Source organism: Amblyomma americanum, chromosome 7 (assembly GCF_052857255.1).
Source record: "Amblyomma americanum isolate KBUSLIRL-KWMA chromosome 7, ASM5285725v1, whole genome shotgun sequence".
In the NCBI taxonomy this organism is placed as follows: domain Eukaryota; kingdom Metazoa; phylum Arthropoda; class Arachnida; order Ixodida; family Ixodidae; genus Amblyomma; species Amblyomma americanum.
This window is the reverse complement of record NC_135503.1, coordinates 70,585,530-70,646,477: the sequence shown is the minus strand read 5'-3', so window position 1 is coordinate 70,646,477 and position 60,948 is coordinate 70,585,530. Positions and strand designations below refer to the sequence as shown.

General features: G+C 47.2%; 1 protein-coding gene across 1 annotated transcript; it reads left to right on the top strand.

Moving 5' to 3' along the window:
* Window positions 1-506: 506 nt before the first annotated feature.
* LOC144097791 (uncharacterized) lies at window positions 507-59,641 on the top strand. Its single transcript, XM_077630423.1, has 6 exons — window positions 507-653; window positions 1,640-1,828; window positions 17,225-17,501; window positions 31,093-31,282; window positions 34,630-34,778; window positions 59,310-59,641. The coding sequence occupies exons 1-6, from the start codon at window positions 507-509 to the stop codon at window positions 59,639-59,641; spliced, it is 1,284 nt and encodes a 427-aa protein (XP_077486549.1).
* The last annotated feature ends 1,307 nt before the right edge of the window (window positions 59,642-60,948 follow it).

The following is a 60,948-nucleotide window of genomic DNA, read 5'->3' as shown; positions in this document are numbered from 1 at the left end:
AATACAAAATCAGAAAAGTTGTGTGATATGTCCTCCAATGAACATCTTCATTACCGTATTTAGAAATTTATCACGTCACCTTTATAAAGAATACTATTTCACAACTTCACCCCCATTTTTATGGTATCTACAACGGAACACAACCGATAGCGGTCAGTGTGAACCCAAACGCACGGGAAATTCATCTAAAACCGGGATGCTGGAGTCGTCGAATGCAATGTTTTGCCCGTTTCATTTTGCCACACCTCGCGGCATTGCCTTGCACAAATTTGGTCCAGATAATAAAGCGCTCAGAGCGTGGGCAGCGCTTAGGAGCACTTAGCGGACATAATTGTTAGTTTTTAGGTATCTCCGCAGTAGGCGACGAAACATGTGTTTGTTTTTATAGTTTCGACTTTTTTGCGGCAGGATCACTGGACCAGGAATACGCCTCTACCCGTGCATCTACTACGAATCCACCGGCCGCCTCACGCACCAGCTACACCGTAAGCTACGTCACGGCAGACATGGCTGCCTACTCAGACGCGTTCGCCGCTGAGCCGCCACGCGACGGCAAGTGCAACTGCCCTGCAGAGGCCGCATTTGACGGGCCGGAGCAGCAGCACTCAGATGCGGCTCTAGATCTTCCAGTGGCCACAGCGAGAATCAACACGGTAAGTGGCGTCATGGCTCGATGTAAATGGAACTCACCTGTACATGCACGACGTCGATTGTGCAGAAGCGCGGGTTCTTATATCCGCCTATGACCTAAAGAAATTTCGCCGGTGCACGATGACAGCGTTCGCGGAAATCAACATTACAAATGGCAGCCGGGAGGCTGCTGACGAACTCAACTGAAGGGCTGTAAGAACTAGAGCTGCCCTCGATATTACACGAGCGAAACTCGGATCAAACGCGCGTGTGAATCCAATTTCTTTTTTCAAGAGTGATAATGCCTATCTTACATGCCATGAACTTTTAATTTTGGATTCTGAATGGTGGCTTATTACTAGTTAACTAGAAGACGAAAGAGCATGGTGGGTAATAATTCGCATGTATTTTTTATTCTATTTATGAGCCTGAGCTAAAGTGCCCATTTCGGCACATACACCACATGCAGTGACTCGACGACGCTAGTCCTCTTGATCGGAGGTTCACGTTTAGAATGAGACCCTCCGTCTGTCCTATATACCAACCTTCCGATAGCCATACCTGAAAGCCACATTCACAAGCAAAAATATGAAGGCACACAAGTAAGATTTCTGCATCAACTTTAAACAATCATTTCCAAGGTGGGTCAGCACCTGGCTACAATAGATCGCGGGATAGCAATAGAAAGCTTTGAGGCTTGCGGTAATTTCTTTTCATTGCTCCTTCGAAGCATGGCTACCAATCATCACCCTAATCATAGATGACGTCCTAGGGAACGAGTACAGAAAATATCTCCCGACAGAATGCAGGTCCTGTTGAGTATGTAAGAGATTGTCTCTCTATAAGCGTTTCTAAGTTTGCATCTTGCTTTCCTGAACTCAGCTTCTTCATTCCCTTCAAGTACTAACGTGCCAGAAGTATAATAGCTCAACGATAGTGTAGTAGCCAGTTTCGCCGTGCCGTAATTTCATCGGCGTTTTGTTCACCGCGGGGCCATTTGGCGTCACAGGGCTCCGGCAGTGGTGGTGGTGGAAACACGCTCGTCTCCATCCCGATTCCCATTTCTGTGCCGCTCCCCCTAAGCCAGTCTTCAGGGGCTTCCGGCGGGCCAATTATCATCACATCCCCGCCACCACCAGCGCCGCCTAATCCTCCCCAGCCGCCTCATCCTCCAGCCCCACGGCCTGGAATCGCTCAGGTGAGCCAAATCTCTGTACTTAATGACTTCTAGCGTGGCACACGTTCACAGATAAACAGATCGGCAGTAAGTAAAGCTGGAAGGAACGTGAACGAACGGTCACAAATGCCAACGGCACGGTAACAACGCGGCAAATTGCTGTAACTTCCCTGGAAACCATTTCGCTGTTATTCCCACCACCAGCCGGGTTGATTCTGGTGCAGGACACGCGCCTGTGCTAATGAGTTCCAATCAGAAGTTTTCTGTGCCACCGAATAGCAAACTATGTAGCCATACTTCCTCACCTCACCTTTGATTCGTCGTGCCACTTTTTTTATACTTTCATGACCACTTTTTCAAGTGCCAGACGATCTCTTGTTCTCTTCTTCTTTCTTCCTTCTTTTTTTTCGATCTACAGAAAAAGTGGAGCAGGAGGTAAAGGCTGATGGGGTGAGAAAGGCTCATGCCCCAGGTAGAGAAGTTAGGCACACAATGTATAATGCTCACATGTATGATCGAGACAGGTTCAGCACATATGTTGTGCAGCATGAAAGTGCAAATAAATACACATGTACGTTAAAAATATGTAAGACATTAATTGAAGTGAACTCAAGATATGCATAATAAATAAAAGTTATACATTCAGAGCTAATTATTACTTCTTAGATCGACAATACAGCATTTTACAAAATTTATGCACTGACATATATGTATACATACAGAGACCGCACAGCATAACTAGCACCACAGAAAATATGCATTTCGCGTTGTCTGGAAAAGGTGGTAGGCAGCCTCTGTTAAGGATAGGAAATCAGCTAGTTTAGCAAATATCTGACTTTTTTTTATTTGCGGGTCACTGAAAGTCAACCTCGCCTGCAATTATATTGCCACCTGGTGTTCTCAGGTGGCGCTGAAGTGTCTTCGAAGACGTTGAAGTGTCTCGCGCTGGCTGGCTGGCTGCTTGCTGTATTCTGCTGGTTAGCGACCTGTCTCCCTGTTTTCCGTTACATATTTTGGTGTAGGCGCTGGGTAAAGATCCCTGTATATGTCTCATACTCCTCCGGATACCCTGGGCTCCAGTCCTTCGCTAGTGGACACCCCCGTGCACCGTGCTAGCCGGAGAAATCAAGGCCTACCTCCCGAACACGGGCTTTTGGAGTTTGCCAGAGCACCCACCCATCGACCTGTCATGCCAGCTGCTGCCTACTACACCTTGCAGAATCCGCGACTGCCCAAACCATTCCACGGCAGTCAGCTCGAAGACGTAGAGGACTGGCTTCTCGAGTTTGAACGCGTGGCCTCATTCAACCAGTGGGACGACGCCGCTAAACTTCGAAACGTCTTCTTTAGTCTCGAGGATGGTGCACGTACCTGGTACGAAAACCGAGAAGACGCCCTAACATCATGGCACGAGTTCCGCCGACGCCTGCTGGAGACCTACACCAGCACGGATCGTCGAGAACGGGCTGAACGGGCTTTGCAGTCTCGCATTCAGATGCCGAATGAGACTGTAAGCATGTACGTGGAGGATATGACTCGGCTCTTCCGGCGAGCTGACCCGGCCATGCCCGAAGATAAAAAGGTGCGCCATCTCATGCGCGGCGTTAAAGAGCAACTTTTCGCTGGCCTCGTGCGCAGTCCACCTGGGACTGTTGCTGAGTTTCTCTCGGAGGCGGTCACGATGGAGAAGATGCTCTTGCGGCGGTCTACCACCTACGACCGGCCGGTACTCGCCGCTTCACTTACAGAGCCGCTTCCTGCCTTCGGGGCTAACCCTGGTCTTCTCCGCGACCTGATCCGCTCCGTTGTGCGCGAAGAGCTCCAGGCGCTTTTCGGTGCTCCCCTGCCGACGGCCGGCTCTCTCGCTAGCCTGGTCCGCGAAGAGGTTCAAGCCTTGAGACCTTCGTTCCCGTCCGTTGACCCGCCGCCTTTACCAACGGAGTGCCGTCGTCCAACGTACGCTGAAGCCTTGCAACGTCCTGCGCCCTCTTCGGCGCAGTTTCCTCCGTCCAATCAAGGCTCGCTGTTTTCCGCACACCCCGACACGTACTACATCGACAATCGACGATCACCCCAGCGGAAAACGGACCTGTGGCGTGCTCCGGATCGGCGGCGTCTCTGCTTTCACTGCGGGGAACCCGGTCATCTGTATCGCCAGTGCCCGTATCGACAACTTGGGCTGCAGGGGTTCCCTATCGACATGCCCCGTCCACCAAGAGGTCAACGACCCCGGGAGATCGAGGACTACGTAGCCCAGCAGCGCATGGCGACAATTCCCCAGCGGCAGTCTCGGTCTCCATCACCACGCCGACCTTCGCCACAGCCCCAAAGTTCCTCCTGGATGGCGCAGAGACGGTCGCCAAGTCCCCGCCGGGAAAACTAAAGAGAGCGACCTCAGGGGGCGAGGCCGCTGGCAATCGATACGAACAAGACCCCCCGACAACGCGAACAGCGACCGACCGCGATTTAAAGGCAACGACTGCAGTACCTGAACTCGGAGATCGATTCTCGTTGGATATACCCGTGCTTCTCGATGGCTATAAGGTTAGTGCTTTGGTGGACACTGGCGCTGATTTCTCGATTTTAAGCGGAAAGCTAGCGGCGCTTCTTAAAAAAGTAATGACACCATGGTCCGGCACGCAGATTCGCACGGCCGGCGGACATGTCGTAACTCCGCTTGGCCTATGCACAGCAAGAGTCCAAATTCGCAGCTCCACATTTGTTGTCAGCTGCCTAGTTCTACCGAACTGCTCCCGTGACTGTATCCTTGGCGTTGATTTTCTCCGAGAGTATGGAGCTATTATTGACCTCCGAAAGCGCACTGTCACATTTTCTACCGAGAAAGCTGATGTTTACTCCGAGGACTGTCCGCGCCACGCCGCCCTTAGAATATCCGCCGAGAGCGTTTGGATTCCGCCACGCGCCAGCGTTTTTGTGAGTGTTCACTGCGACGGACTACGTGAAGGGACAGCGGTCGCAGAGGGCAACCTGTCCCTTTTGCTCACCCACGGCATCTTCTCAGCGCGAGGTCTCATCCATCTCCGCGACGGCTGCTCTGAGCTCCTGGTGACTAACTTCTCTAACGAGCCCCGGCACCTTTTTCGTGCTACTGCCATCGCATTCGCCGACCCCTTAGCGGAGGTTTCTGAATGTTTCGCGTTCGAAGCTGTTAGACCTGTGCGCCCATCCCTTGACATCAGCCCGGACCTTTCGGTGACTCAACAGCGAGAACTACGTGCCCTCCTACTTGAATACTCCTCCTGTTTCGCTTCTTCGTCGAAAGTCCGGCAAACGGCTCTTCTCAAGCACCGCATCATTACGCCCGACGATGCCCGCCCCATCCATCAGCAGCCGTACCGTATCTCACCGAAGGAGCGTGAGGCGATCCAAACGCAGGTGAAGGAGATGCTTTCAGATGGAATCATTCAACCTTCCAGCAGCCCCTGGTCTTCACCTGTCGTGCTGGTGAAGAAAAAGGATGGGACACTCCGCTTCTGCGTGGATTATCGGAAACTGAACAACATCACCAAAAAAGACGTCTACCCGCTGCCTCGTATCGACGACTCGCTCGACAGACTTCGTCGCGCCCAGTACTTCTCCTCCATTGATTTAAAGAGTGGGTACTGGCAGATAGAGGTCGACGAGCGGGACCGCGAAAAAACGGCGTTCGTGACACCCGACGGACTGTACGAATTTAAAGTGCTACCTTTTGGGCTATGTTCAGCGCCGGCAACTTTCCAGCGGATGATGGATACCGTTCTCGCTGGACTAAAATGGCAAACTTGTTTGGTTTATCTCGATGATGTCGTCGTATTTTCCGAAACCTTTGCCGAACACCTTGAACGCCTGAGGACAGTATTAGATGCCCTCCGATCGGCCGACTTAACGCTAAAGCCCGAGAAGTGCCACTTTGGGTACAAAGAGTTGAAGTTTCTCGGTCACCTCGTGAGTGCCGATGGCGTTAAGCCCGACCCCGAGAAAACTGCTGCCGTCGCCAACTTTCCTGTTCCTGCAACAAAGAAAAGTGTGCAACGTTTTTTGGGTCTGTGCGCATATTACCGCCGCTTCATCGCCGACTTTTCAAAGATTGCCGCACCCCTGTACCACCTCACGCGCAATGATACACAGTTCGTGTGGGCTGCCGAGCAGCAGGAGGCTTTTGCCGAGCTGCGCAGACGACTGCTAACATCCCCTGTTCTTGCGCACTTTGATGAAGAGGCTGAAACCGAAGTCCACACCGACGCGAGCAACGTCGGCCTCGGCGCCGTACTCGTCCAACACCAAGGTGGCGTGCAAAGGGTCATCGCGTATGCAAGCCGCACGCTTTCTCGCGCTGAAACAAACTATTCGACCACAGAAAAAGAATGCCTTGCGGTTATGTGGGCAACCATGAAATTTCGTCCGTACCTCTACGGCCGCCCGTTCAAAGTAGTTACCGACCACCATTCGTTGTGCTGGCTTGCAAATCTTCGCGACCCATCGGGGCGCCTAGCCCGATGGAGCCTCCGCCTCCAAGAATTCGATTACACCATTGTGCACAAATCTGGCCAGACGCACGAAGACGCTGACGCACTCTCTCGCGCGCCCGTCGGGTTAGCGGATGATAGCATAGAGGACGAGAGTGGTTTTATTGGAGTTGTCAGCGCCTTAGACCTAATGACCCGCCAGCGAGCTGACCCAGACCTGCGACCTATCATTGATTATCTGGAGGGCCGAGCTTCTGTCGTACCCCGACAATTTTCTAGAAACCTGTCGGCCTTCTGTCTCCGGAACGGCATTTTGTTTAAGAAAAACTCCAGCACTGTTGACCGAGCGCACCTCCTCGTCGTTCCGGCAGATCTCCGCGCCGATATCCTTCTTGCTTGTCACGATGAGCCGACCTCCGGCCACTTGGGCTTTGCCCGCACACTTGCACGCGTGCGCCAGGCGTATTATTGGCCCAAACTTTCTCACGCCGTCCAGCGTTACGTCAGAGGCTGCCGCGATTGCCAACGTCGTAAGGCGCCTCCTCTCAAGCCAGCGGGCTTGCTTCAACCTATTGAACCCCCTCGGACGCCTTTTGATCAAGTCGGCATCGATCTTCTGGGCCCATTCCCTGTGTCATCGGCCGGTCATAAATGGATCATAGTCGCGACCGACTATTTAACAAGGTATGCAGAAACTAAAGCGGTGCAGCGCGGTACGTCATCTGAGATCGCCCAGTTTTTTATGCAACAAATCGTGCTGCGTCATGGCGCACCATCCCACGTAATCACTGATCGAGGTACGGCGTTTACGGCACAGCTCATGCGCGACGTGTTCGAGCTCAGTCACACGAACCATCGCTAAACTACTGCCTATCACCCACAGACGAACGGGCTCACAGAGAGACTCAACAGAACGATCGCCGACATGATCGCAATGTACATAGACTCGCAGCACAAAACCTGGGACGAGATTCTCCCGTACGTCACATACGCTTACAACACGGCCACCCAGGAGACGACCCGATTTACACCATTTCGTCTGGTCTACGGACGTGACGTTCAGACGATGCTGGATGCAATGCTTCCATGCAGCACTGATGACCACCCACTCACGCCAGACGCCGAGCAGTTCGCTCAGCGCGCCGAGGAAGCACGTCAACTTGCCCGTCTTCACATTCAGCGGCAGCAGGGCACGGATGCACGCCGCTACAACCTCCGTCATCGGCACGTCGAATACCATCCGGGAGACCAAGTTTGGGTGTGGACCCCGGTACGCCGCCCAGGCTTGTCTGAAAAACTGATGTGCCGTTACTTTGGACCGTACCGAGTTTTGCGCCGCGTCACCGAAGTGACCTACGAAGTTCTTCCTGACGGGACTGTGCAGCCTCAGCGTCGTCCACCCCGCTCTGAGGTTGTGCACGTTGTCCGCATGAAACCCTACTTCACGCGGTAATGGATAGTACGCTCAGTGTTCTGCTAGTTTTCGCGTGGGACACCTTCGCCCACCTCCCTTGTACATTTTTGTGTGCTTGTGCTGTTTTTTTTTTCTCTTTCCACTGCCCATACTGCAACCCCGCTTTTGTTTTTCTTTTTTTTTTTGGAGGGGGAGTAATGCCACCTGGTGTTCTCAGGTGGCGCTGAAGTGTCTTCGAAGACGTTGAAGTGTCTCGCGCTGGCTGGCTGGCTGCTTGCTGTATTCTGCTGGTTAGCGACCTGTCTCCCTGTTTTCCGTTACAATATGCTCAACATCTAATGAAATTGAAAGTTTTAAGCTCTGCCGGCCATAGTTTGTTCTAGTAAGGGGGTACTCTTCTTTTGTGTGTACGCATAGTTTACTTTGATTCAGGAAGATTTGCTGCTGTGAAACACACTTTTTGTGTTTAATATGTTGTATTAACTTGTAACATCATGATCGCGTTGCCAGAAGCATAGTTAATAAATAACTGGTCAGAAAACTGCACGGTTAACCATGATAATAATATTAAAAGGTTTTTGGCCGGCTCAAGAGTATGTTATACTTCAGAGCTGCTGTTGTTCCCCGCAGTACAGCACAGTGCGACAACTTAGAGAAGAAAAGTGCGTGATGCAAAGGTAGTTTTAACCATGTAGGAAAATTATCACTACTTCTGCATATATATGCAACAGTTTTGCCGGATTCTGCGGCTAATTTATTTACATGTGTGTTTTATGACATATCGTTTTTGTACCATATGCTGAAACATCTTTCAGTAGTGGCCTCGTGTAATCTGTTGTTGCGAGACACAATTTCTGTTTCAGCCCAAAACGGGTTGTTTGTGGGTTTATATAAAACAAGTATCAGTTTACTGCAATTAGCTGCAAACCATTTATATGCAACCAGTAAGGGAGCCAGTTTCGGTAATAACTCTTATTTTTTTCCAAGATAGCTAGTGATGGATATGATAAAAGCAGATTCGTATCAAAAGCATACATGGAGATTTGGGGGAAGTATGGTACTGCCAGTACTTTAAGCAAACTTAATGACTCTTGTTCTTGCAATGGATAGATTATAATTACACAAAAATTGAAGCCGTCATCTTCGGAACTGAAAACAGACACATTGTTCCTGATTAGTTTCTGCATATAAATAGTCGAGCTACTGAAACTGTCACAGATTTTAAAGCTCCAAGCCTAACGTTTTCACAGTACATGTTGTGGGAATCTGAAATTAATCATGTCATAACAGGCTTTATTCACATTGTAGGAAAAAAAAGAAGAAACGAGAATTATTTCCGGTTTGTACAAGATTGCCAATTTGTCATTCATTGTTTTTATCACGCATAAAATACTGCTCTTAGTGTGATACAATACATCTACAAACGTTAGAAAATAGACACTAATGCAAACTGAAGTAATTCAGATTAGAACAAATTATGAACCCGACTTCTCAGCTGATATCTTTCTCAAGCGATTCAGAAAATTAATATGGAAACTTTTATAACCATTGCATTTGCGAAAAGTTAAAAAATAAAACGAAACAAAACTTCTAAATAATTCTGGAAACTTACAAACAAATATGCCTTATTACTGAACTAAACATCGTGAGCACTGGGAAATGCAGCACAGCCAAACAAATTACGGCAACCAGATGTTACGACAGACAGTACAAAGCAATTTTTTTTACTCAGACAACCTAAAGACCCGAGCGGGTATTACAAAGGGGACGGGGAAAAGGGGGGGGGGCAATAAAAGTTGAACGCGCAGGACGAACACAATAACAGGCAAACATTCAGATAGTTCGTACATGAAGTGAACACGTCATTTAAAGTAAAAAATACGCAGCTCCAAGGCCATTCACAACCTTAGCAAACACTTCAGGCTATTAAGGAATGTGTCATGGTCAATTATAGACACAACGCTTTCCGGCAGCTGATTCCATTAACCAACGGCGAGAAGCGGCCACTGAAAACAAAAAAAAAAGGTTTGTGCGGGAAAAAGCAGGCTGTACTTTGCGCAGGTGATCAAGCAGCGGAAATATTCGATTGGCTGGAGTTATGTGTAGCGCAGAAAAGGCTGGATCACTGTGACAAAGCTTGTGTAAGAAGAACTAGGGTTGGTATAACCTGCGTTCCTCGAGAAGTGGCAATTTAAGGGAGCTTTTCATTTGAGATATGCTTGCTGTGCGCGAGCAGTTCTTTGAGATGAACCAGGCAGCCATATTTTGAAGAGATTCAACCTTATTTACTAGATAAGCCTGAAGTGGATTCCGCATAAGTGGCGCGTATTCCAGATTTAAGCGGACTAAAGTAGTGTATGCCGTAAGTTTTGTGGATTAGTTGGTCAAATGCAGGTTACGCCTAATAAAGCCAAGAGCTTTGATGACTCGCTCATCATCGTATCAATGTGAAGATTCCAAGATGGATTGGAGAATAAATGAGTGCCTAAATATTTTATGTCGGACAGAAATTCCACGCGTGCGTCGATTATACTGTAAGTATAAGTCATAGGTTTAAGAGCGGAGAACGTGATTGCTTTCGTTGTAGACACGTTGATCTCCATTTGGGAATCTCTGCACCAATTACCAAGAGTTATCAGGTATTTCTGTAAATAACATGCATCCATAGAGTTATATATTTGCCTATATACTACGCAATCACCTGCAAATAGCTGCACTGCAGAGCCGAAATTCTTGCTAGTGTCTTTTGTGTAAACTAAAAACAAGATCGGCCAGAGTACAGAACCCTGTGGTGAGCCAAATGCGCTCATTTTCCGGAGGGAAGCGGCGTCACAAGAACATATCATTCTCTCCGGATGTAGGGAAATGTCAGGTCGAGACCTTAATTAATGACACTTCCGGTAATAGCATCAAAAGCTGCTAATGCTATCGCATTGCCCGCACACAATAGAATTACTTGTGTCAGTGAATTTTTTCAACTGTGATAAAATAAATCGCAGGCATGTTGCCTGATGAACGAAGCTTTCTCACCCTATCTTTTAACACCCACCATTTTCATTTCTTAGTTCACGGTAAGGTTATCGGTGTATTTTAAAGGTTCCGCACTGGCCGCTATTTTTGAATCTCACGAGTGAGTTTAGCCGAGGAAGCGTTAGCTGTCCCCTTTACTGCAAAGGAATATCGGTAAGCTGCAGTTATGCACCAGAGGGTGCCTGACAAACGCACTCCGATCCGCTTTCATTCTCGTGGTATATTCATTCGGTCCCTCTCGGTCACATTTTGTTATTTTGGTTTCCATGCTTTTTGAGAACTAGTTGAGTGAATGAAGTAATCATTACATATACTGTACCTTTTTGCTTATTTGTGAGACTAGCGAGCATTGTGATCTTTATGCTGTGATTGGTGTCTGCCGATCTACTCTGCCTAATAGATACTTGGTGGTGCTCTGCATTCTATTCTTTTAATTACCGAGCTGCACAATAAACACTGTAAATTCGAGATCCATTATGTGTTTTTTGTTTGTATACACTGAGGATACACTTTCCATTACTTCACAGTAATACCACTACACTACTCAAGTACAGGAACGTGTGAACTTTTTGTCCTTGTGCAGTCAAATAATTTTCCTCATTTTATTTTTCCCCTGTTTGTTCAGCGCGGAAATATCAGTATCCTGGTTCAAGATTCATATTTTGCGTCTTATCTGCTAGCACGTGACATCAGGCATGAAGTCATGAAGTCACGTGCACGTTTCAGATATGGCACCAGTGGAGGCGTGTGTTCTTTTGTTTGCATTCCTTCTCGCTTTGTTCGCATCATTTCTTATACACTACTGTGAAAAAAAAAAACGCTGAGATGATCGGCAAAATGTATGGTTTTATAACATTGAGTGCTGTTTTTCATGAGCAGTTTCTGGCTCAGCCTAGCGTAAGTGTGACGATTACTGTATCGGCTATAAAAGATTTGGAAATCTCCATTGGTGCATGATATTTCAAGACGAAGCTGTAGAACACTTCGTTCCTTCCCATACTCACCTATCGGTAGGAAACTTGCTCGTTAACGAAAAGGCGCGAACTGAGCTGAAGAGATCGTTTGGCTATTTTGGAGGGTTTAACGTACCAAAGCGACTCGGGCTATGAGGGACGTCGTAGTGGAGGGTTCTGGATAATTTGTACCACAAGGGGGCTCTTGACATGCACTCACAACGCACAGTACACGGACCTCTAGAATTTCGCCTCTATCGAAATTCGATCGCCGCGGCCGGGATCAAACCCGTGTCTTTTGGGTCAGCAGCAAAGCGCCATAACCACTGATATACCGCGGCGGCCACAGTGGTACAGTAATATCGAAATGCGACCGCCGTGGCCGGCTATTCAACCTGCGTCTTTTGGGAACAACCACTGAGCCACCGCGGCAGCTTCTTAGCTGAAGTGAGCACAGCCAACTATCGAAAGGAAAATGAGGCGGGTAATATTGTGAGATTGGAAAGGAGCAGAGTGGGTAAAGGAACAATTTCTAGTTTATGACATCCTAGTTGGGATGAAGGACACATATTCTTTGGCAGCGCATGTAATGCATAAGATGTCAATTGAATCGTCTCGTAGGGTAATTAAGTGTATTCTAAGAGAAGATGCGCAAAGCAGAGTCGGCTGAGAGTAACGTGAGCTAATGAGAGTAGGGTGCTTGCGGTTGTAATCTGGCCACCGCTGGCGTAGGGATAGGGTTGATTGGAAGTATATAAATGATATCTTTATCTTGCTCTGGACGTCGTTAGACTACTGCTCATGATGATGATGATGATTACCTGAGGTTTCAGCATTTCTCTTTCTAACAAATGGCTCTTTTGGGGAAAAGGAACATTTCTTACACTTATCTATATATTCTTATTATTCAGGCTCGTTAAGTCTATAAGATCGGCTAGCACGAACTTGGCCATGTGTTGTGTTGTGTATTCTCAGAAGAGTATAATAGTTCGGCCCTAAACTACCAGACAAGCGCAGCGTGAGGTTATTTTTAGATGCGGTGCGTCATTCGCTAGACGCGAGATAATGGTGACTACTTTAGCCTCCAAACTCCTGCTCACTACTATTTGAAGGTGTAAAGTAAGACCGGAATTTTTACATTAAGAAAAAGAAATAAATGGAAAAATCCACTGACTAAGTATATGGCTTTTCTAGAGCTCTAGCGTTTCCACTGAAGAATACATGTTTCGTCTTTGCTTCGCTGTCGAGAGTGGAAAGCAGCTATATCAGCTCGCTAAAACTGTTCACTTCGTCGGCGCCTTTACGGCAGGATGCGAAACTAAACCACGCTTCTTAACAGCGGGCGTCTTGTACGTACTCAAGCTCAAATTCATTGCTTCAGCAGTAAACATGCACAATGCACTGGCTCTGACGAAAGGATACCTCACTTTGAAAGCGCTGCTTAAGAGAATCTTCCTTTCTTGATTTACTCCATAACTGCAGCGCAGCGGAAGAGACGCAAAAGAAAAGGAACAGCACAGCATTGGCTCGCAACTGAATATTTTCGCTCACAACGGTGACGCCGATAATGCCAGCACCAGATTTTCTCGAGAATGGGGCCTTAAACGACTGTAGACACCTAATTTCATTGCATGTTTTCTTCTTACATTTGATGATTTATACATTAAAATATATCGATCATTAAGTCTCTTGTCTAACACCGCTAAATATATAATTGAATTTTTTCGTTCATCCCGTTTCGGTTCCATCAACCGAGCGACGGCTGTGACGTGTAGTTAATGCGTAGGCCACGTGGCGCTCGAAAGAACGGCATTATAAATGATGCAATATAGTTTTCACTCGCTTCAGCACTTAAACTAGCCAGCTTCAATAGCTATAATTGCAACAAACGACCTATCAGTGCTTTTATTGCCATCTTTTGTGCCTCACGTGACCTAAACAACAACTACACGTCACAGTCATCGCCAGGTTGATGAAACCGAAACCGAAATAGCGTGAAGAAAAAAATTAAATTATAAACTATTTATCAATCGTAGGCAAATACCACGGGATATTTCGTGTATACCAATTTCTAGCGCGTAGTATGAAAGAAGGAAACACGCAAGCAAACATTTGGTGTCTATATTCCTTTAACCCTGTCGCGTTAAAAGCAGGTGACCAACCTAGCACCTATGTGAATTGACCCATTGACGTCATCACAAACTGACCACTTTGCAGGCGCTAGTCTAGGCCACTAGAGCTTGCTCGAGATGAACAACCTGGGTCACACAAGCCCAACCAGTAGCTGCATTTGAAACAGGGACGTTATAGGGAAGTGGCGGATCTCTTAACCGCTGTACCACTGCGCCAGGATTGATAAGAGGAGTTCTCGCGATTTATAACTGTAAAGGTACAGAATGACCCATTCCGTATATATGGCCATTAGGCACTACCTAGGTGGGAGACCTAATGCCGATGAAGGAACCCATTAAAGCAACGCGCCTTGCCCTTAAAGCGGAGCTTCAGTGTTGTCTCTTGTTTTGGAAATTCTTGGTGTGCGACGAGCAGATTAAATGAGATGTAGGAAAACAGGGGTCAACGCATGAGGGGGAAAAACCTTAAAGAATTAGAAGATAATAACATAAATATTTCATTGCTCAATCGGGGCCGCAACAGAAGAAGAGTTAAAATAAAACGAAACCACAAATTGTAGTGAGAGTGAAAACTCGCTCACTACACGATTAGAATTTGTGCTAGTAAATGAACCTCTCCTGTGCGTTATAAATAATATGTACATTAATATCATGTGCTGTATTCTATCTTTTATGCCGGATCTTTTTTTTTTGTTTAGGTTTATACAGCTGACCATAATAGCCGGGTTTCCTAACCACACCTTTCATTGTTCATCAACATGCCACTGTGATTTTACTATCAAGCATGCCTTTCTTCGTTCCCCTAATACTAAAGGTCTTTCCAATTTGCACCATGTGAATACAGCCACATTAGAGAAGAATATTCCACACAACAATCTCATTAGAGACTTCACGAAATACAGAGCAGAGGAGGAAGGTCAGTTCGGTCATTCTTCGTGTTTTTCTTTGACCGAAAACAGCTGAGCCTTCACTGGCCGCACTGTTCGGAAAACAGCACGTTCACTTTTCACGACTTCTTTCTTTATGTGTGCTGTTCTTTCGCGCCCTTTCTTCCTGGTCGTCTTCGCACTGCTTGGGAAATGATTTCTTCTTGCCATATTTTTTTTCTCCTGCCAGCCGCGCTAGCTTGAAGAGAGAAATAGGAGCCGACAAGCCAGCACTGCGTTGACAGGAAGTCTGCGTAATGAATATATACTTCGGAGAGTATATCGGCGAGAATGCATCACTCTCGCATACCTGTGCTGGGGATTTGGGGCATGCCATTGCTCCAGCCAGACTGGATATCCGTTGTGACGGCCTCATCATTCACCTCCAGCACCTGGGAGCATTCGGCACTCTTTGGTTTTAACGCAATAGCCTTAGAAGGCCCTCGTCGCATAAAAGCCGGCGCTAGTGCCGGCGCCGGCGTCGTTTTAAGTGAAATATGCACGGAAAAAAATTAGAGCACGCTTAAGCCCTGCCTTTAAGAGTGGAACTCGACAGCGTGTTGCAGCACTGCAAGGGTATTAATTATGTACGCATCAGTATGCAAAGAAACATCACACAGTAAAAAAAAAATACACAACGCAGTCACTAGCTCCAACTTTCATTCAGTTCAAGCCAATGAGCTTTTGTACCGTGTTCTGCGCGGGCTCGCCTCACAATCTGAAAGACCTGGGTTCGATTGCTCTTATCTTCACAATGTTTTTTATTTGGAGGTTCTCTAGTTGCAACGGGCTGACAGCTGTTTTTATGCGACTCGAGGGAAGGTGAGTTGGTTTTTTGAGGATTTGAGGTTATTCAGGCATTCCAATCTATGAAGTTTTTAGGTAAAGCATACGAATTAGTTTTGCGCAAGCATTTAAAATGGTGACGTACTCGCCGATTAAAATCAGCACGATGCTTAGGCTTCTTGTTTCTGCGTTGGAGCTGTGCGAGAAAGCGCGTGATGGCGTCATTGTTGCCGAAATTTCAGATGTCCGCTGCCTTCTTTCGCATGATGCCGTGCGTCTACCGATACCATAAAACAATGATTCCTGAAGTTCACCTTCAACGGCATTCGTTTTCTTCCTTCAAACAACCGTGTCTTCACTGGAAACGTAGCGCCGCCACACGTGACGTTATCACTGCGGCGTCTACTTGTCGCTGTGCACTGCAGAGAAGTATGAACGTTTTAGTTGGCGATCACGTCACCATTTCAAATGTTAGCGCAAAATTTTTTTGCGTGCTTTACCTGCTAGTTTCACACATTCGGCTCGTTTAAACTCATCGATTTCTAAAACTTTTCGCTTGGCCTGTAACGCTGTAGCAATAAAATCCTCAGAGGCGCAACCAAAGCGCTGGTGGGCCTCCAAGTTCACGTAACCTTGTGGTGTTATCACAAGCTTCCCATCGGATTGTGAGAAAACTGCCGACAGTGTTAGCGGCAGTTAAATGAATGACTGGTCTCATTGGGTTACCCGGAAATTGTAACCTAGTTCTCACAAGCTCCTTCAGTGGCAGGACCTGCCATCGCACAGCAGTGGAGCACCGCTTAACCGCTGCACCACTGCGCCAAGAGTGGTATGAGGACTCCCAGTGATCTATGGATTTTAAGTAGGGAATGGCCGCTTCAACATGGTGGTCAAGGGTATGATGCTCTCGCTATATACCCTTAATGCGTATTTAAGTCGCCCTTCTTTTTCTTTCAGTCAATTTCCCTACATGTACTGACGTTACGTTTATTAATATGCAAAAAATTGTTCGTGTAGTGGAAGAGCGCCAGGATATTGTTTTAGAAAAGACAAACTTCAGGCCAGAAGCTTCTTAGCAAGAACACATTCAATTCACTATTAAACAGTGGTAGTCATGACCAGCCAAGCTTTTCCAAAGTTTAAATCTTAAATTGGACGACCTCCTTTTGACGTAAAGGATTAAGAATCTTCAAAAAACCACCAGCATCTTTTCCCTTTGTCTTTCGCGCAATGCAAATGTGGACATCACATCACCGCCCGCGTTGACCAACACAAATGAGTAGGCGCCCGTGCTTTGTCTGCTTGCTTCATTGATAAAAATGCGCGAATGCAGAGGGCAGTAGGACGCAGCAGAATGGGTCTCATGAGAAAATACTTTTCTTTCAGATGTTTCGTGACTAAGTCCCTAAAACCTAACATTGTGCTCCATCAAAGGCTCCAACTTCCACTGCGAATTTCTTGTAACTTCCAGCTATCGGCCCAGACGCGGCAAACAGACAAAGGGGTGCTCTTATGTCAGATCTTCTTGACACTCCACCGCAATCATCTGCTGCACCATCTTGCGGGGATCACGTATTCTATGAACTAGGTGCACGTGTTATTTTTAATGCGCAACATTCTTCTCCAAGTGGCTCTATCTATGATGACAGCGTTAGCTTGAGATTGCATTGACAAAAAGCGTTGCAATAAGAACTCTTACCCCTTGTATAGGACTTGGCCTCCATGCTGATGATGCTGGTGATGAACCACGTGCGCGAACGAGTCGAGGGGACCCCGGCACCTGGCAACAACGAGGAGCAGCGCCGAGACGTGGATATTGCGGCAGCCGCTGCGGCCGCAGCAGCAGAGGCTGTGGCCAATGTGCAGCCCAAGGAGAGTATGGTGCCTCTGTCAGTCGTCCGGCAGATGATGCGCCAAAACCAAAGCAAGGACACTGCCGCGATCGAAAGGAAGGAAAGAAGGCTGAGAAGGAAATCGATTGCTGCAGGTGAGTTCTATCATTTGAAATGTGACGTCGGAGCTCTTTGAAAGGCGGAAAGCTTGCTACCATGCATAGAGTGTCCCTCTTGAAAACTCGCGTGCCGCTGACATTAAAGGATACAACCATTGTCCCATCAGAGAGAAACATTTGGCTGTTTTTTAATTGAAAGCATAGTAACGAATAAAGCGGTGTAACTTATGGCCACAGGAATGGCACGAACACCATAATCAGAGCTAATTCTCAGGCAGCTGTTTCGCTGTTCTTAACTTTTACTGCGCTATCTGTTACTGTATAGCATAAAAACTGAAAATTGTTTTTTGAAGAAAGACAACGACGCAGTAACTGCCTCACTTATTTCGGTGGACGCCCAATCCGGGACGTAAGAGAAGGAATAAAGGAGAGAGTAAGAGAAGAAAAGAAGAATTAGGTGACGTAGTAGAAGTATCCGGAGTAATTTCGACCACCTGGGGATCAAAAACTTCCCATAAGCCACATCACAGAACTGAGCACTTTTATGCACAATAACTTATCGTATGGACTGTGACTGTTAGGTGCATTTTCTGATTTCTACAATAAGATGAAAACCAGAGTGGACAGTACTGCTGCTCAAACGTACTCGAAGCGGCAGGTCTGCTTGGCACAGCTTCCTAAACAACGGGTTAGTGAAAGGCGGCTGCTATCGCGGTGACTGCCAATGCGGCTGCAGACAAGGTTTGAAGCTCTGTATTTGGCTAAGTAGCACCACCATGTAGCTCACATCATGAAGATCTCGTCATTTTTTTCGGTGTGTCCGGTGGCTGTTGAACTTCTTGTCGTAGTTTTTGGCTGGCGCTGGTTCCTCGGGCTCCACTGAAGCTAGAAATACGTGGGGCGGTTCTCAGCAAGTGCTTTCTCGATCTAAGTCTCACAAGTTGGTACTGCTACCACTTGTGCTACCCTCGAGGATTGGGTTTAAGGCTTGCAACTGCTCTTCGTATTGTGGTTAACGGGCGCCTAGGTCTTCATTGCGGTCGACGAATCAACAGCAGAGTCGTTCACTCCCTTGTACGTGTTTTATGCAAGACGAAGTCAAAATGATTTTTGAGCCTACGCAACGGGAAAGACAGCTTCTTTTCCTCCGTCAGGTCAAGGTCAGAGTGCCATAAAAACGCACAATTTGTTTCGCGTAGACGTTGACTGCTCCGCGGAGATTATTGATGTGTTACTGAAGGAGCTTCTAGGCTCTTCAATTGAGCAGAATGGTAATGAACAATTTAAACCTGTCTTCAAAATTCACCGCAGGTTGTCAGCAAATTCTTGTCGTAATAGAACCCGTCTTTTCTGATCACTCGGACGAAAATACTTTGCGTCGAAACCTCATATAGTATTTCCGCTATTTGTACGTATCCAAGTGGTCCAATTGGTCAAGCAAATCCTTCGGCTCATCGCATGTGAAATGTAGAGCACTTTCCAGTTGGGTTTCGGAGCTGCTCCAAAATGCCTACGGCAGGCTTCTGGGTACTTTTCTCCCCTCATTCTAGAAACAGCGCTGTACTTAAGATCTTCGTGAGTTGTTGTGGTGAAGACATCGCTCTGGCGGCTGTTGTAAAAGACATCAACTGGTGCGGCGCATTTCCTCACTCTTTAGGTTCTCCTGAGGAACTGGTGTTGGAATCTGGATTGTGTGGGAATGGTGGCTTCCAGAATTTCGCGTACCATGCTTAGCACTGAGATCAAGACCTGAGTATAGTTGCATTTTAGACATTGTGGACAATAACTAGTTATTTATTTTCCTAATATCAACTGGCAACCTTTAACTCATAAAACTCTTGTAACGAGGGTTGTAATCTGTGCTACTCGAGGCAATAAAGGCTGTTAAAATGAATGCTAGTTTTAAAACTACATTTCTTTATTTTTGGTATCATCCTCATCATAATAACCAAGAAAGTTTGCTTTTTTTGCAGAGTTCAAATCTGCGGATATATGTTAAATAGCTAAACGAGAACGTCAATAAAAAGAAGTTTGGTGGTTTATTTCGTGCCCTTCGCTAGGGCCGTTAGCGAAAAAAACGGTAACAATTTGTTAGAAATATTTAATCAGCTGCATCACCTAAGATACACTATAGGCGGTGATATCGTTTTTCACTGGCCTGAGTGAAATACATTGCTAAAAATACAACGCATGTCTGTAAAGTTCCGGGATTGAGTCCATTAAAAAAAATGCGTTTAACATTGAAACCATTTGTGCAGCACCCCTTCGAAATAGTTTCTATCGCAGGCTATACACAGCTTCCAACGCTTCTTGAGATCTTGGAAACCATTAGAAAACGCTTGCTTTGGTAGGGCTGTCAGATCCTTTGTCGTAGCATCTTGAATGGCCTCCACGCTCCCCATCAAGCGACCTTTATTTTAAGGCTATCTTAACACGAGGAAACAGGAAAAAATCGCATGAGGAGAGGTCAGGCGAGTATGGCGGATGGGGAAGTACTGTAATCTTATGCTTGGCGAGAAATTTTGCCATGCTGAGAGCATTGTGCGGTCTTGCGTTTTCCTAGAGAAGGCTCCGTGGTCCAAATGTCCATAAGTCAGGGCGACGGCGTCGCAGGGCCTTACGCATGTGTTGGAGCATGCGGATAAAAAACTCCTGATTCACCGTCTGCAGTTGCGGGACAAACTCGTTGTGTATGACACCTCTGGCATCGAAAAAAACTATCAGCATCGTCTTTGTTTTGCCCTTCTGTCACCGCATCTTTCTCGACGCCGGGAAGCATGTGGGCCGCCAATCTGCACTCTGCCTCTTTGTTTGAAGATCGTAATGAAAACAACATGTTTCGTCTTCAGCAATGATGCTGTCGACGAATGCAGCATCCTTCTCTGCTTCGGAGAGCAACTCAACGCCCACTGATGCCCGCGTGTCTTTCTGGTCCTGTGTGAGGGTGTGCGGCACAAGTCTGGAATGCAGCTTTGGTTTCCCCAAGTTATCACGCAAAACTCGGTGGCATGTTGTCATACTAATGTCGAGAGCATCTGATAGCATGCGCACTCTAATGGGGTGGTCTTGCTGTATGATTTCTCTTCTCCGAGCCACGTTGTTTTTATTCCGTGAGGATGCAGGACACCTCTGCCTTGTGTCGTCTTCCACCGACGTTCTCCCCGAAACGAGCCTCTTGTGCCACTCGAAAACTCGCGCCCGCGATAATGTCTCGTTGCGGTCAGCGTCACGAAGGAGCTCATACGTCTTTGTGGCTGTCTTGACAAGCTTCGCACAGATTACTATGTTTACAGGCTGCTCGAGGTTGACGTCCATCTCTCCACATTCATTCGCAGTAGAATGCGTAGGCGACTAGTGACAATGTATATTTTCTACATGTAGTGCCACCTAGCGGCTGCCACGTTTTTATGGAGGAAAAACGCTAAGGCGCCCGTGTGCTGTGCGATGTCAGTGCACGTTAAAGATCCCCAGGTGGTCGAAATTATTCCGGAACCCTCCACTACGGCGCCTCCTTCTTCCTTCTTTCACTCCCTCCCCTATCCCTTCCCTAACGGCGCGGTTCAGGTGTCCAACGATATATGAGACAGATACTGCGCCATTTCCTTCCCCAAAAAACCAATTATTATTATTATTATTAATCATTTCTACAGAAGAAAATTAGTCTCGAAACTTTACTGGCAAAGGGTTTAGAATTGATAGGAGTTAGACGTAGCTAAACCGAGTAGACGTGCGAAACCTGGTGTCGTTCTTCAATTAGAGCTGGCACTTAAGCTCTGTCTCAAGAATATGACGCACTGTCCTTGGTGGCTTAAGGCCCACATATGCACAATTTGTCATTCTGTACTTAACATTCACTAATGTCGCCGACTTCTCATATCATTACCAGTGCAGTAGCGCTGCTGTTAAGAGATGGGCCACTGCTGTGGTAGGTGGCTGCTTCTATCACAGCCACCGATAGGGACCGCGTAGGCCTTGTTCCTCTCACCGAGCAACATAGCGATGCTGGCGCGACGCTCTTCCTAAGTTATTTGAGCTTAGCCATGTCAGTACCCGAGGTTAGCCGAGTAACTCGGGTAAGCTTGGGTAGTAACACGAGATGCCAGACAAGAGCACAAGATAGTACGGTGACCATACGTACGATCACAGGAATCTTGGTCGGTGTTAGAGGGCGTATAAGTGCATTCCCACTAATAAGAAAAGCACGTAAAATTTTGGAGGGCTGGTAATGTAGGGTAGCAAATTGTTAAATTATAGGTATGCTGATAAAGCGAGTACATATGGCAATAAAAGCAGCACGGCTCCTGCCGAATATATTGATGCAAGCTAGTTTAATTTGCCCATGGCAATCCAGAGAAAAAACCCGTAATGCAAAAAGTTGTACTTGTAAAATCGTGAGCAGAGACAAAGCGACGCCGTCTCAGTGCACTTATTGAGTCAGGGAAAACTGTATCGCAATTGCGATTGTCAGTGAAACGTCATTTCAATGCTCCGGCTTCGTTTTTCGCCCGCGCTACTCTCAAATATTCATTTTTTATTACCCTGAAATTGTTTTATGCATGGATCTTTCGTGAGGCTATAGCTTTGAAGTACATATATGAATAAAACTGTTTCCTAGAAAAAGACTTTTTTTTACTTTTTTTTGCTTTCTCCAGACGCGCATTTCCCCTAAATCCACCTTTATAATTTCTTGTCCTGACAACTGGCGCTAAACGATGCAATCATACTCGTAGGGTACCGCACCGGACGGAAAGGCCTGCTTCGTACGTCAGAGTACGGCGTTGTCGCTGCAGAACACATTTTGTTTGCCTTGCATTCCGTGGTTCTTCGACAATGGCGTGTCCTAGGCAGCACCTAGTGTCTGGTGGGTATCCAAGGCTTAAAGAGAGATGGGTACGAAGCCCGAGCAAGGCTATTGTGTCCGCCGAGCCGCATATTCATCAGTACCTCCGATCGTCCAACGTGCAATGCTATCGCCAGTTAAACAAAGGCCGCCAGTTGAGAGATGTGGGCTACGTAAGAAACAGTGTTCCTTGAAATAGCTCCCATTAATGAGGTTCGTGTTTTCCGCAGTATGTGCCTGCCATCAATGAAAGGTGGCAATTACATCGTGCACCCCGTAGTGCAAAAAACGACTGGAGATATCAGCGAGGCGCACCTATATAGCAGGACCAGCCAAGCAATTTTTCTTATTATTTCCAGATAACTTCCTTTTGAAAATTTGCTCCTTGCTTTAGAAACTGGCGTTCAGCATTATTTGCGTCTGTGCGCATATATTGGCAGTAGTGCTGTTTTGCTTGGTAAAATCGTGCCACAGCCTAGATTTGCTTGCAGGCAGGCAGGCAGGCAGGGCAGGGCAAGGCAGGGCAGGCAGGGCAAGCAGGGCAGGTAGGGCAGGCAGGGCAGGGCAGGCAGGGCAAGGCAGGCAGGGCAAGGCAGGCAGGCAGGCAGGCAGGGCAAGGCAGGCAGGCAGGCAGGCAGGCAGGCAGGGCAAGGCAGGCAGGCAGGGCAAGGCAGGGCAGGGCAAGGCTGGCAGGCAGGCAGGGCAAGGCAGGCAGGCAGGCAGGGCAAGGCAGGCAGGCAGGCAGGGCAAGGCAGGCAGGCAGGCAGGGCAAGGCAGGCAGGCAGGGCAAGGCAGGCAGGCAGGGCAAGACAGGCAGGCAGGCAGGAAGGCAGGCAGGCAGGGCAAGGCAGGCAGGCAGGCAGGCAGCAGGGCAAGGCAGGCAGGCAGGCAGGGCAAGGCAGGCAGGGCAAGGCACGCAGGCAGGCAGGCAGGGCAAGGCAGGCAGGCAGGCAGGGCAGGGCAGGGCAAGGCAGGCAGGCAGGCAGGGCAAGGCAGGCAGGGCAAGGCAGGCAGGCAGGCAGGGCAAGGCAGGCAGGCAGGGCAAGGCAGGCAGGCAGGCAGGGCAAGGCAGGCAGGGCAAGGCAGGCAGGCAGGCAGGTAGGCAGGCAGGCAGGCAAGGCAAGGCAGGCAGGCAGGCAGGCAGGGCAAGGCAGGCAGGCAGGCAGGCAGGCAGGGCAAGGCAGGCAGGCAGGCAGGCAGGGCAAGGCAGGAAGGCAGGCAGGCAGGCAGGCAGGCAGGGCAAGGCAGGCAGGCAGGGAGGCAGGCAGGGCAAGGCAGGCAGGCAGGTACGGCAAGGCAGGCAGGCAGGCAGGCAGGGCAAGGCAGGCAGGGCAAGGCAGGGCAAGGCAGGCAGGCAGGCAGGGCAAGGCAGGTAGGCAGGCAGGAAAAGGCAGGCAGGCAGGCAGGGCAAGGCAGGCAGGCAGGCAGGGCAAGGCAGGCAGGCAGGCAGGCAGGGCAAGGCAAGTAGGCAGGCAGGCAGGCAGGCAGGGCAAGGCAGGCAGGCAGGCAGGCAGGCAGGCAGGGCAAGGCAGGCAGGCAGGCAGGCAGGCAGGCAGGCAGGCAGGGCAAGGCAGGAAGGCAGGCAGGCAGGCAGGGCAAGGCAGGCAGGCAGGCAGGCAGGGCAAGGCAGGCAGGGCAAGGCAGGCAGGCAAGCAGGGCAAGGCAGGCAGGCAGGCAGGGCAAGGCAGGCAGGCAGGCAGGCAGGCAGGGCAAGGCAGGCAGGCAGGCAGGCAGGGCAAGGCAGGCAGGCAGGCAGGCAGGCAGGGCAAGGCAGGCAGGCAGGCAGGCAGGCAGGGCAAGGCAGGCAGGCAGGCAGGGCAAGGCAGGCAGGCAGGCAGGCAGGGCAAGGCAGGAAGGCAGGCAGGCAGGCAGGCAGGCAGGGCAAGGCAGGCAGGCAGGGAGGCAGGCAGGGCAAGGCAGGCAGGCAGGCAGGCAGGCACGGCAAGGCAGGCAGGCAGGTACGGCAAGGCAGGCAGGCAGGCAGGGCAAGGCAGGGCAAGGCAGGCAGGCAGGCAGGGCAAGGCAGGTAGGCAGGCAGGGAAAGGCAGGCAGGCAGGCAGGGCAAGGCAGGCAGGCAGGCAGGGCAAGGCAGGCAGGCAGGCAGGCAGGGCAAGGCAAGGCAGGCAGGCAGGCAGGCAGGCAGGCAGGGCAAGGCAGGCAGGCAGGCAGGCAGGCAGGGCAAGGCAGGAAGGCAGGCAAGCAGGGCAAGGCAGGCAGGCAGGCAGGGCAAGGCAGGCAGGCAGGCAAGCAGGGCAAGGCAGGCAAGGCAGGCAGCAGGGCAAGGCAGGCGGCAGGGCAAGGCAGGCAGGCAGGCAGGGCAAGGCAGGAAGGCAGGCAGCAGGGCAAGGCAGGCAGGCAGGGGAGGCAGGCAGGGCAAGGCAGGCAGGTAGGCAGGCAGGCAGGCACGGCAAGGCAGGCAGGCAGGGCAGGCAGGGCAAGGCAGGCAGGAGGCAGGCAGGGCAAGGCAGGAAGGCAGGCAGGCAGGCAGGCAGGGCAAGGCAGGCAGGCAGGGAGGCAGGCAGGGCAAGGCAGGCAGGCAGGCAGGCAGGCACGGCAAGGCAGGCAGGCAGGTACGGCAAGGCAGGCAGGCAGGCAGGCAGGGCAAGGCAGGCAGGGCAAGGCAGGGCAAGGCAGGCAGGCAGGCAGGGCAAGGCAGGTAGGCAGGCAGGAAAAGGCAGGCAGGCAGGCAGGGCAAGGCAGGCAGGCAGGCAGGGCAAGGCAGGCAGGCAGGCAGGCAGGGCAAGGCAAGTAGGCAGGCAGGCAGGCAGGCAGGGCAAGGCAGGCAGGCAGGCAGGCAGGGCAAGGCAGGAAGGCAGGCAGGCAGGCAGGGCAAGGCAGGCAGGCAGGCAGGCAGGGCAAGGCAGGCAGGGCAAGGCAGGCAGGGCAAGGCAGGCAGGCAAGCAGGGCAAGGCAGGCAGGCAGGCAGGGCAAGGCAGGCAGGCAGGCAGGCAGGGCAAGGCAGGCAGGCAGGCAGGCAGGGCAAGGCAGGCAGGCAGGCAGGCAGGCAGGCAGGGCAAGGCAGGCAGGCAGGCAGGCAGGCAGGGCAAGGCAGGCAGGCAGGCAGGCAGGGCAAGGCAGGCAGGCAGGCAGGGCAAGGCAGGAAGGCAGGCAGGCAGGCAGGCAGGGCAAGGCAGGCAGGCAGGGAGGCAGGCAGGGCAAGGCAGGCAGGCAGGCAGGCAGGCACGGCAAGGCAGGCAGGCAGGTACGGCAAGGCAGGCAGGCAGGCAGGGCAAGGCAGGGCAAGGCAGGCAGGCAGGCAGGGCAAGGCAGGTAGGCAGGCAGGGAAAGGCAGGCAGGCAGGCAGGGCAAGGCAGGCAGGCAGGCAGGGCAAGGCAGGCAGGCAGGCAGGCAGGGCAAGGCAAGGCAGGCAGGCAGGCAGGCAGGGCAAGGCAGGCAGGCAGGCAGGCAGGGCAAGGCAGGAAGGCAGGCAAGCAGGGCAAGGCAGGCAGGCAGGCAGGGCAAGGCAGGCAGGGCAAGGCAGGCAGGCAGGCAAGCAGGGCAAGGCAGGCAGGCAGGGCAAGGCAGGCAGGCAGGCAGGGCAAGGCAGGCAGGCAGGCAGGCAGGGCAAGGCAGGCAGGGCAAGGCAGGCAGGCAGGGCAAGGCAGGCAGGCAGGCAGGCAGGGCAAGGCAGGAAGGCATGCAGGGCAAGGCAGGCAGGCAGGGCAAGGCAGGCAGGGCAGGCAGGGCAAGACAGGCAGGCAGGCAGGGCAAGGCAGGCAGGCAGGCAGGCAGGGCAAGGCAGGCAGGCAGGCAGGCAGGGCAAGGCAGGCAGGCAGGGCAAGGAAGGCAGGCAGGCAGGGCAAGGCAGGCAGGCAGGCAGGCAGGGCAAGACAGGCAGGCAGGGCAAGGCAGGAAGGCAGGCAGGCAGGCAGGGCAAGGCAGGCAGGCAGGGCAAGGCAGGCAGGCAGAGAAAGGCAGGCAGGCAGGCAGGGGAAGGCAGGCAGGCAGGCAGGGCAAGGCAGGCAGGCAGGCAGGGTAAGGCAGGCAGGCAGGGCAAGGCAGGCAGGCAGGCAGGGCAAGGCAGGCAGGCAGGCAGGGCAAGGCACGCAGGCAGGCAGGCAGGCAGGGCAAGGCAGGCAGGCAGGGCAAGGCAGGCAGGCTGGCAGGCAGGCAGGCAGGGCAAGGCAGGAAGGCAGGCAGGCAGGCAGGGCAAGGCAGGCAGGCAGGCAGGGCAAGGCAGGTAGGCAGGCAGGAAAAGGCAGGCAGGCAGAGCAAGGCAGGGAGGCAGGCAGGCAGGGCAGGGCAGGCAGGCAGGGCAAGACAGGCAGGCAGGCAGGCAGGCAGGCAGGGCAAGGCAGGCAGGCAGGCAGGGCAAGGCAGGCAGGCAGGCAGGCAGGGCAAGGCATGCAGGCAGGGCAAGGCAGGCAGGCAGGCAGGCAGGGCAAGGCAGGCAGGGCAAGACAGGCAAACCAGGGCAAGGCAGGCAGGCAGGCAGGGCAAGGCAGGCAGGCAGGCAGGCAGGGCAGGGCAAGGCAAGGCAGACAGGCAGGCAGGCAGGCAGGCAGGGCAGGGCAAGGCAGGCAGGCAGGCGGGCGGGCAGGGCAGGGCAGGGCAGGGCAGGGCAAGGCAGGCAGGCAGGCAGGGCAGGTCAAGACAAGCAGGGCAGGCAGGGCAAGACAGGCAAAGCAGTTCAAGGCAGGCAGGCAGGGCAGGGCAAGGCAGGCAGGCAGGCAGGGCAGGGCAGGGCAGGGCAAGGCAGGCAGGCAGGCAGGCAGGCAGGGCAGGGCAAGGCAGGCAGGCAGGCAGGCAGGCAGGGCAGGGCAGGTAGGCAGGGCAGGCAGGCAGGGCAGGGCAGGGCAAGGCAGGCAGGCAGGGCAGGGCAAGACAGGGAGGCAGAGCAGGGCAGGCAGGCAGGCAGGGCAGGGCAAGGCAGGGCAAGGCAGGCAGGGCAGGGCAGGGCAAGGCAGGCAGGGCAGGTCAAGGCAGGCATGGCAGGGCAAGGCAGGGCAAGGCAAGGCAAGGCAGGGCAAGGCACGGCATGGCAAGGCAGGGCAGGGCAAGGCAGGCAGGGCAGGGCAGGGCAGGGCAAGGCAGGGCAGGGCTTGGCAGGGCAGGGCAAGGTAAGGCAAGACAGGCAGGGCAAGGCAAGGCAAGGCAGGCACGGCAGGGCAGGGCAAGGCAGGCAGGCAGGCAGGCAGGGCAGGGCAGGGCAAGGCAGGCAGGCAGGGCAGGGCAGGTTAAGGCAAGGCAGGCAGGGCAGGGCAAGGAGGGCAGGCAGGCAGGGCAGGGCAAGGCAGGCAGGCAGGCAGGCAGGGCAGGGCAAGGCAGGCAGGGCAGGGCAGGGCAGGGCAGGGCAGGGCAAGGCAGGCAGGCAGGGCAGGGCAGGGTAGGGCAAGGTAGGCAGGCAGGGCAAGGCAGGGCAGGGCAAGGCAGGCAGGCAGGGCAAGGCAGGGCAGGGCAAGGCAGGCAGGCAGGCAGGCAAGGCAAGGCAAGGCAGGGCAAGGCAGGGCAAGGCAGGGCAAGGCAAGGCAGGCAGGCAGGCAGGCAGGGCAAGGCAGGGCAGGGCAGTGCAAGGCAGGGCAAGGCAGGGCAGGGCAGTGCAAGGCAGGGCAAGGCAGGGCAGGGCAAGGCAGGGCAGGGCAAGGCAGGGCAGGGCAAGGCAGGGCTGGGCAAGGCAAGGCAGGGCAGGGCAAGGCAGGCTGGGCAAGGCAGGGCAGGGCTCAATGACTGATATGGCCAGTATAAATGCTATCGCACTCAATGGACACTACATGGGCTTTCTCAGCGCTAAGGTAGCCAATTAGTAGGTTGGAAATCGGGCAGTAGGGGCTTGTAGGAATATCAGGAAGGAGTCATTAGTAGAGTTCCTAGGACAAAACATTTACGAAATGGGGAACAGGAAGTTGACGCGAAACGTCCGAAATGAAGAGACTAAAAATGAAATACACTTAAAATTGTGGGCTCACACTGGAATTGTGCGGGACGGGGAGGTAATCGGCAAGCTACAATGCAGTGATCATGGGATGGTGACATTTCTATTTAGCCAAAACTCGTACAGGCGATCATGAACCTGGTAAGAAAGAAGCCAATTGACGAGTTAGGGGTAAAAGGGACCGTTGAGCCATTCAGGATCTCGTCGCAGAACTGATATTTGGCTCTAACCGAGGACGACGTCCTTAGTGCTAAAGAAAAGAACAATAATCTCATATATCATCACTGTTTGATGAAATAGAAATGGACGCAAGGACAGTTAGACAGGAAAATGGTAAGCTCTCATATAAGATGAAAGATCTGATAAGAAACCTGAAAAGCGTGAAAGCCTACAGCAAATCAAAGGCAGAATAGAACTAGCAGGGACATCAAAGTTAGTGAATAAATATAACAAGGAGACAAAAGAGGAAGCTTTAAAAAACGCTGGTAGCCTGAAAGCGGTGACGAGGAAAGCATAGAGATAAAAATCCGATGTATGAACTAATAGCCAAGCCGGTAATCTCAAAAAGCTGGGAAGGTCCTCTGAAAGGTGGGCTGTAGGGACTTCAGGATGTGAAGGTCTCTAATTAGCCTCGACTACAAGATGGAATGGAAGAAACTAGTGATGCGGACGCCCTTCAACGATTAACGCGGTAGGAAGGAAAGTAGAGGAAAGCAGTACCTGAGTGCAGAACAGATATTCTGCTCAACTGAAGACGGCGACCGTAATGTTCAAGGAGTAAACGATAATCTCACAGCTAGCTTTATCGAGCGTGCAGTAGAAGTAGGTTGTAGGACAGTTAGGCAGGATACTAGCAAGGTTTCTCAAGACGAAAGATCTGACAAGCAACGCCAAAGCACGAAAGCCTCTAATGCCATTACAGAATAGGCACAACTCTCAACGCCAAACAGTTAGCGCAAGGTAAGCGACATAACTAGCTTTGATAACGGAGTTATATTACAAGCGGCAAAGAGGAAACTTGTGATAGCCAAAAGTCACATGGAAGCAGCAAGAGAGTGATATGGTACCGCCATTAGCAGTATATATTAGTTGATGCATCCGGGGAGTTCTACACAGGTCTATGCAATAGCTGAAGTAGACAGTATGTTATTGGCAGAAGTAGTTCACAGCAATTGGTCATCTTGCCAGTAATGACAGAAGAAGTAAAGAAAGCCTTAGAAGCAATGAAAATGGGGAAAGCAGCTCGTGAAGATCAGGTAACAGCAGATGTGTTGAAGAACATTGTGAAGATTAGGATAGGAAAAATATACCCACCGTGCTTACACAATGTTTAATGTTTATCATTTCGGGCGTACCGGTAGCTTGGAAGAATGCTAATTTAATTGTAATTAATAAGCAAGGGGAACCAAAGTGTTCAAAATATTCAGACAGATGATATTTCTGCCCGTTTACTACAACATATTCAAAAAAGTAATCGGTAATAGAGTCAGAAAAACCTTATACTTCAATCATCGTATGGGAGCAGGCAGCCTTTCATAGAGCGTACTCAATAATATACCATATTCAGATTGTCATTAAAGTGATATAAATAAGCACCTAATGTATATACCAACTCCTACCAGTACTATAGTAATAACCTTAATAGATCACTAGAATTGATATTACTCAGTTAAAATATCAACAAGTATGTAGTCATTGCCGAAATAGGAGATAAAAGAGACTTCCTCTGTAAAAATACTGGAGAATATTTGTACCTGCTGCATAGCCATCTTAGTCCTCCTTAAAGAAAGTATTAAAATCGTCATTAAAGAGCGTGTAAGGTAGTTAGGCACAAACTCTCTAGTGCTGTTCACCGCTTGATTACAGGAGGTAATCATAGACGTGGATTTGGAAGAGTTGGTATGAAGAGTTCATGGAGAATACCTAAGCAATCTGTGATTCGCTGATGACATGCCTTGCTAAGTAACTAAGGGGACAAACTGCGAAGAACGACTAAAGTATTAGTTAAAAAAAACATAGCGCCGGGTCTAAAAATTGCAGGCAAAAAAGCAATTTAAGCAGTCTCGTAAGCAAACCGCAGGTTAGAATACGTTTCGGGGGCTGGAAGTCTTAAACGTATAAATATACTTAGGGTAGGTAATGGCAGGGCATCCATACAACCAGTGCGAATTAACTAGAACAAATTAACCTGGTGTGCCACATTTGGCAGGTGCTCTCAGATCATAAATACAGCTTATCAAATCCCCCAGCGGAAAAGTATATAACAGGTGTATCTTACCGTTACTGACGTATAAGACCGAAATGTGGGGGCTAACGAAAAAAGTTCGACTTAAATTCGGAAGAGCGTATTGAGCTATTGAAAGCAAAATCATTGGTGCCACGTTAAAGAAAGCGAGCAGAGTGGCTGAAGGAACAAAGGCACGTTAATGACATCAGAGTCAAAAGCAATAACAACCGCGTGTAGGGCGCGAAGATAATGCGAAGGCAAGACACCCGTTGTCATCAAGGGTAAAGGACTGGATTTCAAGAGAAGGCAAGCGTAGCAAGGGGCGGAAAAAATCTTCCTGGGCGAGTAAGACTGGGAAGCTTGCAGGTTAAAATGGCAGCAGCTGGAACTGAACCGAGGCAATTTCAGAGGTACAGAAGAGGCCTTTTTTATGCAGTGGGCTTGTTCAGGCAGATAATGATGCTAATATTGCACACCGAATTGGAGTTTTTGCATTTGGCCTGCATCAAAATGTGGCGGCTATGGCCGGGTTATAATGCATTTTTGTCTCTGCAATCTATGAGTGACAGCGTGTCATGTACAGACTTCACAGTGGCGAGAAAAAAAAATAAGAATAATGGTGCCCTGCCCGCACCTTCTTCCGAATATGCCGTCTGCAGTGATACTGAACCCGTGTCTTCCGGTGCAGTGCTCGCGGATTTGCCGCCGCCCGTAACACCACAGCCACCATTTGCACCGCCACCGCCGGCGCCACCTCTGGTCCTGCCGTTCCAGGTGCCAGAGCCGGCCGCTGAAGCGCCAGAAGCGCCCGTCCAGTTACCGCCAGTGCAGCCACACAAGCCCCCGAAACCCCCGGAGTCTCTGTCCACTTCTCCAGAGTGAGCCTTTGATCGGTCACACTGAGAGAAGCATACACTAGATGCACTTCCGGAAAGTTTAATATCTATAGAGGTAACTTGTGCGCCCCTTAATTTTGGGCCTCGGCTGGCGGTTCTTATTAGGCACGCGTTCCTGACGTAAGTGCATATTATACAATCGTGCCCTCTAAATAGTGGCCCCCTAAATATGAACGACAGGAGTTACGAACAGCTTGTTTGGGAACCAAACTATTTCAATGTATTTTCGCCCTTTATACGTGTAAACTGGCTGTTTCGACAACGACATGCTGAAAATTCACAAAGCCTCTTTTGTCCCATATATACACATTGTGTTACTAGGGCAAAGAACGCAAAAAGCTGCATTATTTCAACCATGTAGTTTGTTTGCTATATTTTGAGTCCAGGACATTGGCGAAAGCCATTGTGAAAGTGCAGATGGCTTAGTGACTTTTTTTCGCTGCTTGATTATTACTGTGGTCAAGTGCCTGATCGCTATTTACCGCTGGCCGAAATGCATGAATGGCTGTGAAATAAAAGCCCTCAGCAAATCTCGCCAAAATGAGATGCATTCAGCAGCTTTCAGCCGACTGTGGGGAAATATTTTATTTATTTATTGTATTTTCAGTGCCCGAGGGTATTAGAGAGGGGAGAGGGATACATCAGATATTTAATAAAAACAGCAACAACAAGGAGGAACATATTTCGAGCAACGGAAATGTAGTACAATGCACGTGGTGTGGCATAGAAGCAAACTCGCTGGGGTCGAAAAGTTTCAAAAAGGCTTTACTACAAGTTCGCGGAGAGGGAACAGTTATAGCAGGACAAATACGGTTACATCGTGCCAAAATACATGCGCTTTCGAAAATTATGCAGGCAAAGCTACCACATGAGTGTACGTAACTAGTAAAAAAAATGGAAATTTGTTTTTGGGCAAAAGGAAATGGCGCAGTATCTGTCTCACATGTCGGCGGACACCTGAGCCGCGCCGTAAGGGAAGAGATAAAGGAGGGAGTGAAAGAATAATGAAAGAAAGAGGTGCCGTAGTGGAGGGCTCCCGAATAATTTCGGCCACCTAGGGATCTTTAACGTGCACTGACATCGCACAGCACACGGGCGCCATAGCGTTTCGCCTCCATCGAAACGCAGCCACCGCGGTCGGGTTCGAACACGGGAACTCCGGATCAGTAGCCGGGAGCCTTACGTAACTAATCAAGATAGCTAAATTTTTTGAGCCGCAGCACCGTGGGTAATCATGTTTTCGAAACTCTAAAAACTGATATGGCTATTACTTATGCGCAGCTACAAATCTCTAATTGCAATCAGGTGCCCAGCGGTAATAGTTAAGAAGTTAAATATTAGAATGTAGTTAATCACTTCACTAGTTAACATAATTCGCCTGTTACTGATGGCCGCCAACACTGATATTATAATGCCGCAAAGCTTCTCTTCACCTCAACAATCCTGTTTTTTTTTAATAAGGGATTGTCTTCATTTCAAAACTTCGTACACACACAAAAACACACACCTGATAAGTCGGGATGAATACACAAGGCGACGTGACATTGGTGGCAGAAGGACGATAAGCAATTAAAACAATGATCGCACGGCTATCTAGTGCGCCCAATTCGGACATGCCGCACACTTCCGCAAATCAATCTTCGTTTTGTTGTCGCTCCGGGCACTACACTTAACTTTTAAGGTTTGATTTAAGTGCTGACGTGTGGATAAGGAAATTGGCGCGTGCCGTAGAAATGTCTGACTCATATGCTTCCGACGAAGCAGCCCTTTACACTGGGGAAAAATGAAAGGCATCGAAATTTGAAAAAAAAAAACACTCCAGAGCCTGGTCCGTACGTCTCAATTCGCCGCGAATACAGCGCTCTCATCCGCGATTTCATAAGTCGCAGCCAGATTCACGAATTATGTTCTGCATACAAGGGAGCTCCGCATTGCTGCTAGTTCCGAGATAAGCATATTCGGCTTCTCATGGTCCCCCGGAGAAGCACGGGAAATTTAGAAGCAACAAGGAATGAGCGCTACTTAACAGGAACAAGAAGAGGCTGCTTTGCATAACGGCTAGGCCTGTAGCTTTGCGCCGCGTTAGCGCTCAAGTGCAACCGAAAAAGCATTCCTGTGTTCCGCACTTTCTGCGGCTGTTGCGCATCAAAATGCATGCTCTCGATGCTCAATTATGCAAATGATATTTAAGCTGGTCCTACCGGTCTGTCATCATTCGCAAAGCCGCTGTCTACGCTAATGCTTCAGATCGAGCTCATGAAGGCATTTCGCATTACGTGCGACTCGCATTGACTGTAAGCGAAACATCCTCATCCATAGAATAGGATCCTGTAAATAAACATAAGGACAGAAGAAAATGAAAAAAAAAACGGCCTATGTTGTCACTACATTTTCTGGCGTCGAGATCCCGCTTCTCGTCGGTTATACCGCTGAATGTTTGTTTTCCAGAGGAAAGAAAGAATTTTTTTTTTCGTGTTGCTCCGAAACACAACTAACACAACCACAATCTTAGGAAAGTGGAGCTTTTGGAACTTCGAGTTTCCGACAGCGTAATTCGAAATCACAAGTGAAACAACTTTATAACGATAAAGCTGAACGAAACGTCTGCATCTCTATGTCTTCAAATGGAGCTCAAGGTTCCTGTGCAAAGGTTAATAAGCATTTTCCTTGTGCGTTCTAAAGCTCGAAGTTTATTAAAAACGTGGCAAAGGCTTAAATCGGGTGAAAACTTAGGTCAAATTCTTGATTTTATTTGTTAGCTTGTGAAGTTGTTAGACGTAGGCACCCAGGCAATAGCACGTTAGAGAAATCTTGATGTTTCCAGAAGGCACCATATTTCTTCAATGTCCTACGTGACTTAACCGTATTTATTTACTTTTCGTGTGCGGAAAGCTCCTCATTGGAGAGCGATGTTTCGACCTTATTCTAAGCACCAAACCTACAAAGGGGCTACGATAGCTGACACTTCAAAATTCTACGATGGCAGAATAAACTCGCTGCAAAGAAGTTTGAGATTCGCGCTTAAGTATTTCGGCATCAGAAAGAAGCTTGAGATATGCACTCAAGTATTTCGGCATCAGCAAGGCCAGTTAACGACTGTGACATAGCGTTAGAAAGCAAAAATAAGGTTCGGCAACGAGGCCATGTGAAACCAGGTTTGTGTTTGTAGGAAGAGTCGTATTCCAAGGGTATCTGCAGAGCCACACGCCTTTCCTGTCGTGTCCTTTCTATAGCAATAAACTGGTATATAAACACTGTTCGCACGCTAATTTGCTTAACTACCACAAAAATGACTGCTCTTCACAATCGATTGCCTCCTTCAACTGCAGGGAGGAGACTGCATCGGGAACATTCAGGGCTCAGGTACCATGCTGCGACCGCTGTTGCTGCTACATGCTCGTGCTGGCTATGCTCGCGACTGTGCTGGCGGTCAACCTTGCCTTCCTCATCGCACCTAAGGAAGTGACAGCATTCTTTTGTAAGTGAAAAAAAGCTAATATAGGCTTTGTTTCCACATAACTGCAGCGTAAAAAATTACGAGCACAAAAAAGGGGAGAAACACATACGACACGGACAAAAGCTGCACTCACCACTGATTTTATTTCGCCAGGAATGGGAAATATAAAGGTTCCGCCGCGGATGCGCGCGCAGCAAGTACACGTACCTCGATCACAAAAAAAGTAACCAACTTGCCCAAAAGCTCGTTTTACTAGTATAGGCTTAAGCAGTTTTTGTACAGCAGCTAAATACGGAGGGAAAAATCCTACACTATAAATCCGAATTATCCTATAAAGAATGATTCATATTTTTAGTCTAGGATAGTAGAGTTTAAGCAGTCCTCTAGCATACTCGCTTTTAGGACCAGCCTGTGTTGCCCAAGTTCCCGGAGCGTATTTCGGTCACTAAATGTACGCGTGCTTATTGTTTACATAGGAGGAATATTATCACCTGAAAGCACAGAATCATAAAGCAGTTAGCAATGTAAGATGACTTAAACGCCGCACCTTACGTCTTGAGGTTAGAAAACATATAAGATTGAAAATCCGGCTAAAATATTTGTAAATTCTAGAAATTCGCATGTTGTGAACAGGAAACATCACCGCCGATAACGGTAAATATGGCGCGCTTAGAGATAAAAATTTATCGCAGGGCATGCGCAGCATACCCTGCTCATATTAGTGGCTACTCTAGAGGACGGCCGGAGCTCTTTTAACTCAATTTTATGGCACTGCTTGCTCAAAGAGCATAACCTTTAGTTATTTTCTGCATGAATATGCCTTTAGATCTGGGTTAGAGGGCTCCGCTCCCTGCCAGTCGCAAGTGTGCCTTTTGAAGGGCCAGTTGACACAGGATCAGCGTTAACGCATCGCGCAGAAACAGGAATTAAGGTGAGAAAAAAGGAGGCGTCTTTGTTCCGTTTGTCTATCCTGTTCATCACGGATGTTTCCGCCGTGTTTACTTGTGTTGTATTGTCTTCCAGCCTAGAAGTAGTAAAGGTACACTAGCGATGATTACAATCATTAACAATCGTACTGCGCACTCTTAAGCTCTTACGAACAGCCTCCGCTGAAGATAATGATTAAAGAAAACCTTGCGCAGTGCGACTAAGGTAAGAGGCATTCGGAAATATGACACGGCGGATGACAGTGTAATATAAAGCAGAAAAACTGCTTGACATTCAAAAGAATGAATTTAGGCAATGATAGAAAGCGAAAAACGACCAAAACGTCTCTTTCCACTGACTCCACACTAAGCACTAAATGAGTAAATTCATTAGCAATTTCATAATTTGAACATGAGATTACTGTAGTAATTATTATTGCACCCCAAAAGAATTAAGGCAAAAGGATCACAGGTAATTGGAACGAAAGGAATAAAAATTAAAGCATCTAACAGTAAAATAGTAAAAAAGGTTTTCTACCAGATCAAAAGGAAAAACCGAGAGGACTATTTAAAGTTCCTGAAATTCTCCTCAAGGTTGGTGAAGCAATTTTTGCGGAGAATGCTGCATGGCCTCTTCTGTGCCCGCAGAATGCGAGTCTGCTGAATTTATATTTAAGCACGGTCATGTGAAACACCAGAAAATGTGGTCACCGAGTGGTTAACTATGCAGTGGGGACTATAGCTGTGGTGACACACGGTGTGCACGTCCCAAGCATCAAACGAAGCACGGCGCAGAAGACGACGATGAGAGAGTGAAGCTCGTGCCAGAGGCTAGTGTGTACGTTTAGCTGGAAAGCCTGTTGCTGCTGGCGACCGGGGCACTGGACACTGTTTAGTCGCAGGTTGCTGTGGCGCAGGCCATCTACCTCCAGGCATTCCAGCACAGAGCCCGCGCTTGCCAACACCTTCTTCTGCGCCATCCTTCTTTCAATGCTTGACCATGTCCACCATGGGCCACAACAGTAAAAACCACACTAAAACTATATTTCAACTAGAAGTAAACTGAAAGGCTGATATTATCAGAGAATTTTTTTTCAGTGCACATAGCATGACCTCAGGAGGCCGACATATCAAATTAAGTTTTTTCCGCTACACCCTATTTCGTAGCCCACGTGCAGCAACGAGCAACCATACCATACCATATCGTACTATACCATATCTTTCCATACCATATCTAACCACACCATTACAATACCATGTCATATCATACCGTACCATACCGTACCATACCGTACCATGCCATACCATGCCATGCAATACCATACCATACCATACCTATGTTTTCGGAAAGGGTACTTGTAAAAATATGGTATTCATGTAATCATTCAAAATATTGAAGAGTCTACAGTAAAAAGTAATGCACTGGTCATGAACACGGCAGTAGCTCAGGGGTTAGCGCGTTCGGCTCCCGAGAATGATGTCGCTGGTTGAAATCACGGCCCTGGCAAAATGAAATATGCACTAGTTCCATGCGATGTCAATACATGTTAAATACACTAACGTGTTTGAAACCATGCCTTCCAATACAGCGACGGCGGCGACAGTTTCTGTCTTCCCCTTTTCATCCTCTCCATCTCTTCTCCCACGGCGCGATTCGGGTGACCATCCTCAGTGAGACAGTCACAGTGACTTAGCTTTGCTGTAAAGGTTTAACATAGTTAATTATTTTTGTGTGAACATCAGCACTAATGTTGAAACTGCGCAACAATGATGTGAAGATAGCGCGCGTAAATGTGGAAGAAAATATTTTAAAGCACTCAGTAATCAGCATGGTCAGTGACACGCGAGGCAACTCCGTGGCAGGGACTCACGAAGCCTCTCCGCCAATGATCCAAAGAATGAAATGCTGCTCTTTAATGTCCCGAACTGCTGTCGTGAGCAATGGATTGCTGCGAGGATCAGAGCTATAAGGTCACGTGATACAAATTAGCGAATAGTGATTTTGTCACTCTGGTGAAGTTGTCTGTAATATCTTAAAAAGCAAAGTTAAAGCGACTGTCGTTATTTAAGCCAATGCTTCCGCTGTGGTAGAGAGAGGTTGTGCCACGCTCGCATAAATAAAAATTTAGCCTATTCCAGGCATATCATATATTCAGTACAATTAATTTCAACTTGCCAGCACTCCACTTAAAGCACTTGCCACTTGCTTTATCCAGCTTGAAGGACTGAGTGCAACCTGCGAAGAAACTAGGAGCACCAAGGTAGTTTCACTGGCTTGTCTTAAGCCTGGGCGTAGTGGCGTGTCATACCATTTTTCGTCTCTTTGCCATTACCTCGTGTCCAGCTTATCCTCGGGGATTGAACTGACAATTTGGAAGTTCAAACGCTGCAAGACAATCGGAACTCTACTAAGGGAAGGACGCTAAATACCAAATGGGTACCCCATCATCCTCCACACGCTCCTACAGAGGAAGAATCTCCCAAATTTATAATTTACATGAGAATTATCCGGCTCGCCTTTTGCCTGCTGCGAATAGTTTCTGTCTCAGTTGAATGCAAAACGGGGTCCGGCCTGTGGAGTGGCGCTTGCAGGAATGAGCAAACGCTTGAGGATACCTCAGGCGTTCGAGGCAGTACAGAGAAATGCGAATTTTGGCTAAGCCGCTAAGCCGAGCAAGAAAGGCGTCGAAATCTACCAGCAATTTTAGATCAGCATTTCCACAAAACGCATTGCAGAGTATATAAAGCCATTTCCTGGTAGCGATTTCAGCATCAGTAAACCAGCCGGGGTCCCAAAACCGACTGCCCTCGAGTGGCGGAAAGTGCATTTGCAGAACAATGATCAAACCTCCCATCTGTAGGGTAAGTCACCGAGAGACTGGCATGCAGATGATCATGTGCCTCCCGCATCGCGGTGTCATCGATGTCAAATTTCGCAAATTTGGCAGCAAGTGTCAGGGAGTCTAGTTCCTACCTCAGTCTCTGCAGGAGCTGGAGGCGGATCGCCCACAGCGCGAACGTCTATTCCTGGCCTGCACGCGGCCACAGTGCAAGCTCAGCACCACCGCACGGCTGCTTGAGCGAAAAAATACGTGCTGTTATAGCATGGACGTTATCACTGCGATCCTTGTGCAGGCCAACAATATGAAACGCTTAGCCGTGTTTATGTAAATCTAGGGGTGTGGTATTTTTCCGTCATGAGCCTTGTGTTCTAGTGACACGAAGTGCCTTCTAGTGGATATGTTCTGCCATCTGAATTGCTACTTTTCCAGCTTACGTAGGCGGCGCTTGCTTATCTGACGTCACGGTGCCCTTGACGACCAATGATAGTCGCAGGTAGTGCGTATTGGAGTGGAATTGTGTTGTTCGTTAGTTTTGCAGTAAGACCTGTTTGGGCAACGTTAGTAGAAATGTCGCCACCGTCGTCACCACCGGTTGCCAAAAAAGCTGCTAACACCCTCCCGCCATCCTTTCACATATGTCTTGTTCTTCTTTCAGTAGACGCCACGCCCTTGGCCCACATCATATGAACGCTTGAGCGCGCATACATCAGTGTACATGACGCATTGCTTCAGGCGTCAAGCACACCTAACCTGTACCTCCCCCCTCCCCCTCCACGCGTATACAAATACTAAACGTTGCAACCGGCATCAGAAATCTTCCTCTCGCCGCCGCCCCCCCCCCCTCCCCCGCCTTTTTTGTCGCTAAAATTCTCGGTACCGCAAGAGTAGCCATCCGGCAATGTTTTCTTCATGAAATGCAACTTGGTTTAAAGCTTGTTGATTTAACATTACTTGTTCTCTTCATGGCTTGTACGAGTTATAAAGTTCAGAAAATGAAGAAAGACAGACGTTTATAATTAAGTGCAGTCTGCGCCCAAGTGTAAACGTGCGTGGTTTCACCTGCACTCCTCTGCAATTCGCTAAGGTGCGAAAATGCACGGAGAGTTTACGTTTCTCACCACGAAGGGCTGCAACTACATCGTCAATGCCGGACGAGCTTTCCCTATAAATATGAAAAAGAGAGGGAACACAAGCACAGCTCCGCTTGTAAGCAGCGCTAAGTAGTTTTACAGCGGACGAATGCAAGACCTGAACAAGTACATGGTGCTGACCTTGCCGCATTTATCACATTAATTCGTTCTGATTTTGTATTTATTATTTCTATTTTGGTGTTTCATATTTGTATACCTTTTTATTAATTATGTATTTGTGCCAAATGCCAATGCAGGAGCAATATATTGCGAAAGCTCTACTGTAACGCGTAATTTGGCCTTCAGTGAGCCACGTTAACCAAACACAGCAACAAAATGCTGCCGTCTAAATATAATGTTGCGTATCAAGAAGAGAGCGTATCGATCGAGTTTTCCCAGGGCCATCAGGCGCTCCCCTGAGAGGAAGGAGGGATGAAATGGAGCGTGAGCAGAGCTGCTACCACTAATGACAAAGAAAGGATAGAATAGTCAATGTTGCATAAAGCAATCTCGATTCTGGTTCACCACTAAGCTTCCGTGTTCGTTTCCAAGAGCCTAGGCGGATTATGCCTTCCGTCTCGTCCGGTAACCTAGGAGCAGCAGGAATCTTCAAGAAAAGCCAGGCGGTGCACATTACGTTTCCAAGTAGCCTAATACGTAGACTGCAGAATGCACTTTAGGGCTTAGTGGCGAGTGCGCTGTTCTTCTGAGTCTGTAGTAGAGTGGACTACGGGAGCAATTATACTGGTGCTACCCTTGGAACAATAGCGTAAGCGCTTAGAGCTCGCCTGGTCCGCCGCAGTCTGCTCCCTTTTTCCAGATCACAGTAATCGTTCATTATCTTTTTGATGCAGCCACCTGCTTTCCTTACAAAGGCCTGGGCCCTGGGGGCAGTCAGACAAAAGATGATATAGAGATCCGATAAACAGAAAGTCGGCTGCTGAGCGTTTACCCTAAGTGCTGGTACTTGCTTCACTGCAGTGCTCACCGGCAAACGCTCACGTTAATAACTGAAGGGGATTAAACAAGTTGAGCTTGGAGACAGCGGGGATGTATGCGAAGTTTTAACGACCCGTTGTGTCACATTTTACTGATTACGGGACTATCTTGCACTGAAGTGTCATCTGGAGACCGTAGAAGATGACGCTGGGATATTAATTGTTGTTAACGGTTTGTACGAGGCTTTGAGTCCGGGGTGGATTTATGGGCACGTTCGGGGGGGGGGGGGGGGGTGCGAGTTGGAGGGGCGGGGGCTGAGAACTGTGGTGACATCTAAACCAAGTGAGTCTTGAAAAACTTATCAACTAATTGGCATTGAGCATGGCTTTCCAATACAAAACATATTTGATTCCCTCCTCCTTCAAATCTTCCTTTGCTTTGAATAGCTTAAACAAACATCAATGGCATTTTGCTTTTTCTCAGGTGTCGTGGATGCAGTAACACTTTGGCGGGCTGATTGGCACGCGCCTCGAATAGAGTATGGCTGCGCAAAGTTGTGTGTCCTCGTCCAGTTGGAGTTGCTGCATCCCTCTTTACCTCTGCATGCAGGCCAATTCACTTTCATCGATTAGCATTGGCTAGAAGTATAATCACGCTCTGCCATGGTCCGCCATCTCCACCCTGTGTTTATGTTCGTGTGTATAGCGTACTATAATGAAATGAAGCTTTCCCTGCTGATAACGCCTACTCTAGTTTGCCCATATTAGAATACGTATTGCACAATATCAACTGCCACAATTACTTCTCTGCATAAGCTACTGGAATTTAGACAGTAAATAATATAGGATAAATCATTCGCTGAATACTTAAAAGGCATTTGGAAACCAAGATTAGAAAACAATGAAGACATTTTCGGCTTGACTATCTCCTTTATCATGCGGTAGCTGCCGCTCTTATGCTCCAGTATACAAGAAAGTGAGAAGTCATGCCTGTGCACGTTCGTGTGCAATAGAAGGCCTGACCATCATTTGCATAATTAACAAATTCCTTAAGAAATCTCTATACTCTGCCTTCCTATTTCAACGTGAAGCAATAACTTTCACACTTAGGACAAAACATTGCGGAGTCTGCAAAAATTATTTTATCGTCAGTGGAGTTGTATTATTATCGCGCAATTATTGTAGTGAGGTGGCGTAATTCCGTACAGGAAAAATGCTGACGAGAAGACTTTTCGGTGGTGTAAGATAAAGCGCCTCAGATCTCCGGATGATTCTTGTAGCACTCAACAACCCGACGACCGCAACAAACAAGAGAAAAAAGCTGCAAGTCACCTCTCGAGCTAAGGAATCATGGAGCTTGAAGATCAATGCCAGTCCAGTCGTCATGCCGGTGCCTGAAGTTTTCGCTGCAAATGGCAAATACTTTAATTTCCCCAGCAAGCTGTTGTGTGGCGCGCTGGTTCAATACGAGCACACAAAGTAGTCTCTCCGCTGTTTCCTCGGTGATGCGAGCGGCAGTGTTCAGCTCGTCGTATGAGAAATCTGCCAGACTGCATCGTTGAAAGCGACGAGGCGAACGAGGGGACAAAAGAAGCGATTTCGTGTAATTGTCCGGCGCGTGCTTGGCAGTTATGGAAATACAATTCGTCTTACCAACGGCGCCGGCGCTACGAGGAGCAGCGGGAGAGCTACCGGGAATTTGGAAGTCACATGCACTTCATCGAAAATTACCAGGCTGGCTTAAAAACGCTCGGTGAGCGAGGAAAGAGTGCACGTCCTGTGGTGATTTGCGGCTGACGCCAGTGGCGAAGGGGACACCTAAGGGGGAAGGTACGTTCAGGACCGGGGCGTGAGCCTTGAACTTGGATGCTGTGCGCTGTCTTCAAAGGTTATTTAATCGCTGTGTTTGTAATCAAACCAGAGGAGATGAAGAAGAGTTTGCGCAGTAATATAATAGCAAAAATCCCTTTGTTCCTAGCCAATAAGCTTGGTTACCGTCCGATTTTCATACAAAAATATCGTATATCCTGCTATAGGTAATTGGTCCAAATAGCTACAAACATTTCCTATGGCCGCCTATAGCTGTAGTGTAAGACGGTTATACTTTTCTACAGACAGCTAAAAACAGTTGTATAGTTGCAAATCTATGGCTCGAGTGGCATAGATTTTTCAACAGCTGGCAGTAAACACCGTTTTTGCTGGTATAAACATCATAAAATGTCGTAGATTGATATAGGCTGTTTTTTATGCAAATACCATCACTCCCTCAACTATTGGACGTTCTGGGCGAAGAACAATAACGCCCTCGCGTCTCGTAATATGAGCAACGTGGTGAGCGTGAGGAACAAAGTCGCAAGAGCATCAGCCAAAAGAGATCGTTCCTATGATAGCAGCATGCCGTATGAGGTAGAGGCTTTATCTTAGAAGATATATACTATAGATATCGATTCGAGTTTTAACCTTATCTGTGGAAGCCATCAGCCCTGCATAAAAACGAAAATTCCTCCTTGGGGAATCGGGAATCGCCCGTTTTTAGAATGACCCTGACACATCTGGGTCTGGAAATCACCTGGCTCTTTCGCAGGGGCGATTATTAGCGCTTTTTCTTCTTTACTGTTAAACAGAGTAAACAATAATGGCATTTATTTTACAGCAAGGAGACGTTATACGTACGTTTAGCGGAGCTCATGTACGGGACCCTCTTGCAGTTTGCGGAAGCCGCTGAAGCCCACGGGTTCACTTGAAGCCGCTGAAGCTCATGTCTGTCGTTCTACTCCCTCTTATCGCTAAACAAGGTTTATTTTTGCGTTGATTATTCAGGTATTCGAATAAATTACTTGACTAATTACTTGACGAATTACGGAGATATCTTGTTAGAACTTGTTTTCCCGCTGCTGTAATCGAAAGGGAATCAATATTTAATAATCAATCAATCAATCTTTAGTTTTCGGTGCCCAGGAACAACCCAAAGGTCTTGGTGCTGGTACACCATTCACACGCACAAAATGTACATTTATTTCACTACAAAGGAAGGCACTCAGGGGAGGTAATGCAGCAGTCAAGGCGATAGAAAAAAAAGACATAAACTAGGCGTGACAGTAAGCATGAAGCAAAAAAGCGAAAACAAGGAAACAGCGAGAACAGCGGTAAATGAAAACAGCTAGAACAGGCAACAGACATATAAATAACTAATAAAACAATAAACAAAGAGAATGAACACAAGAACGACCGATAACAGCCAAGTACAGCGTATAGCAAAATACAAACAAGAATAAAGCCAATACTAATATGAACGAATAAAAGATCTCTGAAATACAAGCTAGAAATACAATCATACACAATAAGAAATGTAATTAGTGAACGCGTTACAGACAATCAGGCGTGAGTACACAGTATTAAAGAAATAATATTAATGAAAACAAGTACACGTGATGTACAATTAAGGAGAGAAAAAACAATATAATACCGGTGCAAACGCACAAGTGTAGTAAAGACAAAATGCATGAAAGGGGAAGTTATGTATGAGAAAAAGAGTGCTCAAAGTGGAACGTCACGGACATTCAATATAAAGGAAGGGAGAGAATTTTCGAATATATCAAGGTGAGGACCAAGAGAATTAAACAACTTTTGCATTCTGTCCAGAGGGGAGAGGGAGTGCAGGAGCGCAGAAACTTGGAATGGTCTGAATTCCCTTATGCTCTTTCGCGGTACACGCAAAAGGATACGCGCTAGGAGCTGAGGGCATAGAACGTGACCATAATAATAATAATAATAATAATAATAATAATAATAATAATAATAATAATAATAATAATAATAATAATAATAATAATAATAATAATAATAATAATAATAATAATAATAATAATAATAATAATAATAATAATCAATCAATCAATCAATCTTTATTTTTTCGGTGCCCAGGAACAACCCAAAGGTCTTGGTGCTGGTACACCATTCACACGCACAAAATGTACATTTATTTCACTACAAAGGAAGACACTCAGGGGAGGTAATGCAGCAGTCAAGGCGATAGAAAAAAAAGACACATAAACTAGGCGCGACAGCAAGCATGAAACAAAAAAGCGAGAACAAGGAAACAGCGAGAACAGCGGTAAATGAAAACAGCTAGAACAGGCAACAGACATATAAATAACTAATAAAACAATAAACAAAGAGAATGAACACAAGAACGACCGATAACAGCCAAGTACGGCATATATCAAAATACAAACAAGAATAAAGCCAATACTAATATGAACGAATAAGAGATCTCTGAAATACAAGCTAGAAATACAATCATACACAATAAGAAATGTAATTAGTGAACGCGTTACAGACAATCAGGCGTGAGTACACAGTGTTAAAGAAATAATATTAATGAAAACAAGTACACGTGATGTACAATTAAGGAGAGAAAAAAACAATATAATACCGGTGCAAACGCACAAGTGTAGTAAAGACAAAATGCATGAAAGGGGAAGTTATGTATGAGAAAAAGAGTGCTCAAAGTGGAACGTCACGGACATTCAATATAAAGGAAGGGAGAGAATTTTCGAATATATCAAGGTGAGGACCAAGAGAATTAAACAACTTTTGCATTCTGTCCAGAGGGGAGAGGGAGTGCAGGAGCGCAGAAACTTGAAATGGTCTGAATTCCCTTATGCTCTTTCGCGGTACACGCAAAAGGATACGCGTTAGGAGCTGAGGGCATAGAATGTGACCATGAAGAAGTTTATACAAGAAAATTATATCTGCCCTCACGCGACGGCAGCTAAGAGAAGGAAGCTGCAGTGAGTTACTCCGTCTGGGATGAGAGCTAGAAGTTTTGCAAGAAAACCGATGTTGAAATATGCGTAAAAACTTTATCTGAACTCTGTCGATTTTTTCACAGTTCGACTGGCAAGTGCCGCTCCAAACAACAGACGCATATTCCAAAAGCGGCAAGCATATGGAGAGGTAGAGCTTTAAGAAAGGGAGTTGGGATCGAAACTGTCTCGAAAGCCTGCAGATGAAGCCGAGTGTACGCATAGCCCGTAGAGCAATGCGTTTTGTATGAGAGGAGAAGCTGAGGCTACGGTCGAAAAGTACGCCGAGGTCATTAATTTCATCAACCCTGGGCAGCGGCCTACCATTCACAGAATAAGAGTAGAGAAGACTGTGCGTTTTACGCGTAAATGAGACAACCTTGTTTTTAGATGAATTGAGAGTGAGCCCATTCTTCAAGCACCAATCAGAGAAGGCGGATATGTCCGATTGCAATGACAAGCAATCATGAAGAGTATGTATTGCCTTGAACATTTTTATATCGTCCGCATAAAGGAGAAACGAGGAGTTTTTGACCACGGAGGAAACGTCATTGATAAAAACAGAGAACAGAAGCGGGCCTAATACCGAGCCCTGAGGAACTCCGCTGGTTGGAGTGTAAACAAATGAGGTCTGTCCATTTACACTGACAAAGCAGGACCGATCAAGAAGATAGTTGCGTAAGAGGGCTACAATTGAAACGTCGATCTCAAGCAGCAGAAGCTTTTGAAGAAGTAATGAGTGAGTAACAACGTCGAAAGCTTTGCTCAAATCACAGTACACAGCGTCTACCTGACTCCTCTGAAGGACTTCAGCTGATGTATACGTCATAAAAGTCACAAGGTTAGTTGTAGTAGAACGACCTTTTATGAAACCATGCTGATTATGTATGATTACATGTTTGAGGTGGAAGGAAAGTACTTTGTGCAAAGCTAATTCAAAAAGCTTAGAGGTTGCACAAAGAAGAGAAATGGGGCGGTAGTTCGAAACATCAGATTTGTTTCCTGATTTGAAGACAGGGAAAACACGCGCCGTTTTCCACACGCGGGGAAAGGCAGAATTTTTCAAACAGTTATTAAATATCGTGGTTAAAACAGGGACGAAGGTACTATTGAAGGCTTTTATTATGGCGGCTGGAATGCCATCAGGTCCAGGGGACAAAGATGGTTTCAAACACTTAAGACTCTCACTTACTAACTTCTCGTCAAGAAGAACGGAATTAGGTGCGCCAGCTGGAAGGCATACGGAATCGCAACGTGGAGATTTGTACACGGAGGAAAAGTGTTGAGCAAAGCCGTCAGCGACGTTCCGAATTTCATTCCCATGAGAGTCAACTAAGTGAATGTGACTATCAGATTTATTCGAGCGTTTGCGAACGTATCTCCAGAATTCAGTAGGACGATTAGAGGCACTATTCTCTAAATATTCAAGATAGGACTCATGATCACGCTTGTACAGGCGTTTGCAAAGGGAACGCAAGCGGCGAAATTCATCTGCCCATGTATCCAGCCCAGGGCGTTTCGCTTTATGGTGGGCCCGCTCCTTAAGTTTCAGCGCTGTTCTAAGTTCCTTGGAAAACCAGAACGGAAACTTGCTACGAGTAGGAGTGCGCACAGGTATGTACTGGCGCATACCATTGAGAACTATTTCAGTGAAGCGACTGACTTGTTCGTCAACATCGCTGATTTCGTTTAAGACGGACCAGTCGACAGAAGAGAAAAAACCGAAGAGACCAACATAGTCGCCAAGTGCATAAGCGAAACGGGGGGAATTCCCCTCACGATTTGAATTAGCAGAAGGTGGGACAGAAACCGAAGCCGTTATTAGAATTGGAGGATGAAATTTGTCACAGCGAGTAAGTGAGATGTCAGATGTCGAGACACGAACATTTTCAAAATTAGATAAACAAATGTCAAGAACATTACCACAACAGTTTTCAATTAAATTGTGTTGCTGCAAGGTGTTAAAAGCTATGAAATCTAAAAGCCGGTTGCACTTACTAACTACATAATGATTGTTGTGTGAATATGTAAAGGTATTCCAGTTAATACCTGGAGTATTAAAATCCCCTAAAATGAGCAGTTTGTGCTTGCTATGAGAAGTGATAACATATTCAATAGAATGTAGTACATCATCGTAGGCAGGAGGAGGCAGATTAGGGGAAATATAGAAAGCTGCCAATAAGAGTTTTTGATGTCGAGTTAAAGTTAGCTCTAACCAGACAGATTCTTCGATGGTTTCCAGGTCGGAACGCCGAACGCACTGCACGGAACTGTCAATAGCAATGAGCACTCCTCCTCCCTTTTGTTTAGAAGCTGATTCAGGGCGGTCACTTCGAAAAACAGAATAGTTATTAGGAAAGAAGTCACCTGAGTTAACTTCGCTAGACAGCCAGGTCTCAGTAATTACAACAGCCGAATAACAAGAGGCTAAAACATTGGAAAAAAATACAGGTCCCTTAGTCCGAAGACCTCGGGCATTTTGGTAATATATATCCAAGTTAGGGTTGACTGCAATCAACCGTCAGCTCGGAAGGATGTAACATACCATCCAGGAGTTTTCCACGAAAAGCCTTGAAGATGCAGCCCGTAGGCCACATCGAAGGGTCAACAAGTTGATCGTAGAATTCCGCGCTGACTGTGAGGTAGAAGGACGAGTAGGAGTAATATTTCGTTTTCAACCGCCGGCAGGAAAGGGGGGTGACGTTCGCGGACTTCAGATGGTTCGTTAAATCAGCCGACGTTGTCTCGGGGCACAGCTTGGAGACGAAAATAGCCTTCGGGCGCTTCTGAGGTCTGGCGACGTTCAGACTGGATGAGCTCGACGAGCCAGTGATGGCTGGGCTACGGTGCTTCTTCTGCGCCTCAGGCGAATTAACTATAAGTGGGGGAACAGATACAGATGTCGGGAAGGTGGCCAAATCAACGGTTGCCATCCCACTGTGAAGGGCAGCAGAGTAGCTCTTGGATGGCTGGAGCATACGGGAAGGACTGCTCGCGGACAGGGGCTCGACGAAAGGCGGATCACGCTGCGATGAAGCAGGGCGCTTCGCAAGCTCCTCGCGTAGGCTGCGAACATCAGCCCGCAGAGAGGCAACGACCTCGGCCTGGAGAGCGAGCGCCCGCGAGTTGTCACCACGAAGGCGCTCATTCTCCTCCCGCAGCTGGGCGACCTCGTCGCTCAGAAACGAGATTCCCTCAAGTGCGTCGAGGAGGAGAGCCCGAAGCGAGGCAAGCGCACCGTCAGGTTCGCCCGTCGGGGAGGAAGCGAGGGAACCGGTCGGGTCGGTCGGGTGATGGGGCTGGTGGGCCGTGGAAGAAAGGAATGCAGCCGCTGACTCGCCACCGTCGCTAGGCTTAGCACCGCCGCAAGACGACAAACACAGATTGCACATGAATGGTCGCGAGCCGGACTTCAAAAGCTGCAGCTCGTCGTCACTCCAAGTGACACACTTCGCGTGTACACGTTTGTTGCAGTCGGCACAACGAAAAAACTGCTGCTTACCAAAAAACGGACGGGAGCACAGCACACATGCGTCCTTACTGGGCGCCATGTTGAAATAATAATAATAATAATAATAATAATAATAATAATAATAATAATAATAATAATAATAATAATAATAATAATAATAATAATAATAATAATAATAATAATAATAATAATAATAATAATAATAATAATAATATAAAATAGTAATAATAATCAATCAATCAATCAATCTTTATTTTTTCGGTGCCCAGGAACAACCCAAAGGTCTTGGTGCTGGTACACCATTCACACGCACAAAATGTAAATTTATTTCACTACAAAGGAAGACACTCAGGGGAGGTAATGCAGCAGTCAAGGCGATAGAAAAAAAAAAAGACATATAAACTAGGCGTGACAGCAAGCATGAAGCAAAAAGGCGAAAACAGCGGTAAATGAAAACAGCTAGAACAGGCAACAGACATATAAATAACTAATGAAACAAAAAACAAAGAGAATGAACGACCGATAACAGCCAAGTACAGCATATAGCAAAATACAAACAAGAATAAAGCCAATACTAATATGAACGAATATGAAACCTCTGAAATACAAACTAGAAATACAATCATACACAATAAGAAACGTAATTAGTGAACGCGTTACAGACAATCAGGCGTGAGTATACAGTATTAAAGAAATAATATTAATGACAACAAGTACACGTGATGAACAATTAAGGAGAGAAAAAACAATATAATACCGGTGCAAACGCACAAGTGTAGTAAAGACAAAATGCATGAAAGGGGAAGTTATGTATGAGAAAAAGAGTGCTCAAAGTGGAACGTCACGGACATAGCAGAAACCAGGTTCGCCTAAGCCATCATTGTGGCTTGTCACGCGAAGCCTGACAGTCGACAGCCAAACTCGGCCGCAAAATTGACTATATTTTTTTTTAAAAGGAGACACTAAAGATGCAAAACAGACTGTAAGTAATATCACATCAAACACAAAATAGGTGGAAACCGAAAAGTTTTGCTGTGCAGAGAAATTGAACTATACAATTTAATTGTTCTAAGTACTATTTCTTTAGATTATTGCGCATATCACGTATAGACTCACAGGAATTAATTTCAGAGGGAAGAGCATTAAATATATTTGGAACATAATAAGCTCGAGCATATTTACCAAATCTGGTCCGCGCGCGAGGAACTAAAAATGCAGGAGCCTGACGTAAAGGCCGGGGAAGCACAATGGGGACTTTAAATGTATCGCTCCAGAAATGTTTAGTACAACAGTGTGAACAAAAAGGGATCGAAAATTGGGCATCCTTAGCACCTGAAAAAGGTTGACATCTTGCGGAGTACACACATCGTAAGTAACACTCTTTAGCATGCATTTTAACAATCTATTTACACGTTGATGCCAGATACCAGAACAATGAACAAAAGTTGTGATTCCATACCTAATAGGCTAAAGAATGAACTGTAGGCTAAAGGCTGAAAGAAAAGAAATAATAATAATAATAATAATAATAATAATAATAATAATAATAATAATAATAATAATAATAATAATATTAATAATAATCATAATCATAATAATAATAATAATAATAATAATAATAATAATAATAATAATAATAATAATAATAATAATAATAATAATAATAATAATAATAATAATAATAATAATAATAATCAATCTTTATTTATTTATTTTTTTCGGTGCCCAGGAACAACCCAAAGGTCTTGGTGCTGGTACACCATTCACACGCACAAAATGTACATTTATTTCACTACAAAGGAAGACACTCAGGGGAGGTAATGCAGCAGTCAAGGCGATAGAAAAAAAAGACACATAAACTAGGCGCGACAGCAAGCATGAAACAGAAAAGCGAGAACAAGGAAACAGCGAGAACAGCGGTAAATGAAAACAGCTAGAACAGGCAACAGACATATAAATAACTAATAAAACAATAAACAAAGAGAATGAACACAAGAACGACCGATAACAGCCAAGTACAGCATATATCAAAATACAAACAAGAATAAAGCCAATACTAATATGAAGGAATAAGAGATCTCTGAAATACAAGCTAGAAATACAATCATACACAATAAGAAATGTAATTAGTGAACGCGTTACGGACAATCAGGCGTGAGTACACAGTATTAAAGAAATAATATTAATGAAAACAAGTACACGTGATGTACAATTAAGGAGAGAAAAAAACAATATAATACCGGTGCAAACGCACAAGTGTAGTAAAGACAAAATGCATGAAAGGGGAAGTTATGTATGAGAAAAAGAGTGCTCAAAGTGGAACGTCACGGACATTCAATATAAAGGAAGGGAGAGAATTTTCGAATATATCAAGGTGAGGACAAAGAGAATTAAACAACTTTTGCATTCTGTCCAGAGGGGAGAGGGAGTGCAGGAGCGCAGAAACTTGGAATGGTCTGAATTCCCTTATGCTCTTTCGCGGTACACGCAAAAGGATACGCGCTAGGAGCTGAGGGCATAGAATGTGACCGTGAAGAAGTTTATACAAGAAAATTATATCTGCCCTCACGCGACGGCAGCTAAGAGAAGGAAGCTGCAGTGAGTTACTCCGTCTGGGATGAGAGCTAGAAGTTTTGCAAGAAAACCGATGTTGAAATATGCGTAAAAACTTTATCTGAACTCTGTCAATTTTTTCACAGTTCGACTGGCAAGTGCCGCTCCAAACAACAGACGCATATTCCAAAAGCGGCAAGCATATGGAGAGGTAGAGCTTTAAGAAAGGGAGTTGGGATCGAAACTCTCTCGAAAGCCTGCAGATGAAGCCGAGTGTACGCATAGCCCGTAGAGCAATGCGTTTTGTATGAGAGGAGGAGCTGAGGCTACGGTCGAAAAGTACGCCGAGGTCATTAATTTCATCAACCCTGGGCAGCGGCCTACCATTCACAGAATAATAGTAGAGAAGACTGTGCGTTTTAAGCGTAAATGAGACAACCTTGGTTTTAGATGAATTGAGAGTGAGCCCATTCTTCAAGCACCAATCAGAGAAGGCGGATATGTCCGATTGCAATGACAAGCAATCATGAAGAGTATGTATTGCCTTGAACATTTTTATATCGTCCGCATAAAGGAGAAACGAGGAGTTTTTGACCACGGAGGAAACGTCATTGATAAAAACAGAGAACAGAAGCGGGCCTAATACCGAGCCCTGAGGAACTCCGCTGGTTGGAGTGTAAACAAATGAGGTCTGTCCATTTACACTGACAAAGCAGGACCGATCAAGAAGATAGTTGCGTAAGAGGGCTACAATTGAAACGTCGATCTCAAGCAGCAGAAGCTTTTGAAGAAGTAATGAGTGAGTAACAACGTCGAAAGCTTTGCTCAAATCACAGTACACAGCGTCTACCTGACTCCTCTGAAGGACTTCAGCTGATGTATACGTCATAAAATTCACAAGGTTAGTTGTAGTAGAACGACCTTTTATGAAACCATGCTGATTATGTATGATTACATGTTTGAGGTGGAAGGAAAGTACTTTGTGCAAAGCTAATTCAAAAAGCTTAGAGGTTGCACAAAGAAGAGAAATGGGGCGGTAGTTCGAAACATCAGATTTGTTTCCTGATTTGAAGACAGGGAAAACACGCGCCGTTTTCCACACGCGGGGAAAGGCAGAATTTTTCAAACAGTTATTAAATATCGTGGTTAAAACAGGGACGAAGGTACTATTGAAGGCTTTTATTATGGCGGCTGGAATGCCATCAGGTCCAGGGGACAAAGATGTTTTCAAACACTTAAGACTCTCACTTACTAACTTCTCGTCAAGAAGAACGGAATTAGGTGCGCCAGCTGGAAGGCATACGGAATCGCAACGTGGAGATTTGTACACGGAGGAAAAGTGTTGAGCAAAGCCGTCAGCGACGTTCCGAATTTCATTCCCATGAGAGTCAACTAAGTGAATATGACTATCAGATTTATTCGAGCGTTTGCGAACGTATCTCCAGAATTCAGTAGGACGATTAGAGGCACTATTCTCTAAATATTCAAGATAGGACTCATGATCACGCTTGTACAGGCGTTTGCAAAGGGAACGCAAGCGGCGAAATTCATCTGCCCATGTATCCAGCCCAGGGCGTTTCGCTTTATGGTGGGCCCACTCCTTAAGTTTCAGCGCTGTTCTAAGTTCCTTGGAAAACCAGAACAGAAACTTGCTACGAGTAGGAGTGCGCACAGGTATGTACTGGCGCATACCATTGAGAACTATTTCAGTGAAGCGACTGACTTGTTCATCAACATCGCTGATTTCGTTTAAGACGGACCAGTCGACAGAAGAGAAAAAACCGAAGAGACCAACATAGTCGCCAAGTGCATAAGCGAAACGGGGAGAATTCCCCTCACGATTTGAATTAGCAGAAGGTGGGACAGAAACCGAAGCCGTTATTAGAATTGGAGGATGAAATTTGTCACAGCGAGTAAGTGAGATGTCAGATGTCGAGACACGAACATTTTCAAAATTAGATAAACAAATGTCAAGAACATTACCACAACAGTTTTCAATTAAATTGTATTGCTGCAAGGTGTTAAAAGCTATGAAATCTAAAAGCCGGTTGCACTTACTAACTACATAATGATTGTTGTGTGAATATGTAAAGGTATTCCAGTTAATACCTGGAGTATTAAAATCCCCTAAAATGAGCAGTTTGTGCTTGTTATGAGAAGTGATAACATATTCAATAGAATGTAGTACATCATCGTAGGCAGGAGGAGGCAGATTAGGGGAAATATAGAAAGCTGCCAATAAGAGTTTTTGATGTCGAGTTAAAGTTAGCTCTAACCAGACAGATTCTTCAATGGTTTCCAGGTCGGAACGCCGAACGCACTGCACGGAACTGTCAATAGCAATGAGCACTCCTCCTCCCTTTTGTTTAGAAGCTGATTCAGGGCGGTCACTTCGAAAAACAGAATAGTTATTAGGAAATAAGTCACCTGAGTTAACTTCGCTAGACACCCAGGTCTCAGAAATTACAACAGCCGAATAACAAGAGGCTAAAACATTGGAAAAAAATACAGGTCCCTTAGTCCGAAGACCTCGGGCATTTTTGTAATATATATCCAAGTTAGGGTTGACTGCAATCAACCGTCAGCTCGGAAGGATGTAACATACCATCCAGGAGTTTTCCACGAAAAGCCTTGAAGATGCAGCCCGTAGGCCACATCGAAGGGTCAACAAGTTGATCGTAGAATTCCGCGCTGACTGTGAGGTAGAAGGACGAGTAGGAGTCATATTTCGTTTTCAACCGCCGGCAGGAAAGGGGGGTGACGTTCGCGGACTTCAGATGGTTCGTTAAATCAGCCGACGTTGTCTCGGGGCACAGCTTGGAGACGAAAATAGCCTTCGGGCGCTTCTGTGGTCTGGCGACGTTCAGACTGAATGAGCTCTACGAGCCAGTGATGGCTGGGCTACGGTGCTTCTTCTGCGCCTCAGGCGAATTAACTATAAGTGGGGGAACAGATACAGATGTCGGGAAGGTGGCCAAATCAACGGGTGCCATCCCACTGTGAAGGGCAGCAGAGTAGCTCTTGGATGGCTGGAGCATGCGGGAAGGACTGCTCGCGGACAGGGGCTCGACGAAAGGCGGATCACGCTGCGATGAAGCAGGGCGCCTCGCAAGCTCCTCGCGTAGGCTGCAAACATCAGCCCGCAGAGAGGCAACGACCTCGGCCTGGAGAGCGAGCGCCCGCTAGTTGTCACCACGAAGGCGCTCATTCTCCTCCCGCAGCTGGGCGACCTCGTCGCTCAGAAACGAGATTCCCTCAAGTGCGTCGAGAAGGAGAGCCCGAAGCGAGGCAAGCGCACCGTCAGGTTCGCCCGTCGGGGAGGAAGCGAGGGAACCGGTCGGTCGGTCGGGTGATGGGGCTGGTGGGCCGTGGAAGAAAGGAATGCAGCCGCTGACACGCCACCGTCGCTAGGCTTAGCACCGCCGCAAGACGACAAACACAGATTGCACATGAATGGTAATAATAATAATAATAATAATAATAATAATAATAATAATAATAATAATAATAATAATAATAATAATAATAATAATAATAATAATAATAATCATAATAATAATAATAATAATAATAATAATGCTTTTATTTTCTATCCCAAGGATGTGGGAGGCAGAGAGAAAAAACTAGATTTCCAGCTTGACGGGCTCTTGCCTCCCCCAATACAAATACATACCTTTTCGAAAAAAAGGCATACAGGACAAACGTTTCAACATAGACAAAAAGAAATATAATGCATAAAAAGGACAATTTTTGCACAATTGCACAAGCCATAACAAAGAAAATAACGTGCATATTTCATATCGCACATCAAACAAAAGACGCTATCCGCTCGCGCATAGATGAAACAAAATGACGCAAATCTTTTGGCCGAATACATTGAAGATTGAAATTGTAATTTTGGCACAAGTTTAAGAAATATTGAAGAGTGTTTCTAAGCATATGTTGTTTGTAACCAGTTCTGAATGAGTGTATGTGCCAAATATCCGTCTTTCTTTTTGCATACATGGCATTTCTTTTCTGCAGTGAAGCCAGCTGCGCCTTGAACGAGATATTGTTTTTGACCTCAGTAATGTATTTAGATATTAAGCGGTATGCGTACAGATCATGAATTCAAATTATGTTGTCTTTAATAAAGAGCGGTTTAGATGGATGATCATATGCTGCATTGTATATTATTCTGAGCATTCTTTTCTGCTGAACGCAAAATCTTCGTAGGTTCGTGAGGGATGTTTGCCCCCATACCAAATAACAGTAATTTAGATGGGCACAGAACAATGAATTATAAAGTAGCATTTTCACTTTTTTGGGGAGGATGAGCTTATGAGTGTAAATAAATCCAGTAACTCGAGACAATTTTGATGCTACGTATTTCGTGTGATCTTCCATTGTTATTTTCTCGTTGAAAAGTACGCCTAGTACTTTAAAATAATTCACTATTTCACTATCTCTAGATTAAAATCATTGAGAGTCATATCATCGTTAACACCAACATACTTGTTTTTTGAACGGTAAATAATGGCCTTTGTTTTGGAAGTGTTAATTTTTAGAGCGTTATATTTCGTCCACTTTTAAAGCTGCCTAAGTGCTGTTTTTGCATTCAAGATTATGTTCGGGGCGGTTGCGGTTGAAAAGAATAAACTGGTATCATCAGCATAAATAACCATTTTTGTTTCTTTGTCTATCTGTGTAATGTCGTTGACGTATATAATTAAAAGGAACGGGCCCAAAATGCTGCCTTGCGGCACACCGCAAAAGAGAGCTTTAGCATTACATCAGTGACCGTTTATTTCAACATACTGCTGTCGACTCCCGAGGTAGCTGCTCAAAAGCATCAATGACGTTCCTCGAAAGCCAGCTACGCTCATAGCTTGTGCGGCCCTTCACGTTCTTTTCACGTTCTTTTCAATACTCTTAGAAAGCCTGATTCGGTAACCGTACGTATATGTCCTGAAAGGAAATTCGGCGTTGACTGCGTGGGCACACCAAAGCGACATTGCTAGTAATCAGGTGCTGCGCAGAATATGGAGCACACGCGCTGCTGGCGTATTGCGATATTTCGTTTTTTTTTTCACGCTTTCTGTGCGCACCGTACAAAAGTCTGCTGAAACATCCACATCCATTTACAATAGCCTGATCTGAGGTTTCAACGCGTTGCTCTGATCTAACTACAAGTTTTTCACGAACCTGCAGTAGAATATTCTTAGACTCTTCGCTGAGTACTTGTGCAAATAATAATTATCCGCCCTGTCACAATGGCCATCAAAGATGCGGGAGTATTATTTAGGCGAAAGCCTTTAATGGCTCATGCTCGCGTCCGTCCGTCTATCCGTCCGTTACTCTCTTCCACTCAATCAGAAAAAAAAATCTTTTTGCACTATGGTATTCGAACCACCATCCTTCCGTTCTGCAGCTCATCGTGCTAACGACTACGCTACTTCCTGCCAATGCATATCTAGTTCTCCTTATCTAGGACGCTGCAGAGTGTTTGCCGAAAGCCGTCGAATCAGACGGATGCCTCGCAAACGCCCTCCGGTGTCTTCACCATTCAAGATTCACAAATAATTGTGTACTTAATCAATATCTTAACCACAAATCAGTTACACAAGCAGCAACACCGCGCTTAAGGATTTCGCCTCACCGCACTTTAGATTAACAAAGTGCCGCCCTGAATTTTTTCACGCGACGATTACTCGTTTCTTCCAAGGCTTCCCGTTCACGTTTAGTCCGAATCTTTGCATGTGCACCAAAATTGTGGCAGTAGTTATTGTTTACCCGACTCGTTACTCGCAATCAGTGAATTAGTCATTATTTAAAGTGGATAAAATCTAGCTTTTAAACTAAAAAAACTAAAACATACGCTTTAGTTAGGCAAAAGCAAATTGCGTTCAGTAAATACCATTTGATCAAGCTTTAGGGTACATAAATATAAAGTTCGCTACAGTGATAACTCGTTAATGTCAGCATTCGTTAATCTAACATTCAAGTGATTCCTAAATGCATTCATTTTATAATACTGAAAACTCCGCGCGTGATTCATGACCAGGGTCACCAACACTTAATGTGAACACGCGAGCGTGGGTCCGCTCTAATGGGAGCGCCACTGCCTCCTGCACTACAGCGCTTAGAAGTGATGCAGTCTAAGAGGGACTTTCTAGTGGTGCTTCGCGTCGTCTTCCACTTCGCCTCAATGCGCGGCCACGACGGTCGCATTGGCGCTCTGAAGACCGATGCCATGCACTCGCTTGTTCACCTTAAGAACGGACTACCCCGTACGTATCACTCCTTATAAAGTGCTGTAATTTGCTGTTAAACATGGACATAGTATATTGACATTCAAAACAAAAACATTCGCCACGCATAAAAAAAACACATTGTGGCAATGCAAGGAACGCGATTGTCCTCTAGGTCTAATTACGCGTACAAGTTTGGTAAATGGCGGACTAAGAGCCTCTGTTCAGTTTGTAATTTAACGCCGTAAACACACCAAACTAAATAGGATATTGTATATTATAAGTAGGGCCCTGCGATATTTTACAAGGTGGGAAAGTTTCGCCGAAAACAGTTGCTCTAAGCCTGTTGAAATGAAGCATTCCGACCCAGAACCAGTCCTTTGTTGCTTTGTAAAATGTTCAATGCACTGGAAGCTTCCTCCTGTTTAAACTGCCTCAAATTGAACTCATTTGCAATTGGAGGCTTTGGCCTGTACGTGGGTGCTTTCGAAATTTTTGTTTACCTATACTAGCTGTTCAAGTTACGTCCGTTTAAATGGGAATCTACTGTGTCAGCAGTGTTGTCGTGGTATGTGCCCTTCCGAGCACGAAGTATATTTCTTCCGTCTACTGTTTTTACGGTATTCGAATATACCTATGTCTGGACGAGCCGGCAGCACTGCCATTCTGTGGCTTTATGCTGGCTATCCCCTGTGCGCATGCTGCAACTAAGCCCTTAACAGGCGAGTAAAGCCTTGTTTACTATACGCGGAGATGAGATGGAGCAGGGTTTGCGGCAGTCAACTGCGCAAGTCGAACCTCCATATAACAAAACTGTTTACAACAACATAATAGATGGTAAGAAGGAATAACAATTCCTCTTGGAAGCACAGTCAACACTGGCTATAACAAAACTACTTCTATTGGGAAGTAGGCGCCAGGCCCCTTTGACTTCGTTATAACAAGGTTCAACTTCGTGAGACGAATTTTATTAACTGCGCATTCTTTGCTCGAAAAATTGATATATTGCTTGATGACTTAGGAAGAGAAGTGCTCAGAAGTAGAAACCTACGCGTTCTGGCGTGTTTCCTACTTTTGCTACGCATTATGATGGCGTCAGTTATGTCTGAGAATTTTTTTCCAAGAAGCATCACTCTAATTGTACCCTGACAAAAGTGTATAAGGCACACGCTGGTGATGATTCGGCACTCGAGGATAAGCGAAGCAATTCAATGTACAGTCTTGGTCAAAAGTCTTAAGGCCACAGCGTTCATCTACACCGAAATGAATGTTCCTTAAATGCTCCGTGTAACGGATCATTCAAAAACGCGTCAAACAGGAAGGTTCTCTACCGAAACAGGAAGGTTCTCTACCGCAAGAAGAAACCTTCTGCTAGCGTTTCAAAGTCAGTCGGTCTTTAATAGCGCCGTAATGGCTCTGCTATGCGGCTGTGGCGAAAAGCCATTGGCCTTAAAACTTTTCACCAGGACTGTACGTTCCTCTCCGAGCCACGTAAACCAATTTTATTTACATGTTATTCTCGAAAATGTGACAATCAACCGCTCCGCTTGCACTGATATTACGAACGTCCAAAAATTTAGATGTTTCTAGACTCACATCCGCTACAGATCAGCTGTCTCACCACTCCTATTACTCCACGCCTGGTTTCGCAGGTGAGCTCGGCCTGGAGGAGCCGCTCAAAGCCCTTGAAAACATTAAAGGCGTTTCGACACTATCCGCACGCTTGGGCGCCGAAATTGACAACAACGAATCTGATGCTGGTCCCATACTGACTCGTGTACGCGTTGGCCTGAGGGCGAGCGGTGAAAGCGTGTTCGCAATCGAGGAGCCGCCGTTCGAGGAGCCCTCGCTTCCCGCCGGGGACGTCTTTGGGACGGAGGAGCCATCGACGGCCGCAAACAACGCTGGACGGTCACCGCTGCCGGACAATGAAGAACCGAGAACTGGGACGCGGAAACAATGCTTTTCAGGTGAGGAAAATTGAAAATTGGCTATTTGGCGAAAGCAAAGGCGCAGTATCTGTCTCACATCTCGACGGACAGCTGAACCGCGCCGTAAGGAAATTAATAAAGGAGGGGCTGAGAGAAGAAAGAAAGCAAGACAGACAGACAGACAGACAGACAGACAGACAGACAGACAGACAGACAGACAGACAGACAGACAGACAGACAGACAGACAGACAGACAGACAGACAGACAGACAGACAGACAGACAGACAGACAGACAGACAGACAGACAGACAGACAGACAGACAGACAGACAGACAGACAGACAGACAGACAGACAGACAGACAGACAGACAGACAGACAGACAGACAGACAGACAGACGGACAGACAGACAGACAGACAGACAGACAGACAGACAGACAGACAGACAGACAGACAGACAGACAGACAGACAGACAGACAGACAGACAGACAGACAGACAGACAGACAGACAGACAGACAGACAGACAGACAGACAGACAGACAGACAGACAGACAGACAGACAGACAGACAGACAGACAGACAGACAGACAGACAGACAGACAGACAGACAGACAGACAGACAGACAGAAAGAAGGAAAGAAAGAGGCGCCGTAGTGGAGGTATCCGGAATAATTTTGGCCACTTGGGGATTATTAACGCGTTCTGACATCGCACAGCACCCGGTCGCCTTAGCGTTTCGCCTCCATCGCAACACGGCCGCCGCGGTAGGGTTCGAACGTGGGTACTCCGGATGAGTAGCCGAACGCTCTAGCCACTGAGCCATCGCGGCGGGTTTTTCAGGTGAGGAACTCTCAGATTCCGCGCGAAAGTTTGTTATTTTACTTTAACGCAATGACGATATACAACCTTACAGTCAGCCACAAAAGACCGTCGAGTACGCACGCACCGCATCAGTGCGCATTCTGGAAGTATGCTAAAGCTGTCGGGACCATTGCTAGCGCATGCGCCGTCCGTATATGCTTTGAACCTACGTGTTTTCTAGATTCTGGCGAGCACGCTGGCGACATAGAGGGAATAAAGCCCTTATATAGAGACATATTTTGCAGCAGCTTGGTAATGCACGGTTTGTCTGCGTAGTGCAGACAACAACGCGCGCACTGTTCGGGTTACGGGCAATACCAAGTCACTTTATCCCGGCATTCTCGGCAAACAATGGAGGCAGCATCGATTTTTCCTTGTTACACCTTTTGTCCCTTCTAACAAGGTCACCTTTATTTGCTGAGAAGATAGACACTTCAGGAGGGCTGGCGCCACAAAAGACTCAATGAGAGGATGAGCGTTTTGGCCTTACTCCATAC

Excerpts from the sequence above, each read along its gene's own strand:
- LOC144097791 (XM_077630423.1), top strand. The coding sequence starts at position 507 with ATGGCTGCCTACTCAGACGCGTTCGCCGCTGAGCCGCCACGCGACGGC. Across the intron at positions 1,829-17,224 it reads CACGGCCTGGAATCGCTCAG|GACTTGGCCTCCATGCTGAT; the intron begins GTGAGCCAAATC and ends CCCCTTGTATAG. Across the intron at positions 17,502-31,092 it reads AAGGAAATCGATTGCTGCAG|TGCTCGCGGATTTGCCGCCG; the intron begins GTGAGTTCTATC and ends CTTCCGGTGCAG.